At 36.5% G+C, this 60948-nt stretch overlaps 3 protein-coding genes across 3 annotated transcripts in view; 2 read left to right on the plus strand and 1 right to left on the minus strand.

Annotated features, from left to right (window-relative positions):
* Positions 1–953, plus strand: part of LOC110730631 (uncharacterized protein At4g18490-like) — an 8413-nt gene extending 7460 nt beyond the window's left edge. The window contains exons 17-19 of the mRNA XM_021910449.1: positions 136–246; positions 370–460; positions 559–953. Of these exons, the coding sequence (XP_021766141.1) occupies positions 136–246; positions 370–432 (174 nt within the window). The 3' untranslated portion in view covers positions 433–460; positions 559–953. The remainder of the gene's footprint in view (positions 1–135; positions 247–369; positions 461–558) is intronic.
* Positions 954–45091: 44138 nt separating this feature from the next.
* Positions 45092–50298, minus strand: LOC110730549 (GDSL esterase/lipase At5g45920-like). Its single transcript, XM_021910360.1, has 5 exons — positions 49893–50298; positions 49528–49746; positions 46519–46586; positions 46221–46385; positions 45092–45410 (listed from the first exon to the last, which is right to left on the minus strand). Exons 1-5 carry the CDS (start codon positions 49989–49991, stop codon positions 45251–45253), a joined length of 711 nt encoding a protein of 236 aa, XP_021766052.1. The 5' UTR covers positions 49992–50298; the 3' UTR covers positions 45092–45250.
* Positions 50299–55974: 5676 nt separating this feature from the next.
* On the plus strand, positions 55975–58197 carry LOC110730548 (feruloyl CoA ortho-hydroxylase 1-like). Its single transcript, XM_021910357.1, has 2 exons — positions 55975–56576; positions 57412–58197. Exons 1-2 carry the CDS (start codon positions 56065–56067, stop codon positions 57989–57991), a joined length of 1092 nt encoding a protein of 363 aa, XP_021766049.1. The 5' UTR covers positions 55975–56064; the 3' UTR covers positions 57992–58197.
* The last annotated feature ends 2751 nt before the right edge of the window (positions 58198–60948 follow it).

Consider the following 60948-nt stretch of genomic DNA (forward strand, 5'->3'; position numbering starts at 1 on the left):
TTTCCAAATCTCTCTTTTATGAGATACGAAGCACTAACTTGCATCCAAATTCCTTTTTTTTCATGTTTATATTTCTCTGTGTCTAATGCTATGCATTGAGAAATGAAAATCAAGGTTGTTGGGTTTGCTCTGCAGATCTGCAACATGTTGAAAAAGAAGCATGAGGAAGCGAAGGAGTTACTGGTCCGAGCTCTTGTGAACAACAACAATCTTTTGATGCTGAACCATCCCATCTATGAAGAAAAAATATCCTTGCATTTATAGTCGCTGTTGTTACATCACAAAGAGTTTCTTTCTATACTTAGATAATTAATGTGATGAACTTTTCCGGAGCCTGGATGAACAGCTGTAACCCTTGACAATCAAAACATCAGTGCAGTTCAAAGGCTTGCTTCTAAATTGATGTCAAAAGAGCTGGAAGTCGAGGCTTAAAAGAACTATTCACACTGATAACAGGAAGGTTTTTCTCTCTCTATATTACTTGATCACGCATGCTCATACAAGGTTTTGTAATATCTCATTTGATTCAATTGATTTTCTGATCATTGTGAATTTCAGGATGATCCAGAATTCCAGATGCTAAATCCTGCAGAAGGGGGATAGCATCATTATGTTGTAAATGCTCTCGTCTGCTCCTCTTGATCTGCGTAGTGTTTGATCAAATTTTTTTTTTTTTTTTTGACCGGTGTTTGATCAAATATGTAAATGATTATTTTTGCTAAAAGGTACTCCGTATTGCTTAACTGTGATATACAATTCATATATGAATCTTTGGAGTTCCTGGTTGCAGTGAGGCACATTGCTGTTCTGTAAAGCCAAATTTTACGGTCTGTAAAATTCGTAAGAAAATCATTATCCTCTGCATGTTCTATCTATTGGATTGAGTCTGAATTGTGTAATCAAGCACTTGCTGGATTCACCAATTACCGAGTCAATTCCATCTTCAAGTTTGCAGTCTGAAATTCTGAATGGTCTATTGTTGAGTATATTTCATATCCAAAAGTAAATTTTGGAAATTGTTACTTCCTTAGGAGGCTCGTATATATATATATATATATATATATATATATATATATATATATATATATATATATATATATATATATATATATATATATATATATATATATATATATATATATATATATATATATATATATATATATATATATATATATATATATATATATATATATATATATATATATATATATATAGATGTAGATGATTAAAGTTGTGCGTTGACAAGCGTTAACTTTTAAGGATGCTCGTGGGTAAATCAGTTACCACGATCAATACTTTATCAAATTACCTTAATTTGCGTATGTTTAAAATTTTAATTAATGGAGAAAATATAATTAAAATGAAATGATTTTCATTTACAAATCCCTCCATTTATTTTAGTGAAACGTTTCCCCTAAACATGTATGTTAATGCAAAACTTTAATCAATAATTTTTCTAATTATTAATAAGTGAAATTTATAATAATTGAATATTGATAAAACTATTAATCAAGACGATTCCAACAAGTAACTTGCTTGAACGCCTCAATCTCATAAGCCTTAGCGCATACCTTACTGCCATCGCTTCTACACACTTCACACTAGTGATCTCAGTTCTCCTGGTAGCTGCGAGAACAATGCCCCCATCTGCATTCCTAAGAACCACACCGAGGCCTGCACTCCCAACAGACGGGATATGGGCATCAACATTGGCTTAGATGGGCAGCTAGCTATCCCCGTATGTGCAGAAATAGGCATGAAGACTTTCTTCGAATACTCAATGTAATCAAAGACCAGTCTGCTATAATTAGCCGCCAGCATTACTGCATTGGGGTGCTCATTTTTGAAAACAGCCAAATTCCTACACCTCCAAGCAGCCCACATCAAAGCACACATACCCCTTACTACCTTCGCATCAGATCAAATTTATTATTCAACCACAACCATCTAAGCAGCAAAAGTATCAGTTGGGGCATCATACATGCTAGCTTGTAACCCACTGTGATCCCAAATTTCCTTTGCAGCCGTACAGAAGAAAAGAGAATGCACAATTGTTTCAGTAGCATTCCTATAACTTGGTAAGAAGCGTCACTAGTAATGTGCCTTTGTCTCAAGCGATCTTTGACAACAAGATTACCCTTCATAGCACTCCACAGGAAGTGCTTCAGCTTAGGTGGGCCACTAACATTCCAAACCGAGCGCCATATCATCATGATCACCCCAACCAAGTTCCCATCACCACCTTCTTTTGCGAGCTAATACCCCGTTTTGACAGTATAGAGACCCCTTTTCCCACGACACCAATACAGCACATCCTCACGACTGCGACAAGACAAGGGAATAGCAAGAATTGATGCCTTCGTTTCATTATCCACTAACCCCCCAATCTTACTAACATCCCATTCAGCAAGACCGTTAACCATAAGTTCCAGCACTCTCGTATCCTCATCCACATCACCAGGAGGATGCTAAATAGTCGGTCTGCCTTCTCTGATCACCCAAGGGTCTTTCTATACTCTAATGTCAACCCCACTGCCCACATGCCAAGCCAACCCATCTCGCAGCAACCCCTTCGCACCCCCAAATACTTCGCCAAGCAAATTTTGGATCATGCTCTCGCAACACCTCCAAAACCCCCAAGTTCTTGAAGTACCTTGCTTTTAATATTTTACAAAGTAGTGAGTTCGGATTCGAGACCAATCGCCAAACTTTTTTTGCTAATAAAGCTTGGTTAAAACATTTAAGATCCCGGAAACCCAAACCACTCATTGCCTTTGGCAAACATAGCTTTTCCCAACTTTGCCAATGGAGTTTTTTGTTATCATCCGTTGACCCCCACCAAAAGCGACATAAAAGATTATGTATCTCATCAATAAGGCCCTCCGGAATTTTAAAATTGCTCATCATACATGTTGGAATAGCTTGTGCCAGTGCTTTAATGAGTACTTCCTTCCTCGGTCTTGAAAGCAATTTCTCCTTCCACCCATTTAATTTCTTCAAAATTCTCTCCTTCAACCCTGCAAAAATGGCCTTCTTTGACTTACCAATGATCGTCGGCAACCCCAAGTACTTTTCATGTCTATCAACCTCCCGCACACCCAAAGTATAAATGATAGCTTGTCTTCTGTCTACAGAAACACATTTGCTAAAAGCAACCTCTGTCTTATCTAGATTACTTTCTGACCAGATGCTCTTTCATAAATACTGATAATATCAGCAATCTTCGAACATTCCTGCAGAGTCGCCTTTGCAAACATACTATCATCGGCAAAAAAAACAAGCGGGACACTCTCGGAGCAGAATTGCATATTCTAGCCCTACTTAATTTTCTTTTCATGAGCGGCTTTTAGTAACGAACTAGATAAAGCATCTGCACATAACTGAAAAAAAAAAATAAAGAGAAATAGGATCACCTTGGCGGAGACCACGAGTCGGAACAACAGAGCCGAAAATCTCATTATTCACCTTAAAAGTGAAAGACACACTAGAGATGCAATCCATCACCCCGACAAAACTAATTTTCACCAAACCCCAATTTTAACATAACTTTTTCCAAAAAAAACCCAATTTTCACCAGACCCTGTCATATGCCTAACTCTTATCGAGTTTAAGAGCCACAGTACCATGTCTGCCTTCCCCTTTTCTTTTCATAGCATGGAAAATTTCGAAAGCAATCATGGCATTATCAGTTTTCAACCGACCCGGTACAAAGGCACTCTGATTTACAGAAATAATATAGTTGAGAAAAGGTTTAAGCTTATTAGCCATTGTCTTCGATATTATTTTGTAGATCAAATTACAGCAACATATAGGTCTAAATTCAGTCATAAACTTCGAGTCATTGCATTTAATTAGAAATCAACACAATGCACGTCTTATTAATTACAGAAATATCAACTAGACCTCCTCCACCAATTTTTAACTAGAGTGACAATATCAGGACCAACAATATGTCAGAATTTTTGGAAAAAAAGGGCATGCAGTCCATCCGTACCTTGCGCTTTGTTCGGGTGCATTTGGCAGAGTGCAAATTTAATATCATCAGAACTTGGTTCCTCTTCCATGGCAGCATTCATTTTCGTGGTGACCACCGTCTTCACGCCCTCGAGTGCAGCAGCAAAATCAGAAGGATTTTCAGTTGCAAATACGGAGGAAAAATAGTCTGATACCACCTTCTTAATCTGAGCTTCTCCTGTCTTCCATTCCCCCAACGAATCAAACAGCCCATCGTATCTATTCTTTTTCTTCCTCTGACATGCTTTCCTGTGACAATAGGCTGTATTTTTGTCGCTGTCTCTCAACTCGTTAGCCCGCGATCTGGCATACCAGTAAGATTCTTCTTGCCTCCGTAATTGATTTATTTCACCTGTAAATTTTTCACATGTAGCTAGCATAGCTGCATCTACTTGCTGTCCCTTCGCAACCTGAAGGTTCTCTTCACAAGCTCTGATGTTTTTTCTTCACCTCCCCAAAAGCTTTTGTTACTTACTTTGTTAACGACTCAGCACACAATGCAATACGCTTATGTGGTTCTTGCCCCTCACCATCCCCATACGCTTTCTTTACCACCTGCGAACACTCATCCTTGGATAGCCACATCACCTCAAAACGAAAAAGTTTTCCCTTCCTCCCCCTTTCAAAATAATTTATGATGTCAAGAATATTAAGGCGTGTGATCGGACCCAACTCTAGCAAGGTGTCGAACTGTGAAATTCGGATGGAGCTCACACCAATCATCATCACCTGAAAATCTGTCCAATCTTTCCCTCACCATCGTATCAACAATGTTCCCTCTTTGCCACGTGAAGATATTACCCTTGTACCCCAAGTCCCTAAATCTACCCACATCAGTAGCATCACGGAACGCATCCATTATACATTCTCTCCTCACCGCTCCCCCATATTTCTCTGTCAAACTAACAATCTCATTAAAGTCCCCAAACATCACACACGAAATATCACACAAGGCTTTAAGAGTCTTCATTAGCTCCCGTGTCTTACACTTATTTTCCGTCTCCGCCCATCCATAAATACCCATTGCCCTCCAATGAGGAGTGCCATAATATTACAAATATTTGCAGGAAAATGATGAATAGAATAAGACATAATCATCGCCACCAAAAACCCATCCCCCTCGATCTACCGTTTCTACTAAGACAAATATCGTTCTCAAAGCCACATCTTCTTTTTATTTTTTCCAATCTACTTTCATCAATCTTCGTTTCCATCAAGAAAACCACATTTGGTCGCTCTCTCCACCATAAATTACAGAGAGTCCTCTCCGTCCATGGGTTGCCAATCCCACAGATAGACGTTCCAACTTAGGATTTTCATCTTCGTTCAAGGGATTGAGTGTGCCCAACTCCCTCTACTTGGATAAAGCTATCCCCACCATTCAAGTGTACTGCTTTCATTCTCTTTTTGTCCTTCTCAACCAATTCCTCACTCACTGCTGATTAAATCACTCCTCGAATACCCTTCCTCCATTCTCTCAATCCTCCTCCAACCTCTTATACCCCACCCCTTCTCTGTAACACTCCCCACCCCACTTATAAAACTCTGTCTTTCAACTACCCTGCCCTCCTCGTCAATCCCTCCCTCTATTGTATTATCTTCCCCAAATTTCTCCACATCAGTAGCCCCATCTATCTCCTCCCCAACTGTAGAATTTTGCAGTATTCCCCTAATTGCTTCACACCTCTCAGAGGAGTCAACACCATGAACCACATCACCACTTATTCCCCCCTCACCATACACCATCTCAATATTACCTCCTTTGCCTCCCTCCAACTCTTCCCCCCCCCCCCCCCACCCGACTATTCCTCACCTCCTTGCTACTCAGCACACCCGTAGGATGCAAAACATGTTTGTTCTTTGTTGAGCCTATATAAAACCTACATGTGAGTGAAAGTGTTGTCCCACATTGAAGAAAAGTATAAAAGTGAAGTGGAATATTGGGATGTGTATCCCACATTGAAGAAAAAGCAAAAGTCGTGTTCACTTATAAGGCTAAGAGACTACTCCCCTCATTGCCATATGGTTTTGAGGTAGAACCTCTTTCGACTTGTATAGTGGACACTTGTGACGGGTGTGGTCTAGGCCCGTTTATCATGGTATCAGAGCTCAGGTTGGATTATGTTGTGATCTGGGCCAATAATTATGGACAACTCACATGTGAGGGGGAGTGTTAGAGCCCATGAGAAAACCCACATGTGAGTGAAATTGTTGTCCCACATTGAAAAAAGTATAAAAGTGAAGAGGAATATTAGGATGTGTATCCCACATTGCAGAAAAGCAAAACTCGTGTCCACTTTATAAGGCTAAGGAGCTACTCCCCTCATTGCCATATGGTTTTGAGGTGGAACTTCCTTGGACTTGTATAGTGGACACTTGTGACGGGTGTGATCCAGGCCCGTTTATCATTCTTTGTAGCATCAAACACCATAGCTAGCTGAGCCTCCCTACATTTTGTAGCAGCTTTACATTCTCCCCATCCGAGTTGTTGCCTCTCCAGATTACATCAATTTTTTCATGCCAAACTCTCTCCTTTCCCTATCAGTGAACGTCTTTATCAATGACCTACTAAACCGAACTTATTTTTACTGAACTGAAATTATTTTTACTGAATATTATTTTTTAAAGGTGAAGTGAACGAGACCTAATACTAATGTGGTATCTGATTTTACGGACTCCAATGGTAATATATACTCACTCCGCATTTAAATAAATGAAATGTTTTCTTTTTGCCGCCAATGAAACATTTCCATTTTTAGTAACTTCTCTCTATTTTTTTTTAATACAGAGTAATATTCTCTCTATTTTTCAATAATATTCTACTAATTAATGGTACCTACAAAACCCCTTACTTTTTTTCTCCCTCCTCAAATTTATACCCCACGTCCCCACTACCTATTATTTTAGTAAATTCAACAAACTTTCCTAACACTCTGTAAAAGTCAAACGTTTCATTAATTTAAAAACGAAAGGAGTATATTTCTAATGGTACACAAAACTTACCATCGAAATTCAAAATTTCACATAAAATAACCAGAATACCCGAATCTCAAATGCTACCCCATTTCTTATAACTTGCAATAAAAAAATTTTATGTCTCAAAAATAATATTTCTTTATTGCAAATAATAACAAACGGAGGTATATATATATATATATATATTTTGAAATTGCCACTGGATGTAATTTAATAACATGGTCAATCACAACGATTGATCTATGACAGACGAATACAAAGCTAGAAGGGAACATAAACAAATAAACTATTATATTGTAAATCTGACCCCCTAATATGCATTAATGCACTTTATAGTTGTATACTTCTATGGTACATGTACTCCGCAGTCCAAAGTCCACAGTAGATGGTTTAGGACTAGTAATGTCAAAACGGTTTGATAGTTCGGTTTCGGTTCAGTTTGAAATCGGTTCGGTTTGAAATCGGTTCGGTTTGAAATCGGTTCAAATGTCTTATGGATCGGTTTCAGTTCGTTTAAATAATTATCGGTTCGATTCAGTTTCGTTTTATTCTTGAACGGTTTAAATTCGGTTCGGGTTGTAAACGGTTCGGTGCAGACGGGTTGCGGTTTATTAAGGGTTCGATGTAAACGGTTTTTATCCCGGTTTAAATTCGGTTCGGGTTGTAAACGGTTCGGGTAGTAAACGGTTCGGTGCAGACAGGTTGCGGTTTGTTAACGGTTCGGTGTAAACGATTTTTAACACTCAGTTCAAACAGTTTCGAGTTAGAAACGGTTCGGTTTTTTTTTGGTTCAGTTTTATTTTAGTTCGGTTTACAACTGGTTTGGTTCGTTAAAGGGTTCGGTTCTTCTACGATTTAACATTATTTGGATCGGTTTTATTTCAGGTTTACTAAATTACGGTTTGGGTCTGTTTCTGATTTCAAAAAATCGGTTTTTTATCGAGTCGTTTAGATTCGGGCAATTAAACAGTTTTGGTTTGAAATTTTATACTACTTTCTAACTTTTTGCTGGTTAACAAGTTTTATATCAAGCCGAGACTTCATCACTTCACATTGAGGCATCATATTATATGCAAATTCTCATTAATTTTATAAATACATATCATGTTATGTTTCAAGTTTAGCCATACTGATCTTACTAGTTTGTTACGAAATAAATTATAAAAGTTTAGTGCATTAATGTATTATTGTTTTACTTTCAGATTATTATCTGCTTCTTATTTGATCATTTAGTTAATAGTGTCATAATCATGATTTGATGAGTTGTTGTAAGTGATTTGTAAACGGTTCGATTTATAAGCGATTCGGTTCATAAACAGTTCGGTTAATAAGCAGTTTGGTTTATAAACGGTTCAGTGCAAACGGTTTGCAGTTTGTTAACGGTTCGGTGTAAACGATTTTTATGCCAGTTCAAACGGTTTCGGGTTAGAAACGGTTCGGTTCATTTTTGGTTCGGTTTCCTTTCAGTTCAGTTTAGATTTGGTTCGGTTCTTAAACGGTCTAACGTTACTCGGATCGGTTCGGTTTCGGGTTTACTAAAATGCGGTTCGGGTCGGTTTTCGGTTTCAAAAAATCGGTTTTTAATCAGTTCGGTTCTCATTCGGTTCGGTTTGACTAGTTTGGTTCGGTTTTTGACAGGTATATTTAGGACAATATTCATATGCAATTTTCCAAAGAAAGTCACATGTTCGGCCTTGTCTAGGTTCCGTTGGCTTAAATAATTAAGGGGTAAATAACGGGGCATATGTATGATAAACGGAAACTCTTTTTGAAGTCAACACATCGTTTTCATTACCGAAACTCAAAAACTTCCCAAAACTTCAATAAATCTTATCCTTTAGAAAAATGGGTTTTTGAATGGCAAAACCATTCTTCCACAAAGATTTTCGATCTTTTTTAACGCTTAATCTCTTAGATATACCCTGAACTATTATATTTTTTTGCTTTCATTCTTTGTTTCTCTCTATTCATTAAGGAAATAAGCCCATAATGTTGCCTTTTTAAAGTGATTTACATATTATTTTCTGTGTCCCTGTACCCCATTAATTGAAGTTTTTTGTTTTCCCGTTTTCTCATTTTCGTTTCCGTTACCGTGCAACCTAGGGGTATATTTTACTAGATGATCAATTAATGGGGCATTATTTCCCTTTTTTCATGATTATAATTATTTCAGGAATAATGAACAAAGTTAGTTTCTATATCTGCAATCATCAGCCACAACCATCGTCCACCGATAAAACCAACCATCACCACCTTGCGAGCCATCGCAAATATAGCCCCAGCATATAAAAAAAATCCGAAATTGATTTGTGATGACAGGGGTATTAAGAAGAAACGGGAGAGCAAAAATTACCAATTTTATAATTGAGATGCGAAATTTTGAATCTAAGGTGATAGAATTGGCAATTAAGGTTTTCGACCTGAAATTCCAATCAAAAATATCTAATGCATGCCGGTGATGGAGGTAGAGGAAATATGGTACTACCTCTAATTTAATTATTATCAAGGCATGCTAACCTGAAGTCCTTCAAAATTTTAACTACTTTAAAGTCAAATATACTTCATACAATCGTATGGTTTCTTTGGCTTGATTACTTTAATTGGACTTAAAGGCTATATCAGTCGATATTTTAGAAAGGCATACGTAAACTATTGAAGATTAACTACTCTTTGTTCGAGTTAAAATAAGTACTCCCTCCGTCCCTTTATTAGATGTCTATTTCTAGCATTTCTTATTCACATAATAAAAAGAAGTAAGCATTTAATTAAGGGACGGAGAAAGTAAAAATTAAAAACCTTACATTTCTACTACTAAAGGATGGAAGTTAATTGTTTGATAGAAACATAAGAAAATCAACTTCCTTTATACAAGATATACGATAAACTTTTACTTTATACTTCCTCCGTTCCTTTTTATATGACACAGTTTGACTTTTGCACTATTCACAAACAACACTTTGACTAGCTTTTGTGATTTGTAGTTACAATAAAATATAATCATGTGGGATTGTTATGATATATGATAAAGTTTTGAGGATTTGATATGATTTGGTTAGGATACTTAGTTGGCAAAGATAAGATATATGTTAAGTAGATAATATTCTCAATATTTCTTGCCATAATTATCTTGTATTCTGATTATATATTGAGGCCAAGAGCCATGAATAAAGGTAAGCAAATATTATTGATTATTATTTCACATGGTATCAAGGGCCAAATTTTTTTTAACATCATAATCTTTAGCCATGACCGGTGATACACCTGATACACCGCCGCCACCACCTCCACCACCATCGAAAATTGAACCTAACTCTCCATTTTACCTAGGTTCGCAAGATCGTCCCGGTGATTTTGTAAGCCCAACTCGCCTTAAGGGTGATAACTACGATGATTGGGCTGCTGATATTCGAATGGCATTGGAAGCTTGCCGGAAATTTGAATTTTTGGATTGCACAATACATGGTCCGGTCCCTCCTTGTACTCAGTCGGATTGGAACACCATTAATGCAATGTTAGTATCTTGGATAACTAATACGATTGATCCGGAAGTTAAATCCACCTTGACTAAATATTGAGAAGCCAAGAAGCTCTGGGATCACCTTCAACAACGCTTCACGTTGGTTAATGGTCCGCAAATTCACCAATTAAAATCCTCCATTGCAAGGTGCGAACAGACGAAAACCATGTCTGTCTCCACATATTAGAGTCAGTTGAATGCTCTGTGGGAAGAACTATATCGCCATGAACCTATTATTACTTGTTCCTACTGTTCAAATTGCGATGTGGGTGAGCTTCATGTCCAAAGACAAGAAACGGCTAAACTCCATGAATTCCTAATGGGGTTATTCTCTGAGTACTATGCCCAATTGCATGCTAATATTCTTTCTCAAGATCCTCTGCCTTCCATTGATAGAGCATATCGCTTAGCAATTTAGGATGAGCGAGTTCGTCTCGCCAAAGCCATCCCCGATGAGAAGTCCTCGGAAGCAGTGGGTTTTGCTCTCAAAGCCACCCCGGGAACTGGTCGTGGAAGGGGAAGAGGGAGTGACAGCTCGGTGTGCTCCAAGTGTCAGAAACCCGGTCATGATGCCTCTAATTGTTAGAGCAAACTGGTGTGCTCACATTTCAAGAAGCGTGTTCACGATGTAAGTGGCTGCTATGAGATTCATGGGTATCCAGAAGGCTGGTTTGATTGGCCCAAAACTGACGGTGCAGGCCGTGGCAAGGGGAGTGCGTATGAAGAGGTCGTGGTTCAGTGCGAGCCAATGCCGCAAGTAGCAGCAGCAATGGTCCTCCGAGCAGCAGTAGCGGGGCCTCAGAGTCGAACTCCTCTAATTCTATCTTTACTCCTGACTAGTGTAAAGTAATTGCAGGTTTCTTTGGTAACCCAAAGGTTCCTGACAACCATTTGAATGGTAAGTTTAATACCAAAAAGTGGATTATTGATACCGACGCAACGCATCATGTCACCGGGGTTGAGACTTGGTTGTTTGATATAACTGAGATTATGCAAATTCCTGTTGGTCTTCCCAATGGAGGAACCGTGCTTGCAAAGAAGGAAGGGTAGATTCGATTGTCGACCTCAATTACTCTTAAAAATGTGTTATATGTTCCGCAATTGAGTTGCAATTTGCTTTCGGTTTCACAATTAATTGAAGATTTATATTGCGATGTAAAATTTAATTCTTCTTTGTGTGCTATATAGGAGCAAACGAGGACGCTGATTGGAACGGGAGCTAGGCAACATGGACTTTATTACTTCGAAGAAGCTGACTCGGTGCAACATATTTCTGTGAATGGAGCAACCTCTTTGTTGGAGCTATGGCACAAAAGGATGGGGCATCCTTCAGAACATGTAGTAAAGTTACTTCCCCCTGTAATTGATTTTAAGGGTAGTTTAAATAAATTCTGTGAAGTTTGTATCAAGGCTAAGTTTCCTAGGGACAAGTTTCCGGTCAGTGATAGTAGAGCAAGTCGTATCTTTGAAAAAGTACATTTGTGATCTGTGGGGCTCCTATAGACATCCTTCATCTTGTGGAGCTCGTTATTTTTTAACTATAGTTGATGACTATTCTCGTGCCGTATGGGTTTATTTGTTGGATGATAAAACGGAAGTTTTCCGTACTTTTATGAGTTTTATTGCCATGGTTGATCGTCAATTCTCACAAACAATAAAAATTGTGCAAAGTGATAATGGTACGGAATTCAATTGTTTACTTGATTATTTTTTCGCAACCAGCATTTTATTTTACACTTCTTGTGTTGGAACACCACAATAGAATGGTAGAGTTGAGCGAAAACACAAACATATTTTAAATGTAGCCCGTGCCATACGATTTCAAGCTCATTTACCGAATTATTTTTGGGAGAATGTGTTCTCCCCGCTGCCCATTTAATTAACTGGACCCCAACTCCTTTGTTACAGAACAAAACACCCTTTGAAATTTTATTTGGCTTTCCTCCATCTTATAATGTCATTCGTACTTTTGGTTGCCTATGTTTTGCTCATAATAAAAAAACGAAGGGGGATAAGTTTGAGAGTCGTAGTAGAAAGTGTGTTTTCTTGGGGTATCCGTTTGGTAAGAAAGGGCAGTCCTTATATGATCTTGAGAAGCGGGAATTTTTTGTGTCATGGGATGTGAAATTCTTTGAGAATGTTTTCCCGTATATTGATGCAAATATGGTGAATATTGAGTCAGAGAGGGTTGTTCCTATGTATGATGATGTCGTGATAGAGGACGATTTTCTTAATGATAATACCCCAGGGGATACGACACATCACGACTACCCATCAGGTGTTGACTGCTTGGCAGATCAGCAGGGCACTCCCATTGCCCAGCCCACTGGTCGACCAGATCCTAAGCAGCGGCACCAGCTGAGGAGCCAGGGCCAGCCGCAGGAGCAGCCTGCCCAGTCGAGGCAGCAGGGCCAGAGCAGCATGGGCAGTCACAACAGCTCACTCAGCCCTTGCACTCGCACAGTACCGACCCTTAAGGCAGCCAGCAGTCAGCGGATCCGGCTAAATTAGGAAGGGGTTTGCGTGTTAAAACTCCATCGGTTCTTTTACGAGATTATGTGATTCATACTGTTATTGCCAAAAGTTCATCTTCGCCTACACCGCTTTTGCAGCAAAAGTCAGGTACCCCGTATCCTATAGCGCACTACATTAATTGTAATAATTTTTCTTTTAATTACCGTCATTTTTTGGCAGCCATTATTTCGGGTAATGATCCGAAATCTTTTAAGGAAGCAATGAGGCATGAAGGTTGGCGGAAATCAATGCAAGAAGAGATCCGAGCTTTAGAAGATAATGGGACTTGGACATTAGCGGAGTTGTCCCCCGGAAAACATGCACCGGTAGCCAATGGGTCTATAAGACCAAATATTTATCCAATGGTGATGTTGAAAGATTGAAGTCAAGATTGGTGATTTTTGGCAATCATCAAACCGAGGGCATTGACTATAATGAGACTTTCGCTCCAGTAGCAAAGATGACAACTATCCGAGCTTTCTTAGCAATAGCTGCCTGCAAGAATTGGATACTATGATGTGCATAACACATTTTTACATGGTGACCTTGACGAAGAGGTGTACATGAAATTTCCCCCCGGGTTCGAGAGTAAGAATCCAAAATTGGTGTGCCATTGCAGAAATCATTGTACGGTTTGAAGCAAGCTCCACGTTGTTGGTTTGCTTAGCTTATTACAGCTCTGAAAGGGTATGGGTTTCTTCAATCCTACTCTGATTATTCATTATTTACGTTCACTAAAGGGCAGATTTAAATAAATGTGTTAGTTTATGTTGATGATTTGATTATCTCTGGGAATGATTCCGCTGCAATATTATCTTTTAAGGCCTATTTGGGTGATTGTTTTAAAATAAAAGAGCTAGGGCCCTTGAAATATTTTCTTGGAATTGAGGTTGCACGGAGTGCAATGGGTTTATTTCTATGTCAGTGTAAATATACGCTAGACATAATCTCTGAGGCAGGCTTGACAGGTGCAAAGCCTAGTGATTTTCCGATATAGCAGCATCACAAATTGGGTCACGCAACGGGTGAATATCTTGCGGACCCGGAGCCTTACCGTCGACTTATTGGCCGATTGGTATACCTTGCTGTGACACGACCAGATCTTACCTATTCCGTGCACATTCTATCCCAGTTCATGCAGAGTCCGCGTACAGATAATTGGGAGGCGGCCTTGCGTGTGGTACGATACTTGAAGGGTACACCCGGGCAAGGGATTTTGCTTCGAGCAGACAGTGCCTTATCACTTCAGGGGTGGTGTGATTCGGATTGGGTTGCATGTCCCCTCACTAGACGATCATTGACAGGTTGGCTAGTGTTCTTAGGCCAATCCCCTATTTCTTGGAAGACTAATAAGCAGCCTACAGTTTCTACGTCATCGTCAGAGGCTGAATATCGGTCTAGCTATGGCAGCTGTAACTTGTGAATTGAAGTGGTTAAAAGGTTTGTTATTGAGCTTGGGAGTACAGCATCCCAAAGCCATACCATTGTTTTGTGATAGTCAGTCGGCTTTACATATTGCTAAAAATCTGGTTTTCCACAAAAGAACCAAACACATCGAGGTAGACTGTCATTTTGTGCGCGATGCTATTACAGATGGTACTATCGCTCCTTCATATGTTCCTACAAATTCCCAGCTGGCAGATATTTTTAAGAAGGCACTTGGAAAGCGACAATTTGATTTTCTTTTGTCCAAGTTGGGCATTTTTGATTCCCATCATGCTCCAACTTGAGGGGGGGTGTTATGATATATGATAAAGTTTTGAGGATTTGATATGATTTGGTTAGGATACTTAGTTGGCAAAGATAAGATATATGTTAAGTAGATAATATTCTCAATATTTCTTGCCATAATTATCTTGTATTCTGATTATATATTGAGGCCAAGAGCCATGAATAAAGGTAAGCAAATATTATTGATTATTATTTCACAGGGATCTTGTATTCTGATATATGTATATTTTATTAATATTCACTTTTTATAATCTTACAATGTTGATAATGGGAGATATAAATCGTTAAAATTGTGCGTTGGTAAACGTGATAAAAGAAACGTGTCATCTAATTAGGAACGGAGGAACTGTATCTTCAACCAAATGACTAATATGAAAACGATCTCACCAATGTCAACAGTGATTGAAATTCAAATTTAGACAAAATTAACGAATCTGAAGATGGCAGAGGAGGTTGCTCTTAGGTTTGACTCGATGACGGTTGTTGAAAAATTGACGACGAGCTTCCTCTACCTCTTGTTTGGCTTCCAGGGTGCCATAGTTGGGGTCGAACTCCCAAGTTTGGCGCCCTACAAAGTTATTGGTGCTGTTTAAGTAAGGATCGTTTGCACCTTCTGCTTTTTTCAACCTCCACATTTTCACAAACTATTAATTTAGCCTGTCCAAATTTGCAATAGGTGCTCTAATCGAAACAAGTTGACAAAAAAATATGGTTGTTTAAATAGCTCGAACAGCTAAGCTTTCTATGCTATGACATTGACAAGCTTGATTTGTTTGATTTTCGGCTTTTGACTAGTTATATATAATATATAATATATGTAACATACGAGGCCAAAGTAAAGTTGGTAATCAAGCAAAATGATCTAACGATATGAATATTGAATGCATATAAGAGGAATTAATACCTCCCCGTTTCTCATTTCTACTTAAATATTGTAGCTATAGATTAAAACAGAACTCAAAAAGAGATATAATTGTGTAGTACTATTATATTTAGGAAAAGAGAAATATAGAGATAAGAAATTTATCATATAACTTAGTAAAATTTAATTTAAATAATCCAACCTTTTCATCGATTTATATTTAATAATCCAACCTTTTGATTATTCTACAATAATCCAAGCTTTATACCCTATCTTTTTCTATTAGGCCAAATCGGTCATTAACCTACAATCATAGCTTACCTTGCCATGTGTCACATTTTGATTTGTCTAAATTTTTTTAAACAAAACTTTTAATTTTTTTTTTCATTCCTCCTTCCCTTTCCTTCCCTCCATAACTCCTGGCTACCAACACCAGAGCAGCCAACCTCCCTCAACCTACTAAAAGCAGTCCCTTACACAACTAAAAATCAAGGTTTTTGTGACCGCCTCAAACGATCGCTAAAAATAACAAAAACGGTTGCTGAAAATAATTACAACCGTTGACGGTTGTAACATGGTGGTCGTTATTTACTTGGTCGCAAAAAACATTATCACGACTGAATGACGGTCACAAATTTTTTGCGACCGTTTTCATTATTTTTAACGACCGCGTGGAAAACGGTCGCAAATAATTGCGATCAGTTTTATCAGCGGTCGCAAATCTAAAAATTAGCGACCGCTTTTGGCTGTCGTAAAATTTTTTTTGAAAAAAAAAAAGGAAAAAAATACACCCACGCACTTCCTGTACTTCACAGCCAACGGCCCACCACCACTTCCCACCTAAACCAACTCCACCTACCGCTACTTCCCGCCCAAACCATATAACCACCGCTGCCCACCGTAAACAACATTGACATACCACCACCGCCCACCCAAACAACCCTTAAGCCAAAAAAATCATTTGAATTTATAAAAAAAAAAATTAAATTCTAAAAAGAACCCACAAAATTATCAAAAATCCACAAATTAACGGCAATCAAACTAAATATTACGAAAATCAATCCCAAAATTAACAAATTTGACTAAGTTAACAAAAATTATCAACAAAATAATAACCAAGTTCACCAAAATTCGAGAAAAAAAAAACTAAAAATCAAATGCAAAATCAACGAAATCCAAACAAAAATTCAAACGAAAATCGAAAAAAAAAATTAGACAAAATTTGTAAAATATAAACATGGAAATTCGAATTAAAAAACGAAATGTACCCACAAAAATCAAAAATAAACAAAAACAGACAAAATTTTAAGAAAAATCAACATACCTTTCCTAATATTTCTTCCACTTTGGAATTATACGGTCAAATTCAACCATAAAAACTCCCGATCTGGAATTTTTATGGACGAATTTAACCATGAAAACCAAAATTCGCTTGTTGATGAAAACCCAAACGTGGAAATTCGTTTGTTGACGAAAATCCGAAGAAAAATAAAGAATGAAGAAGAAAAGGAAAAAATGAAGAACAAAAAAAGAACAAAAATGGAGGACGAGTTGCGAACGCCGTTTATAATGTTAGAAGAAAGAGAAAGGAAAGAGAAGAAGGAGAAAGGAATGAGAAGAAGATGGAGGAGCGTGAGAAAGGAAAGAAAATGAGATGGAGCCATGGAGGGGCTTGAGAATAGAAAGAAAGAAAAGAGAAGAGAGGAAAAAGAACGAGGAGAGATGCGGGCCATGCGGCGTCAGTGAGATTAGGTTAGGGAGAATTGGGTATCTTTTTATACCCTATATTTATTATAAAAAAAAACCAATTTTGCGACCGCTAAATTGCGATCGTCTCATTAACGATCGCTATTTACGACCGTTTTTAGCGTTTGCAAAAGGTTTATTTTAATTTAGAATTATTTTAAATTGTTCAAACATTCTTGCGACCGTTTAAAAGGCAAGAAAAGGTCGTAAATATGCGATTGCTTTCAAAACGATCGTAAATCTGCGACTGCTTTCAAAACGGTCGTAATTTTGCGACCGCGTAAAAGTCAATCGCAGATTTCAGATTTTGCGACCGTTTTCTTGACGGTCGTAGAAAAACGATCGCAATTTAACCGCATTCCAATAGTGCTATTCCCTCACCCTTTATTCCTTATTCCATCACCGTCAACCTCCACCTGCCAATCCTACCCGCCACCCGCCCTTGTAGAAACGAAACCCGCAAAACCCACCCACCCTTATTGGCTTTATTGCTAATACCCCTAAATTGCACACATATCCATCTCTTCCCCAAATTCAGCTTCCCATTTTAACAATGAAATAAATGTTCTTGTTGATCTCGATTTCGCCGCCATGGCAGAGGAGCTGGAGCTTAATCGACTGAAATTCTGGAAATTCTTTAAAGTATTTCCAAACCCATTTCATATATCAACCCCACCTCCATTTTTTAGACATCTTTTTGCTTGACATCGCTCGTTGCAAAAGATTAACTGGCTTTAGGATGAACTTAAAGATAGATTTTCTGAAAAAAAATTATTTGTTGATAAATTCGCTGATTCTTCAATGGATTTATTCCATTGTGGTTGATTACTACTAAAATCACTATTCATAAACTATAATCTCTTTGAAACAAGGACATAAAGATTCGTCAAAAATCTTAATCTCTTTGAAACCCCACCGCCAATTGAGGGTGTTCATGGTTGGTTTTAGGAATTCGGGGTGGGTTACGTGGTGGCTGCGATGTAACACCCTAAAAATTCCTTTCCTTTGAAATACCTGTTTTTCCCTTTTTAAAATACGAAAGAGGAAATTCAAAGACATTACCGCCACCGTGATAACGGCTAAAGCAAGTATCAAAGACACACAGTGCAAGACTTGTTTCAAAAACCTTTAAAAGCATAAAACTAATTTCAATAGTAAAACCAAACGATAGTAAATTCAAATCAAAGTCAAATAAAGTCAACCTACAACTTGGAACCATTGAAGGCCCTTTTAAAAATCAACCAATTTTTAAAACAATGCGTTAGTCCAATTAAAAAAAAAATATTTAAACAATTAAGCAGATCATATATTCATAGGAACTAAACAAGATTCGCTCTTCACTCAATCCCCAACATGAATATGTTGCATCACTTGAAAAGCTTCTCTCTATTTTGTCCCCACTACTTGCCATAAAAAATGGGTTGTCGTAGGACCAAGATAAAGACAAGGCCAAACCGCCAAACAAACATACAAACACACAATCAGCAATGCTGAATACATAAGCGTAAACGAAACACACTAACATGCATTGTAGCTCATAATTCAACATACACCCAACAACACAATTTACAATACAATTTATCATTTATTTAGGTTGATTACGCATCGAACGGGTTTCCCCCTCATTTCTGCCCCAATAAAGGGGTACTAACACGGGAGCTAATCATGCTAGTATAAAATAAACCACCCGAAAGTGGCGGAATTTCTGTCCCAATTAAGGTGTCTTGTACTCCCAGTAGAAGTTATTGTCAAATATAAAGTCACATAATTCCCCCCCCCCATATGTTCATACTCAAGGTATATACGTTCCAAGAGTTTTGATGCGTAACCTCTTTTACTTTACGTTAGTTACATATTAGACTTGGTGATGACTCTCAATCAACAAAACAACCAACATACATAATTCATTCAAGCAATCAAACATACCTATATAATTCTTGAATAATTAGTGACCACATTTAATTTAATGTTAAACCCTTTTAAACTACCTCGGTACGGTGTAGAAACACCTTAAGCGCATAATGCACTACAAATCCTATTCCTCGGTGTTTATAACACTTTAATTTCACGTAGGCACCGAAATATAATTTAATCCTCGTCTACTTAGAAACTTAATAGCTCAATCTCCATATTTATAGCATCAATAAATATTATATGATCCATAACAAAATTCTATTTCAATATCCCAAACCAAATTAAACATTTAGTTTAACTAAACATGCCTTTAATCATACCAATAATAAAAGTGTGGTTCATACAAGATATTCCAATCATAAAAAATTCCAACAATAAAACATTTCACAACATTCATGCCTCATAAATAATTCACCAAATCAATTCAATTCCATACAATCGAATCCAACAATTTCAACTAATTCCTAGCATGATACTAACTTGGAATCAATCAAAATATATCCTAGTATGCTTCTACACGCTTAAAAAATATCGAGTACGCGTACGTTCCTCGAATACGATCTCAAAATCGCCACGGCTAAACAAAGTCACTTACTTGAAAGTCTCCTACAACCCACAAATACCTAGAGACATTAATAAAGACTCTAATTAAATTTTCAGCAATATAAACACACTTTAAAACTCTCCTAAACCTCCCAAAACATGCTGAAAATGATTTATAATTACTTAGTTTTATTCCCAATTAATGGGTAATTATAATTCCTTCAAGAAACCCTTAATTTAGCCTCTACATTAAAACTACAGCAATATAAAACCATTAATACTTGTTGTAAATTGCTTCAAAAACATTAATTTCAATAATATAAATCCACCACAATCAATTCTCATCAATAATCATCAATTTAGAAACCTACGGTTTAATCAATTGGGGGCTTTTTTTTTATATAAAATCAAATCTGAAATTATATATATTAAACACCATTAAATACATTATAATTCCATCACACAATACCCAAAATCATCAATCATCAAATCTTTCTAAAACTAGAGAATTTTTTTTTTTTATAACAAACCGCACGCACAAGCTAAGAAGGGGAAGAGTGGTTGTCACCTCCCTCCTGCCGGCGGCTACTGCTTTCGGTTACTGCTGATGGCAGTGGCTGGCCGGTCGGTGGGATGTGGTGGTGGTGGCCGGCCACCCATGTGGTGTGCGTGTGTTTGGGTGTTGTGAGGGAAAAGGGAAAAATTAAGGAGAGAGAAAAATAAGAGGAGAGAAATAGAGTTTACCTTTGGGTATTCTTCATCTTGGGCAAAAGTCTAATTTTGCTCTTAGACGAATATTTATATTTCCTCTAAAAACCCTCTTACCTTAACTTTTCCTTTTCACCCTTAATAATTAGCACTTTCTCTCAAAGTGGTTATTTGACTTTATTTAGAGTTCCTTTGACTTTAAAATTCATTTATAAACTAAATATGCCTTAATTATTATAGATATGGAAATAAAATGTTTCCAAAACCATTTTAATAAATAAATTGATGGGTTTTTAATTAAATAAACCATTTAAAATATTAGAATAAAATGAAAAATTCATTAAAATTAATAAAATACGTTTATAAAAATAATAATTTAATTTATAAACCGTATAAAAATACGAGGTATTACAGTCTACCCCACCTTAAAAGAAGTTATGTCCCCAAAACTTGGGTTACGAGAAAAACAAAACCCACACTCCATGAGTAAAATAATACCAAATTTCCAAAACTTTTTCCTAATTTTGTGTAATATTGTTGTACTCTTGTGACATACCTTTACCCTTAATGTCCTCTTGAAACCAAAAATACTCAAAATTACTGTTAAAAATGTGCAAAAAGCACTAAAATTAGTGGAAATTCAGAGGAAAAGCGCGCAATTGTACCGTATTCTACCCCCCTTAAAGAAAACGAGTTATGACTCCATAACTCAACATACCTTAAACAACTCCCTTTCTCATTTCATCATCGGCTTCCCAAGTTGCCTCTTCATATTCTTGGTTAAACCATAGCACCTTAACTATTTTAACTTCCTTGTTGCCTGTACTATGCACTTTACTGTCAAGATTCTTGACAGGTCTTTCCTCATAAGTTAAGCTTTGATCAAACTCAATTGTTTCGGAATGCAACACATGTGACTTGTCAGGTATATACCTTCTCAATTAAGATACGTGCATACATCGTGGACCTTGCTCAACTCCATAGGTAAGGCCAACCTATAGGCTACTTTGCCTATTCTTTGAAGTATTTCATAAGGACCAATATATTTTGGGCTGAGTTTCCCTTTCTTCCCAAATCTCATGACTCCTTTTATTAGCGACACTTTTAAGAACACTTTGTCACCCCTTCAAACTCTTCTTCTCTATGCTTCAAATCTACGTAACTCTTTTGACGGTTCTGTGCCGCTTGAATCTTAGCTTGAATTTTCTTCACTTGCTTGATTGTATCCTCTATCATCTGAGGCCCTAAAATCATTGTTTCACTTATGTCGTTCCAACACACAGGGCTACGACACTTTCTTCCATACAATGCCTCAAATGGTGCCATACCAATACTCGCATGGTAGCTATTGTTATATGAAAAATCAATTAAGTATAAGCTAACTTCCTATCCACCTTGTAAATCTATAAGACATGCTCTTAGCATATCTTCCAAAGTTTGAATCGTTCTCTCAGTTTTCCCATCTGTGTCATGGGAAATGTTGTACTCATCTTTAGTGTAGTACTAAAGTTTTCCTGAACACTTTTCCAATATTTTGAATAAAACCTAGAGTTTCTGTTAGATACAATAGCCTTTGGAACTCCATGTAACCTCACAACATTCTTGATGTAAACACTACGGGTTTTGTAAGTCTATCAAACCACAACCCAAATAGTATCATTTCCACTCTTCGATTTTGGAAGACAAGTAACAAAATCCATTGAAATGCAATCCCACTTCCATCCAGGAACTTCTAAAGATTTCACGGTTCCTTGTGGTCTCTTGTGTTCACTCTTTACCTTTTGACAGGTTAAGCACTTCACCACAAATTCTGCAACTTCATTCTTCATTCTAGGCCACCAATACACCTTTTTCAAATCTTTATATAACTTTCATTGTCCCCTCTAGGGTGTACTGAATAGGGTGTATTGTGCCCTTCTTCCATCAACTTCTTCTTTAATTCATCACACTTTTGAGGTACACACCATCTACCCTTGTACCTCAAACCTCAATCCTCATTCATGAATCTTGAAATCTTTAGCTTGTACCTACTTTAGTTTCTCACGAATCCTATCTAACTATACATCTCCTGCTTAATTTTCTCTTATCTCATCGAATATCATTGGTCGGATGCTCAGATTTGCAAGCATTCCCTCCAATGCTCCTCTTCCACTACTTCAAGGTTCATTTTACTCATTTCCTTACATAATTCATCAGCCACCACCAAAGTGTTTACTCCATGGCTTGACTTACAACTTAGAGCATCAGCAAGTACGTTTGCTTTCCCTTCATGGTACATACTAGATATCTACTTCGTAGTCCTTAATAAATTCCAACCACCTTCTTTGGCGCAAATATAAATCTCTCTGAGTGAAAATGTACTTTAAATTTTCCGATCCGTATAAATCCGACACTTCACTCCATAAAAGTAATGCCTCTAAATTTTTAGCGCAAAAATAATTGTAGCTAACTCTAAGTCATTTGGTAGGGTAATTTGCCTCGTAAGGTTTCAAATGTCTTGATCTGATGCATACACAATTACCTTACCATTTTGCATAAGCACACATCCCAAACCATTTTTAGATGTGCCACTATACACATCATAGACTCCACTATCATCTAGTAATGTCAACAATAGCGCAGTCGTTAGCCTTTCCTTCAAAAGCTGGAATGCTTCTTTACACTTCTCATTCCACTCAAACTTACAATCCTTCTTCATCAAGGAAGTCATAGGCCTAGCAATCTTAGAAAAGTCCTTCACAAAATGCCTATTATACCTTGCTAAACCTAAGAAATTCCTGATATCAAACACTGTCATTAGCGAAGGCCACCCTTTTAGTGCTTCAATCTTCGCTGGATCTACTTATAGCCCACCCATGGGTACAAAGTGACCCAGATATGCTACCTTTTCTAACCAAAACTCACACTTGGAAAACTTTGCATAGAGCTTGTTTTCCCTTAAAGTCTGTAAAATTGCCTTTAAATGCTCAACATGTTCCTCCTTAGACTTCGAATATACCAATATATCATCTATGAACACCACGACAAACTTGTCCATAAATGGATGAAACACCTTGTTCATCATGTCCATGAAAATTGCTGGAGCATTTGTTAACTCGAATGGCATCACTGTGAACTCGTAATGCCCGTACCCCGTCCTAAACGCTGCCTTTAGGATGTCCTCATACGCAATCCTCAACTCATGGTATCCATACCTCAAGTCAATCTTTAAAAACACATATACCCCTTAATTGGCCTGGTCTAACAAGCCATCAATCCCTGGCAATGGGTACTTGTTCTTTATAATGACTTTATTCAACTCCATATAGTCGATGCACAGTCTCATACTTCCATCTTTCTTTTTAACAAACAACACTGGAGCTTCCTAGGGCGATGCACTTGGTCTAATGTATCCCTTTTCCAACAAATCCTAGAGTTGATCCTTTAGCTCACTCATCACTGCAGGGGGCATTCGATATGGTGCCTTAGCTTGGAAATTGGTGCTATTCTAGGAACAAATTCTATTGTTAAGTCAATTACCCTCTTGGGTGGCATCCCTGGAATCACCTCTGGAAACACATAGAAATTCATTCACCACTTCTATGTTCTCAAGTCTAGACGTTTCCTCATAATCCAAAATTTTCCTTTATTTTGAAAAATTAAATAAAAATTACCTGTTGTATTAGTGACTGATCATTTTAGCCTAATAGAAAAGAATAAGGTATAAAGCTTGGATTATTGTATAATAACCAAAAGGTTGGATTAATAAAATTAAATTGGCCAAAGGTCGCACAAGGTCACAATTAACTTTATAAATTAAAAAAGGTTTCGTCCCACAAACATATGACAATAGTGATATGTGTTTTATTTGTCCACTTATCCTGGTGTTTTAAGCCCAATTTTGTAGCTTTCTCCTAACTTTATTTTCGGTTTCTAACTCCTTTTGTGCACATTTGTAGCTTTTGGCTTCCCCGTTCCTTTTTATGCGTGTGTTCATGTTTGTAAATGCAATGAGAAATTGGTTATATAGCATGAACATGAAGACTTTCTTGAGGAATCATGCACCAAGCAGGAGCGGGCGTGCACCAAAAAAGGAGCGGCCGCTCCTAGTATAGGAACTACAATCTGCCTTTCTGACTTCCAGTTAAAGCGTGCGTGCATCAAAGGAGGAGCGGGCACTCCTCCCAGCCTTCTAACTTCTTGCCTCCACTGATGCAGCCAAGAGCAGGCAGGCAAGAAGACCAGGAGCGGGCGCTCCTATTGTTCTGGAGCCCAATTTTGACGGATTTTACTATGTATATTTGGGGGTATAAATACCACCCTTGGCTTCATTTTTAGGGATCTTCATCTTCTTTCCCTTAGTTTTCTTAGACCCTCATCTCTTAGTTAGTTCTCTAAAAACTCTCATTAATTAGTTTAGTTTCTCTCAAAACTCAACCATTGTAATAGTTAGTTGAAGTTTGTTCTTTTGAATTCAACAATTCCTCAACTTTGAAACTTCATTAGTAATCTCTTACTCTTTATTTTCTGTTTTTAAATTGCTTTATATATTTAATCTCTTTTCTAATCTTGACTATTTTGTTGTTGCATGTTTAATCTATTTGTTTTTTTTATTATTATTACTCCTCTCAACTTGTTAGATTTATGCTAGAATTAGAACTTGTAGCTATGTTGTTCTTCACCATGATTAGTGAGTAGTTTCTTAGCTAGGGGTTGGGTGAAGACCCAACCAAGCCATGGGTTGATTAATATTTGTGCTTGCATGTTCATTTTGGGTTGATGATTGATTGTCAAAGGATTGGTTAATTACATGTGTAATTGGATGACCACTTATTGCTCACGTATTCACTCCTATGCTTACATTGAAAGGTGAGGTCTAGTTGTGAGCCTTTTCTTGTATGATCATGCTAATATCCTCTTGATTACGGTTCCTTGTTTGGATAATATAGTAGTCTTAGTAGCGATAATTAGGTGAGAAATTAAATCCCCAATTATTTATGCCTTAATGCTTTCTCAAAACGATCAAAAGACAAACCCGACTTAGTAGTCTACCTCCCATCGTTAAGACTTGGTTGATCTATCATGTTAGTTGAGTTTGGTTTATGAATGCTTAACGTTGTGACTTCAAAAGAAGACAATGTTGAGTGCCCTTTCAATCACCCAATTTTTGGTTCATATTTGCCTATTGTATTGATCTATTGGTTTGGTTGGTGTCGATTCCCATTTTCCCCTAGTGTTTGTCTCCATAGTAGTTAATTAATCAAAACCCCAATTTGTGACCGAACTAGATTACAACCGTTTCATATATTTGGTGTACTCATAACCATTCCCTGTGGATACGATCCTTTACTTACCCTATACTTGTCTTAGGTTAGTTTAGGTAGAAATAGTGTTTGGCTTTAGGGTGATCGTCCAATGACCGATTATCCCTCGACCAAATAGAAGGAGTGACCTTAGCCCTTAACTTTAAAAAGTATTTAAAACTTTATTTTTTTTTTTACTAATGTAGGACACTTACATGTGCTATTTGAAGAAGCTATACTTCAACACTCCTCATCATTTGTAAGGTCCCTTAATTTAGTCACATCTGATATATTATGGGCTAAAGCACATGCATAATCACACTTCCCTTCATAAGATGCAATTCAATTTGTCCCAAAGTACAATAAAACCATCCGAATCATAGGCCTAACTTCAATACCATGCTAAATACGTGTATGGGTCGCACTCGTCAATAGGAGAAAGAATCCACTTTATTACAAGTCTAAGCAGTTTCCATCCCAAAACTATATGGCAATACGACAATGTTATTTGTGACTTGAAATCTTGGAAAAATGGCAAAGGGCTGACTTCAAATGCATATATTTCTCAAACAAGAAATGACCTTAAAGTGATTCAATTTGGAGATGATAACTTGATTCAATAAATTTCTAACGATTAGCCAACACAACAAGAAAGTGCATCTTTAAGAAAAGCAATCGGTAATTAGTAACATTACCGACAATGGAGCTAGCCGTCAACAAATGGTCGTTAGGATATATTTTGAAGATAATTTCATATAATTACCGACGGTTTTTGTTGTCGGTAAACGTTAGTGACAACTTGTGTATGTTCACCAACTGCCACTATCGGTAAAAACCCAGGTAAAAAAAAATTGAAACTGCTTATACAAACACCCAATAAATTCCCTATAAAATATACTTTAATTTCCAACAGATTAAAATTACTATTTAGGAAATAACTAAAGATTTATCGCCAACGTAATAACAAATAATGTTTTTTTAATCAAAGATACACAATAGAAGAGACTACCTTTTGAAAACCAACCTTTAAACCCAACAACAATATATAAACTCTAAAACCAAATAAATTTTAAACTTAAATCAAAACCAACCATTGTAGATTGGAACCATCAATAGGCCAAAACCGAAAACAAAAATCATCATTAATCAAAAACGACAAAGGTTAGAACACTATCAAATCATATAAGTTAAAATAATAATTAGAGAAGAAAAATAGTAACAACACAAATAGCTCTTAACATACACGTATTCATCCCCACATGTTTCTCAGGAAAGGAATGATGTCCTTCGAACAAGTGTATTATTCCGATAGAGGGTTCGGAATTAATTAGAAAGCTAATTATTCAGTGAGGTCAAGTGATCGGAATGCCAAGCTAGAGGCCGCTTCCGATCAGTAATATTAATGAATAATTAATATTAAAGCTTAATCTTGATTGAACCCTTCAGGTCACACCCAATCGTGTAACCGAACCGAAGTGACGAATTAATCCGAAGGATTAAATGAGTCAATAGAGTTTTTACGAACAAAGACGTCGGATTCCGAGCTTAGAACGTCGAAACCGAGCGTCATAAGTCGAGTTGAATTTAGGAAACGGCGAGACGGAAAAATTAGTCAAACGACAAGTCACGTCGTATAACCCTAGCCTCGGAATGGCCAAGCCATCCGAGGGCTAGGGCAATGTTGCTAGCAAAGGCTTCCAGCATGCGAGGCATGGCCGCAAGCCCAGCCGCAGCATGCGCGTGCTAGCTTGGGGCGCTGCGGCATGCCGAGCTAGCTAGTAGCTAGCATCGCAGGCTAGTTGACGCAGCAAGCCAACATCGCTGGCGCGCGAAGCATGCTAGCATGCTAGCAGCCCAGGCACTCGCACAAGCAGCACGCAAGCTGGGCTTGCGGTAGGAGCGCTTAGCACGCATAGCTTGCTGGGCTGTGCGTCCGAGAGTGCTAGGCCAACTAGCAGGCCCAGCCAAGGGGGCCAGGTCACCAGCGAGGTAGCCTTGGCGCCCAAGGCAGGCCACGCCAGCAGGCACGCTGCGAGTGGCCGTGTGTGTGTGTGGAGCAGTTTTGTGGGTTTGCTTGGGGAGCAAGGGGAAGGTGGTCCTCCCCTTGTGGTCCTCACCTAACCCCTTGCTCATCATGTGACACTTGTCGTTTGGTGATTCATTTGGCCTTTTAATTTAATTTATAATTAAATTAAATTCTATTTTGTCTTTTTACCAACTTTCCCACATTGAAAAATGATGGGATTTCAAGGGCACTATTCCCTATAAATACTAATCATTTGGAATTTGGGAAAGGCACTTGAGCTGGTGAACTTTAAGGGATCTCCAAAGAAGAGAAAACCTTTGTTCTAAAACCTCTAAGTTAATTTTGGTCTAGACCCGACTAAGCTCCGGGTTAGGGACCAGTGCAGTTTGGTAGCGAGGGTGTAAGTCGTCAGAGGTTCTCGCACTTGCGGAACTTGAAGCTTTCAAGTTCGAGCTCGAAATTGAGCGAAGCACGTTACAAGGGTGAACATTCTTTCTCTTCTCTTATGTTTATGTATATTTTGCATGCTTTCATTTATGTTGCAATTATTATGCATGCGATCCGGTTATCGGGTTTTGTTTTCGCGCGGTGTCGGACACCGCAAAACCCAACATCTCATGCTTGAACCTGCAACTTTTCTTTATAATGCTCTGTGCTCTCCGTAAGAATGGATCGTCGTAGGGTCAAGACAAAGATGGGCCAAACACAAATAATAAAGTACAAATCAGCAAAATTTAAGTACATACAACATGGTAGGAAAAACGTAGTCATGATATGATTTTCCTAAACAATATATATAATTAAATCATACTTTGCAAAACAATTCTCAAAACCAAACACTTTGACTACTTGCTCAATTATATTATATAATTAATTTGGATAACTCATCGAACATGTTTCCCAACTAAACCAACCCACGAAGGGACATCAAGCACAAGAGCTAACTGAGTTAGAATTTAAAAAAAAAAAATATAAAATATAAAAAAACACTCATTGAGTGACAGATATATATCCCTATGCTAAATAGAATAAAAACGAAAATACAATGTCCTATACCCTTAGTACAAGTCATGGAAAATTATAGAACCCCATAATGCCCCCATATGTTCATACATACTTAAGATATATATTGTTTTAGATGAAGTGGCGGCTGGGTTTCGGTCTGGGACTGCTGAGGGTACCTGCATAGTGTTTTACTATGCTTCAAACATTAATTAATTAGTTGATATTTTAGCGCCTAATTAATAGTTAGTAACATTAGTATTTGTTACTTGACTAAGGCCCTGTTCACTTCACTTTAAAAAAAAATAATTTCAGTTCAGTACATAAATATAATTTTAGTTCAGTAAAAATAAGTTTAGTTCAGTAAAAATAATTTGAGTTCAGTAAAAATCACTAATTTTAAAGAAGAAATATAATAGAAAATCGATAAAAATAATTTCAATTCAGCAAAAATAAGGTGAAGTCAAAGTCAGTAGATAATTGTGTTAGTGGAATTAAGAGTGGACCATGTTTACCCACTTTAATTGTTAGTTGCTAACTTCTAGCTACGTAGTTTTGCTTTTTAAAGGCTATATGAATTGACCTAATTTTCTATTTGACTTATGAATGAAACTAGCAGCTTTTTGGTTTCTATTTTTATTTGATTTTACTCTATCACATAGTAGCACACGTAACTTCGCTCACGGGTGGCTCGAAGAACCCCCTTCGACGCTCAAGTAATAAGTATGTGTATAGTGGGAGAAGGGTCCACTTAGAGAAAGTAAGTAGGGTGAAAGTATAGATTGTATAACACTTTTCCTTTATACTATAGGTACTATTTATAGTTGTATGAATTTGTGCTCAGTGTTTCACCAACTTTAGGTAGCTTTTAGGCTCAACAGTGTCATATTGATCTTGATGTGCTTCATCCCAAGGCGAGGTTGGGAATGAGAGATAGATCAGCGGGAGCTATCTTATAAAACTAGCTTGCCAAGAGATGGTATAAGGTGACTCATGCTAGCTCTTTTGAGTTTTGACTCTAGCGACACTACTCAATTGATGGCCCTATTGGAGCCAATCCCCTATACATTTACGTTACAAGAGTTTTTGTGCTTATTCTCTTATAACCATCCAACGGGTTCACAAAGGTACAATTGTATCCCATTTATAAATTTCTAAATTAAAAAAAAAAATTATGATAAAAAGGCATGTTGTCTAAAACAACCGCTATCTTTGGTTAAAAAAAAAAAAAAAAAAAAAAAAAAAAAATACTAAACATGACTGTACACTTGGCATGCCCAAAATAATAATAAAAAAAAGGGTCAATTATGTTTCACTAACAATTTCACACATTAAGAGGTTGTTTGGTATATATGTGGGAGCTTAGGGTTGGAATGAGACTTTTAATCCTAATGGAAAGAAAATCTCATGTTTGTTTTTTAGGTTTGGTTGGTATTAAGGGTGAAAATGGGATTGGGATTATGTCCCACATATTCCCAACTAAATAATACCAATGGGGGGGGGGGGGGGGGGCAAATAATACCAATGGGATTGGGGTTAAAATAGGTGGCGCACTAAAATAATACTAATGGGGGAGGGGGCAAATAAACCTGGGCACGGGCCGGGTTGGCCCGCGTGCCGCCCGGCACGGCCCGCCGTTCGGTGCAGCCCGGCACGGCCCGAATACAAGCACGGCACGGCCCGAAGGTCAACTCCCGTGCCACGGGCCGTGCCACGGACAGGGCTGAGAATTCCCAGGCACGGCCACGGCCCGTCGTGCCGGCCCGTAGGCACGGCCCGGAACGGCCCGCGGGCCAACGGTAATGTTACCGTTTAAATGCAACGGCTAGCTCCTTAATAAGCCAAAAAAACGGCTAAAAAACGGCTAGTTTTTTGCCAATTTGCTCCCCAAAAATTCTATAAATACTCACCTCCATTTCATTCCCAAATCACAAAATCACAATCTCTTCTTCTTATCTCTTATATTCTCTAAATCTCTAATAATCCTTATTTTCTTAAATTCTCTAATTATTCTCTTAAATTCTCTAATTATTTTCCTAATATCGGAAAAAATTAAAAAGTTCGTAATCGTAATTAGTGGAGCGTTGAAGCACGGTTGTAAGATCTAAACTAATCTTAAATTTATTATTGTTTTATTGTTATTATTAGAATAATCTTGTTTAATTATTATTGTTGTTAATTGTTATTGTTGTTGTTATAATTGTTGTTATTAATTATTATTATTGTTACAATTGTTGTTATTATTTATTTTTGTTGTTATTGTTATTGTTATAGTTGTTGTTATTAATTATTATTATTGATATTTTTATTGTTAAAATTGTTGTTATTAATTATTATTATTATAGTTAACCACTTTTTATTAAAAAATTAATTGTTAATTATGGCATCGAACAACCCATCATCTAGGGGGAAAGGCCGACTTATCCGTAGTAGTAGTTCTAGGGAACCACCAAATACAACGAGCCCCCAAATTACGAGTCAAACCAATGACCCCATTTACTTCCCCCCGGGCTATGAGCCATATAATACGTTGGGATTTCCAGCACCACCACTAAACCAATTTCCACTACCACCATACCAATTTCCACCTAATTATATCGGTGATCAACAAAACTATTGTTCTAGCCAAGGTAGCCAAGAAAGTACCCGATTGCCCAACTAGGTGGAATTCAACCTATGACATGTTAACAAAGGCAATTGAGTACAAGGGCCCGTTAACATTATTTTACAACCAAAAATTTCCACAAAATGCTTTGTATGATGATGATTGGAAGAACTGTGAAAGATATATGCAATTTTTACAGTTATTATATAACATGACGTATTGTTTTTCTACTGTTTACAATCCTTGTGCTCAAAACTTTCTTTCTAATGCATGCTTACTCGCCCAACTTTTCGCTGATCATCGCCATCAAAGTGATTATGATCAGTATCTTCCAGCAATGGAAAAAAAGTGGCGTAAATATTATAGTGAGATTCCTTTGATTTATATTTTTGCTTCCATATTAGATCCTAGGCAAAAGTATGAAAACACATTTATGTTAGTTGACATTTACTTTCAATGCATGTTTCTTGACGATGATGTAGAAAACTAAAAGACTAATGTGAAGGATCAGTTTTTTGCTTTATATAGAGTCTATGAAGCCAAATATGGCACCGTTCCTCGCTCAGGGCCTTCCCAACCATCCAAAAACGTAAGTAAGAAGGCCAAACATTTATTTTCACAAGCTACTAACTTGATTTCAAGGTTTTCAGGTGATTCATCAATCAGGAGAACGCAAAGCGACGTCTCGGAGTTGCAGATGTACCTGAGTTACGACTTCACCAAAGGCATGGACGACGATGAGATAAACAGCCTCGACCTCCTTGCATGGTGGAAACAACAAAGCTCGAAGCATCCAACTTTGGCGGCAATGGCACGAGACATTCTTGCTATCCAAGTTTCCTCCGTCGCCTCCGAACGAGCTTTCAGCGCATCCGGAAGGGTTTTAGACGATAGAAGAACAAGTCTAAAACCCGAAACACTAGAAATGTGCGTGTGTTTCAAAGATTGGTTGGATGCGGAAAATCGCTCACAAGACCGTTCTTACGACCACAACGACAACGAAGAAGGAACCTCCGCTTCCGGTTCGGGTTCGGCTAGTTCCCAATCTATGCAACTAGCCGATGACCTTGAAGGCGAAGGCGAAGACGAAGACGAAGACGAAGACGAAGACGAGCAAGAAGAAGGAGAAGAAGAATAGACAATTATTGTATATTGTACGATTTTAAAAATATCAATTTTATCATTTTCCAATTTTTGTTTAATACCATCATTGTATGATTTTTATTATTGTTATCATTGTACAATTTTCTCAACTCAAGTAATAATAATATAAAGTACGCATTATTCACATCCAAAGTCCAATTTGCCTTTTTTCCCCGTTTTGTTACAATTTGTAAATTCATATTAAAAAAAAAAAAATTATACCAATTACTAATAAATCATAAACATTAAATTTTAAAGTAATAGTATAAAGTAAATATATAAATATAAATATTGAATATACAAATTATAAAACATAAATATTCAACTTATAATTATAAAATTCATAACTTAATAACTTATAACTTATAAGTTATAAACTTATAAGTTATAACTTTATAAAACTTATAATTATAATTTTATAACTTATATACATTATAAACTTATTAATTTATAATGTTGTCATATAAAAAAAAAAAAAAAAAAAAAAAAAAAAAAAAAAAAATTATTTGAAAATTGCACCAGCCCGCAGGCCGGCACGTGGCCGGCACGGCACGAGCCCGCCAGGCACGAGGGCCGTGCCGTGCCGTGGGCTGGCCTGTGAAAATGGCCGGCACGGCACGACACGAAAACCTGGGCCCGCCGGCACGACTGGCACGGCACGAACCAGCCCGTGGCCCGCCAGGCACGGCCCGCGGCGGCACGGCCCGGCACGGTGCCCAGGCTTAGGGGCAAATAATACCAATGGGATTGAAATTAAAAAAGGTGAGAATTTAAAAAAGCGGTCCACTAAAATGCCATTCATGAATATATAAGAGAAGAAATTTTAATGGGGGTAGTTTTGTAAACTTGTTTTATATTCTTTGCCTATTATCATTTGCTACCAAACAAGGCATTAGTCTCATTTTTATAAATTCCCATTAATTATGGCAAACTTAATTCCCCAAACTCCTATTCCCACATACTAAACGCCCCTTAAGCTTTCTCTCTCCTCAAGACCTCAAGTCTCACGTCCTTTCTCTCGAATTTGAAACTTTGAACGTCGTCGACCACCTTTTCTCCTACTCTCCGACGCTCTGAGCTCCGGCAGAGTGACGACTAGGCATTCAACCACTCATGATCTTTTCTCTTCACAATTTCATGGTAAGTGTTCCTTTACAATTGTTTTCAATTTTTCAATGTGATAACTTGTTATCTAGTATGATTTTAGAGTGGTTTTTTTGAGCCTTATTAGAATTGTGAGAAATCAATATCTTAGCTCACTAATTACTCTATTTTTATGCATTTTTTTTTTGTATGTATCCTACGCTTCACGGGGTTGCTTGGGTTTTGGTGCATATTTAGGTATAAAGATGGCACTTTGAAACTTTTGGATAAAGAAGCAAAGAAGGTGGAGGCAAGAAGAAGGGAGTTGTGGAAGAATGAAGCAAGGAAGGAAGAATGAAAGAAGCAAGGAAGGGGTCTAAGAGTGAAATAAGAGCATTTGGAAGGGTTTTGGAAGGATTTTTGCATTAAGGTCAACTTCAAATGACCATAACGTTTTTTCTACTTAACATTTTGAAGTGATTCAAATTGGAGATTAAAGTTCATCTCAAGCGCTTTCCAACAACTAGTCACATGCCTTTTTTATATGAGTAATGAAGAAGTTATGGCCTTCCAAAACAAAGCTATTTCGCCAGAAAAGGAAGTCTGTACCAAAAAGTGGCATGTCCGTACGAAGCCCTGCACGCCCGTGCCAAATGCTCACGTCCGTGCATAGTCTGGCAATAGCTACTGCCTCATTTTTTGCCGTTTTGCATGTCCGTGCCAACTTTGGCACGCCCATGCAGACCTGATTCCAGGTTGTTTTTCTTATTTTCTCTGTCCTTTTTATTTGGGGGAGTCTAAATTCTCCTTGTTGGCTTCATTTGTAGGGGGGTCTTCTTCCTTAGACTTCTTAGGCCCTTTCTCATAGTTAGATATAGTTTCTTAGGCTCTTTCTCCTAATTATTAATGTAGATCCTTTAATTAATTAGTTAATTTAACTTAGAGTATCTCAAACTCAAGCATTGTAGAAGATAATTTCAAGCTTAATTCTCTCAATTTCAACATCTCTCCTAAACTTTGAAGCTTCAAGTAGTAATTTCTTTCTCCTTTCTCTTGTTAATTTTCTATTTTTATATATGTATTTGTGAATCATAATTTTCTTTTAATCATATCCTTGTTAATTGTTCTTGCTTGTTCAATGTTAGAATGTTATTGTTATCCATGATTTTTGAATAGTCCCTTAGTTAGGGGTTGGGTGAAGACTCAACCAAGCCATGGATTGATTAATATTGAGATGTTTTCATTTTCTATTTAGGTTGACGATTATTTGCTCATGAACTAATTGTTTGCATGTGTATTTTGGTGGTCAACTTTGTGCTCATGTACTTCACTTTCTATACTTGCATTAAGAAATGGGGTAAGGTTGTGAGTCTTCTCTTATGCAATTAGATTATACTCTTTTCATGAATGTGGTTACCTTGTTTAGGGTTTAGGGTAAGGGTTTAGGCTATAGGGTTTAGGGTTAGGGTTTATGGTTTAGGGTTAAGGGTTAGGGTTAAAGGTTTAGGGTCTAGGGTCTAGTGTTGAGGGTTTAAGGTAGTGAAATTACATTTTTGCCATTGGATTGAAATTTAGCATTTGAATCCCCTCGTAGCTAATGAAAAATCTGATTATAAAAATTGTAAATATTTTTAAGAAAAATCTTATAATTCTGTTTTAACATTAAAATAAAATTTAAATAAAAATGTAAAATGTTTAAAACTTTGGTTATTATGTTTAAATAAAATAAAAAACTTTGATACAAATTAAATAAATGAAAACGTAAAAATTTAAAATTTTCACAAACAAAATTTGGAAAAAAAAAAATCAAATTACTATCTTACAACATTAAATAGCTCATCTGATCAAAATAGTTTGACAGTTTGGTTTCGGTTTGATATGAAACCAATTCGGTTTGAAAAAGGGTCGGATTGAAATCGGTTCAAGTGCCTTACGGGTCGGTTTCGATTCGGTTCAAATTATTATCAGCTCGATTCGGTTTTGGTTTATTCTTGAGCGGTTTTTAATTCGGTTTGACTTGTAAACGGTTTGATGCAAATGGGTTGCGGTTTGTTAACGGTTCGGTGTAAACGGCATTTATCCCACTTCAAACGGTTTCGAGTTGGAAACGTTTTTAGATTGGAAACGATTTCTGGTTGGAAACGGTTCGGTTCTTTTTCGGTTTGGTTTTATTTAAGTTTGGTTCGTTAATAGGTTCGTTTCTTATGTGATTTAACATTATTTGGATCGGTTCGATTTCAGGTTTACTAAAATACAGTTCGAGTCAGTTTTCGGTTTCAAAAAATCGATTTTTTATCGGCTCGGTTCTCATATGGGTCGGTTGGTTTCAGGCATTTGTGCATTGATCTTTTTTCATGTGACTCAATTAAAATTTTGAGAAAAAATCTTCTTTAATTGAAAAAATAAATAAATAAATAAATCTTCTTTTTCAAACTAGAATTTTTGAACTTTCTTTTTCAATTAATAAATTGATTAATAATATTCCTTATTATAATTTTTGTTTCGACTTTAATGTGTTTCTGAAAGATTAAACGATGCAATCATCTCATTCTAAAATGTTTGAGAATTACAATAATACAGCATAAGAATTTGACTAGTCCAGCTTTAGTCCAAAATATGAAGCACTTTGATGATGTTGTTTAAAGAAAAGACGAAGATTATTTTTGCTTAATCCATAATTACATAAAAAAAAGTCGGGGAAAACAATAATGTACTCCGCCGTAAACATGTGTGCATATTTAGATTTCATCTAAAATTTCTTTTAACGTGATTTTAATCTTCCCTTTTTAGTAAGCGGTTTGTAAACCGTTCGATTTATAAGCGTTTCAATTCATAATCGGTTTGGTTTATAAACAGTTTAATTTGTAAGTGATTCGGTTTGTAAACGGTTCAGTTTGTACATGATTCGGTGCAAACGGGTTGCGGTTTGTTAACGGTTCAGTGTAAACCATATCACAATTTAAACGGTTTCGGGTTGGAGATGGTTTGATTCTTTTTCGGTTCGGTTTAGAACTAGTTCGGTTCGTTAACGGGTTTGGTTCTTATACATTTTAACATTATTCGGATCAATTCGGTTTCGGGTTTACTAAAATACGGTTCGGGTCAGTTTTCGGTTTCAAAAAATCGGCTTTTAATCGATTCGGTTTCCATTTGGATCGGTCGGTTTCGGGCAGTTAAACGGTCTCGGTTTGAAATTTTACAGTGCTTAGTGATACGTGGTAACCTGCTTTGATCTGAAACCACCAAGAACGTCACCGATTCAAAAGCCTTATATTTCAAATATCTCCATTGATAAGAACATTTGACATCGGTATAGTATTTCCACTAGAAAAATAAATTGAAAAAAGGAAAACAAAATTAGAATCGGAAATAGGCGAAAGAGACGCGCCTGATGAGATTAGCGGCAGCAATTGAGGTAAATCATCGGCGTCAAAGGAGAGAGAAAACACCAGTAAACAAAAAGAGGGGTTAACTTACCGGTCGACTAAGCCAATATTTGAAAACTCAACAGTTTGTTTTGTAGAGCTGCTCAAAGCCAATTCTCGATTTAAAGTCCAATAGCCTATGTTTATTAAGTTGTCCACGCTCCACGTCAGTTTTATTTGACATGTTACAATACTAGAAAGCTGAATGGCGTTTAATTATGTCAAGTATTTCTAATTGTCTATCGTGTCTTTTTTATTTTTTTTTTTATTTTTTTTTTTAGAAATACTTATCTGTGAAATATATTTTATTTTGGTATAAGCTTTTTTTAATTAAAAAAATATTTATATAACATTCTCTGTTTTAATTTTTTTGCCCCTCTTTTTTAGTGAATCGCTAAACATCGCCCGCAAATTACCATATAAAGCCCACAAATATGACTTGGTGTGACCATTATGCCCATTTTCTAAAATTGAACAAATCTCGATTTAAAAAATGTGGAGCCGTACTGGCTCGCCGGGGGAGACCGGAGGGCAAGCCGGAGATGCGGGGGACGCCGGAGGTACGTCGTCGTCGACGGAAAACGAGGTAAGTCACCGTTAAAATTCACGGTTTACCGTAGGAGTGGCTCCGGCGCCTAGGATGGACGCCCTAACCGTAGCATGGACGTCCAAGCCAGACGCCAGAACCACCACAGTGGCGTCCAGCCCAGACGCCCAGACCACCAGACTGGCGTCCAGCCCAGACGCCCAGACCACCAAACTGGCGTCCTGGCCAGGCACCACTCTACTGGCTGAGTCGGCCCTGCCAGGCGCCAGTCCAGTGGCTGTGGCGGCCCTGGCAGACGCCACCTTTATATATATATATATATATATATATATATATATATATATATATATATATATATATATATATATATATTTTCTTTTTTATTTTGTTGTTGTTTTATATTTTTTAAATTTTTTTTTAAAAAAATCGAAAATGATTTTTTTAAAAAATTGAAATGGGTTTTTTTTAAAATTAATTTTGAAAATTCGAAATAGGTTTTTGTAAAATTAAGTTTGAAAATTCGAAATGGTATTTTTTTAAATTTAGTTTCAAAATTCGAATTGGGTTTTTTTTAAAAATTAAGTTTGATTGTTGAGAAAGGTTTTTTTTTAAAAATTAAGTTTGACAATTTGAAATTGTATTAAAAAAAAATTGGAAATTGTTTATGTGACTTTTATAAATGATTGTGTTTAAAATTTGTATGTGTATGTGTATGTGTATGAATAATATTATGCATAATTATGTTTTTTTTTGTGAATTCTGTGTAAATATAGAAATTAAATGTATTATCCGTTAAATGTATTTATTATAATATATAATTGATGCAGGATTATGGTGGAGACGGAAATTATTACAGTGGGATATTTGGACATGATGGTCCATTCGAAGAAGCTCAACAAGCGATTGATTGGGCAAAACAGGTTGCAATTGCAGCTGGATTTTGCTTGGTAGTAGTAACTCATAAATCTCAACGGGATGGTAGAATGGATCGCATTTTGAGATGTGACCGTTATCGCAAAAGAGAAGAAAGAGATTTTCGTACAGCCACTCGGTTTGATACAAAGCGGAAAGGTTGTGGGTGTGAGTTAAGAGTAAAGGTCCGACAACTACGGAGTCGTGACGGTTGGGAAGTGATTGGTTACTCTAAATGGGGGTATCACAACCATGAGATGATAGTATATGAAGAGGGTCATCGACAGCTGAGCGGCTTAAGTCCTGCTGCGAAACTAGTCGTGAAAGAAATGAGTGATGCTCAAGTCAAGCCTGCTAAAATATTAGCATCTGTGTTAGAGAAATTTCCAGAAGACCATCCAAACCGAAGACACATCTACAACGTCAGACAGCAACTCAGGTTTGAACGGTCAGAGGGAAGGAACCCTATACAGCAGCTGCTACACCAGGCACAATCACGTGGTTACCTATTCTGGTTTGATTCTGATGAAGATACAGCGGAGGTGACTCATCTTTTCCTTGTGCATCCTGATTGTGCTGATATGATCAAGTCTTGGCCATTTGTGATTTTAATCGACTCAACGTACAAGACAAACAAGTACAAGTTCCCACTGGTTGAGATCATGGGGATGACTCCAACGAACCAGAACTTTCTGATTGGTCATGCAATCATCAAGGATGAGACGGCTCCAAGTTATTATTGGGTCTTGGAGAAGCTGAGAAACTACATCGGGCCTAATGTTCATCCAGCAGCCATCGTCAGCGACTGTGAGTGAGGTCTCTTTGCCCCCATAGCAGAGCTGTTTCCAGAATCGAAGCACTTATTGTGCACATGGCACATCAACAACTGCGTGAAAGTGAAAGCCTACAACCTTTTCAACAAGAATTTGGAAATGGCAGAGAGATTGGTGAATGGTAAGTGGCGGAAGATCCTACAGGCTACCACAGAGGAAGCGTACGAGCGAGAATTGACTAACTTCAGGGATTCGTACCAGTGGTGTCCGGCACTGGTGGACTATGTGATGCAGCAATGGGTCCCTCACAGGGAAAAGTTTGTCAAATATTGGACAAACCAGGTACTTCATTTCGGGAACACTACAACATGTAGAGTTGAGAGCGCTCATAGAGCTACCAAGGACTGGATTGATTCATCGACCGCTGCTTTGGATACACTGTTCGATAGACTTAACAAGTCAATTGAAACTCAGAAGAACGGCATCAGGAACTCTCTAGAGGACTCCAGACGACGACATGGTACGATGTATAACCATTTCATATTTAAGATTCTCCATGGTCGTGTGTCGCACTACTGCTTGGGGTTGATTCTCACTGAGCTGAACAGGATGAGGGACTTGGCTGACGAAGTGTATGCTCGGTGCGGGTGTGCTATTTCAGTAACTTATGGATTACTTTGCGCATGCACCATTCACCGCGTTATTACAGAAGAAAGGGCGTCGTTACATGTTGATCAGGTTCATTCATTCTGGCGGATGCTCGTTATTGGTGAGCATGCAGATACTCAAACGGCCGACCGTGAACAGGAGGAGTTGGAGCAGTTTCGTTCGATGTACGACCGAGTGTCCTCCAGCCATCCTTCTATTATTCGTGACGCTACTCATGTACTTCATGACATGTTCCACACGTCTACCTTAGATTTTGAGGAACCCGAAGGAGTTGACCGTCCTCGAGGTCGGCAACGGCGGAACAGGAGTGCGTTTGAGTATATCCGTGGTCTTGGTCGTGGTCGTGCTCGTGGTCGGACATCGTCATCTAGTCGTAGTCAATCTTCATCGTCTGTGAATATGCCCCTGAGAACTGGTACGTTTTGGTTTTTGACATTGCACATTGTTTATAAGGTTACTCCTGCCTTCTTAACTGTGATTAATTATATGGTGAATAGGAAGAAACGATGTTGATCAGTTTCCGTACAAGGACAGGATACCTGCGATCATCATGCCGTACTTGGAAGGGTGGAATGATGTAGTCGGAGACGGTAACTGCGGATTCCGGGTCGTGGCTGATGTTTTTCAAATGGGCGAAGACAACTACGGTTTGGTGCGTCAGTTGATGTACAACGAAATTGCCTCTAACCGAAATGTTTATCGTCAGGTGTACCAGGATGACTTGAATGGCGCTCTGCGGCGTATCCGGTGGGGAGGTGGACCTTGCGGTCAAAATCATTATTTTGACGCGCCCCTAGATCTGTTTGCCGTTGCAAACATTTACAAGTGCGCAGTCATGCATTTCGGGCTGGGATTGCATAGTCAAGCTTATTATCTTTGTACCACGGTTTCTCCCTTGGCGTTCGTGTGAGACTGTCACCACACCGGTCAGAGAGGTAGCTATTGCGTTTCTTAGGTCGTCATACAGACATTTCATCCGACTAGACATGTCATCCGATTTTCCAGTGCCACCGATTATGCCTCGGTGGTACACCATTCGCACAGCGAGCGTAGAGGGTTGGGATGCGCTATATCATGACCGGATCCACGAATGGAACACCATAGCTGCATTTTAGTTTTTCATGTTTACATTCTTCCTATGTAACCTTATTTGTACGTTGCTCTTTTAATGAGAACATTAATTTTTTATATTGTATTGCTTACTGCATTCTATATGTTGCATGGGTAAGTTGCGCGGATCCACAAACGGTTATGTCAAAATTTAAAAACAACAATGATAATATGTCAAAGTTGAAAGCTAAAAGAACAATCTAAAATGTTACAAACTTAAAACATAATGTCCAATTTAATAAATTAAAACGATAATATTTAAAGTGCTCTATAAATAAAATGACAAAACCATCAGTAATCCCTCCTCGACGCCGACTCCCAATGCGCAAGGGTCTGTTCCATACTATCAACAGCAGCTCTCACTGTTGCACTCATGCTGTCCTTCTCCAGAGAGAGTTTCTGTACGTCCTGCATTATCTTTCCCATCCACTGCATACAACAAAAAATAAAAGATGAAATACAATAACAACATATAAAACTTAATTAAAAACAACGATAAATATTTTATGAGACATACCGCTTCCATGGCAGTAGGCGGTGGCACATAATCATCATCGTTGTGGTCGAGATCTGCGATCAACCTCGGGTGCGAATACCGGTTGAACCATTCCATGTAGTAGTGGTCGCACATGGGAGGAACCCCAGAGGGCGGCCTCTGCAACTCCGCAGTCCATAAGCGAGCCACCATCGGAAACTGGTCCCACGTCCCAGTCATGATATCCGGCCATTGCACGACGTAGTCCCTCGACGATGCAGGTCGGACCGCCTTCATCGGGCATGCCGGGGGAGGAGGGACAACTTGGACAAATCCAAGCTGGCGAAGACAACGCTGGGGCATGTACGCCTCGACGATCTCACGATACTGAATGAGTCCCGTGTACAGGGTCCTGGGTACCCTAACACTAGGGTTCGGGCCGAAAGGCATCCAGTTCACCTACACATAGTTTTAAAATTTAATACCATGAATATAATATGTGCATATAATAAAATGTAGAAACAATTTATAAACGTTACCTCTAAGGGGGACAGCCTGTCCAGCAATAACTGTATCGATCGGAGGCGGTCAACGGACTTCTTCTCCGAGCGCGGACTCCACGCACAAGCACGCGGCATCCCCTCATCAATAGGAACCGGATCACGATGTGGTCGCAATGCAGGAAAGTACTCGTATATCCAGGTCTGCAATAAAGTCAGACACCCAGTGATACCTGCCGCGTCAGCCCGACTCACAAATCCTAGTTGGCGATACAAATACGCCAACGTAGTCGATCCCCAAGAAAACTGGCCTACACTGTCGAGGTCACACGCCTCTACTATGTCGCGTGGCCTGAGCTTATTTCCACCGCTCTTATCCGGAAACAAGGTACATCCGAGGAGTAGAAAAACATAAGCAGCCAGTTGTGCGTCGTGCGTACTACGTGCACTGGGGTACAAACACCGCTGCAACACGGATGCGATCTTCACACCGCCGTGTTCCCAAACACCAAGCGCCTCGGTGTACAGTGCAGCCCTGTCCACCGCCAACAACTCCGCCAGCAAATCTGCTTGATCCGCATCAGGCACAGCACAAAGTCGTTTACCCTCAACACGAATCCCCAGAATGGCCTCGACGTCATGTAACATAATCGTCATCTCCCCGAACGGAAGGTGGAAAGAGTTTGTATCCGGCTGCCATCGCTCAACGAAAGCCGTGATCAGCGTACTGTCAATCTTATCGTGCATGGTGGCAGGAACGTGATTCACCCCAGTGCCCTCCAGTCGCTTGAACATCTCGCTCTCCACTGGCCAAGCCTAAGCCCATGTACGCAAAAAGTTACCAGTCTTTTCCCGGGTATGACATTTCAACAACCCCGTAAGAGAAGGCCTCTCCTGGTCCTCCCAAATACGGGCAGCTTTGTGTCCTAGAAAGCTAGAAATCACACTCCCGTCAACAGGCCCACCGGGCACCTCACTCCTAACAACCCAAGAATCATTAACGGCCCTCGACCGTTTCCTGCTTGCCCCAGATACAGTGGACGCAGATGATGTGCCAGATCTACTAACAAACCTACCACCCCTACCTTTACGCACCTCCACTATATGTGTCTCGTACATGTCATCAACCCTCTGACTGAATGGACCGTAATCATCATACGGTCCACTCCCATCGTCCACATCCTCATTCTCATATGCGCCCTCCTCCTGGTCACCCTCCTCAGCATCATCATCGTCATCGTCATCCTCATCCCGACGGTGGATCCGTTCTCTACGAGCCGAGGCCGAAATACCACGGGATCTAACATGTCTATGCCCCGACCTCTCCACTGAATAGCTTCTACTAAGAAGCTCTACATTCTTCCCCGCACCATGACGACCCAGTGAATTCTACAAAAAATTTAAAAATATATAAACATACAAAAGTTTTTTAGAAAAATAATAACTACCTACATATACAAAATACCAGCACTTCCAACATATCGTCATGTTTATAAACATAAAATTAATAAAGATTATAAAAAATCAAAGACATGATAACTAAATAGGACACAAAACAAAAATTTTAAATTATTTCAACTAATTAAACATAGAAAAATATTATACGGCATACACAAATACACACATAATACCCTAATATATTACAAAATTTATGATTTCCAAAAAAATTAAAAATTATTTCAAATAATTAAACATAAAAAATAAAAAACAAATACATTACACATACACAAATACACACATAATACCCTAATGTATTACACATTTTAAATAAAAAAAAAAATTACACATTAACACAAACAATTTCCACATACTACATCAATTAAGGCATAAAAAATGTTTAAACATCAAACATAAAAAAAAATAAAACATAAACACAAAAAAAAATCTGATTTTATAAAAATAAAATATACACGATTTATAAAAAAAAAACACATAAAGTTGATAAATATTTAAAAAAAATAAAACACATTAACAAAAAAAAATTAGACATAAAAAAAAATTATTTTAAATAAAACTAAATTTCTGATTTTGCAAAATAAAAAAAAAATCAGAAAAAACAAAAAAAAAATCAGTAAAAACAAAAAAAAAAATCAGTAAAAACAAAAAAAACAACAAAAAAACAAAAAAAAACAAAAACAAAAACAAAAAATACAAAAACAAAAACAAAAACAAAAAATACAAAAAAAGAAAAAATACAAAAAAAAAAGGGCGGGCGCCTGGCCAGGATGCCCACCCACTGGCGGTGGCGCCAGCTCCGGCAGCCGTAGCCAGTGGGCAGGCGCCTGAACTGGACGCCCACCCATTGGCACAGGCGCCAGATCTGGACGCCACAGCCAATGGGCTGGCTTCTGGTTTGGACGCCTGCTCCGGTGGCTGGGCTTCCAAGCCAGACGCCACCCCACCGGCTTTGACAGCCGGACCTGACGCCCACCACGCGCCGTCTTCTTTTTTTTTTTTTTAAAAAAAAATAATTAAATAATTACCTTTCCACCAGGTCGCCGCCTTTCTTCCGCCGTCGCCGCCGCCGCCTCTTTTCCTTGCCGCCTCGACATTGTCGTAATTAATTTTTTTAAGAGAGGTAGATTTTCTGATTTTTTTTAGAGAGATGTAGAGAGTGTTTTTTTTTTTTAAAAGGAAAAGGGCAATAAAGTCACACCAAGTCATATTTGTGGGCTTTATATGGTAATTTGTGGGCGATGTTTAACAAATCCCCTTTTTTAATGTGGCAAAATGGGACTAATGGACAATAAAACTACACATTGATTCAAATCTAACGATGACTATAATTTTTTAATACAAGTATATATTAATGAGAAAATTTAATCAACAAATTTGACACTTTGACTATATAAAATCAAGATAGGAACATCATTTGAACGGAGTACAAATATTGGTAATCAAACTCAACCGTAGATGATAAAATAAATACATATTGCGGATTGTATCAAATTTAGCTTAGTAAATTGTAGGGTGTTTTTAATAATGCAAAAGTCCAAATAATGCAATAAAAATTAATCGAGAAATGCTGCTGTAAAAAAGGCGCAAACATGTACCTTACATTATTACATAGTGTACCTGTACTATTTGTTATTCACTTACCTCTCGACAAAGCTTTAAATATGGGAGAGTTGAAGGTCATAATAAAAAATGACTCGTTGCAAAGAATTGCTTCAGTTTTCAAAAGCTTTAAGAGGGTCTTTTGGATTAATTTCTGAGAATAGTGGCAGATCAACAGGCAACAATTCTAGGCTCACTCCCAACTCTTTCAGCTTCTTGACAACTTCCTCGAACACAATCCTGTTGCCACCTTGGGCGAGGTGCAGGCCATCACTGCACATATACTCAATTTTATTTTATGAACAAAAACAAAAAACACACTAGTAAACACATCTGCACGCAAAACAATAATTGATGCCTAATTCTTCTCAGCAAAACTTTCCAACTAAACAGAGTACTTTTGTAACAGGGTTCTATGATGCAGAACTACAGGAGAATTCTCAGATATGTTCTAGTCTGCAGAAGCCATAAAGTATCCATGAAATCTCAAAGAAAATGTTCTAAGAATTGGGTGGACAATCAAAAATAATTTATAATAGTGCAAAAGTAAATTTTTGCTATGAAAATAAATGTACGAAATGCAATACAAATATTGTACTACTTTGTTTTATATAAGCCTTGGCCCCCTGAGTTTTAATTCCTGGCTTCGCCCCTGGTGGACATGTTTGGTTCAAAAGGAACCAACACCCTGCTATTTTATTCAACCATTTCAGGGCTGAGTTTATCCATGAAATCTCAAAGCATGATATATATAATTGTCAAATACGCCGAAGATGATTATCAGTTATCACTGATGTGATTTTGAGATAACGAAAAAAGACGTAGATTTTAGGGCTAGGGTAAATGGTTATACTTCGTAGATATATCAGTCATCAATGTGTAGTATGCACAGTTTGCTAAGGATTTTCTTTGGATGTAACAAGGCTAATTAAGTGACAACTAATACCATTTTGAGATCTGCACAGGATTGCCTACTGAATACTTGGCATTATTATATTGAAGGGAAATGTTATTCTTGTCATGATAATGCAGTGGTGACTACTGACTTTAGCATCTCTACCTATATAGCTCTATGAAAAGTACCTGAGACATGAATTTTTCCAATCAGAAAATTCTTGCATCTTGGTCCACATATCAATTACTGGTGTCGCACATTCTCTTGCAACATCAACGCATGCTTTGGCATAGGCACCAGCAGCCTCATTTGTTCTCTCAGGTAGACCACTTGGATTCTCAATGTAAGGGTGCCTGCACCAATTAAATCATCAAAGTGAATACAGTGGTAAATATGATATTGGCCGGGCTACAACTTGCAAGATAGTAAACTGATGAAAATATTTATATTAATTATAGAACAGTATAAGCTGAAGGAATACTCAACAGTAAACGTCCAGCTTCATCAATTGGAGGGGGGGTGATGAAGAGGATAACAGCAGTCTCCCATTTTTTCTGCACCCAATAAAAGCAAGTTCGAGCCCAATTTTAGAATTTGTGCAGCAGTTAGCATAAGTACCAGCACTTGACTGGTTCAGCTTATGTAACACAAACTAACACAATGACAGATGATTATACATGTACCAATATAACATTGAAGCCAAGGAAAACCAGGAATCTAGCACTAAATGCACATTCATCCTAATAACGCTTCATTGTGAACTAATCTTTGGCCTGAAGGACTTCTAGAAAAAAGGCCGCTGCGGGAACTTCCTTTTCTGAGGTAGTTTACCGGCCTGACTGAAAGAAGTAGGGTTCTAACAAAAGGCAAACACCATCATACATTATATATATGGCTTTTAAAACCCTCCCACAAACATCATTTGCCAAAGTGACCACTGAAATTTCAAGTTGCTGTGGGGATTTATCTTGATCTCCCACTCCCATTGGATTGTAAAGTTTCTGCCTTTGATAATAAATGTAAAGATTCAAACCCATCTTTTGGTTAGTTATCCAATGTAGGCTTGTAGCTTCATCTGCTAGTACGTACTATGTAGTACTGCCGCAGTTCACGAGTTCAAATTTAATTAGGAGGATAACCCAATTAACACTATATATATGTATAATCCGCTGTCAACTGATCATCTAAGTGGCTCCTCTATATATGGTTGTTTTAGATATCAATTTCCCATTTGTAAGGAATAATTTGTAGCTGGCTAGCATTCGAATAAATTAATTTCTCATCATATTGATGCATATTATACAATTTCAAATATATTTCAATAGCCATATTGTCAGATTCCCATAAGTCCATAACTCAACACAAGTGCCAAATTGTCCATTAGAATTTGGAGACATTTTCAAGGATCAAAAGTTTCAAATTATGAATAATTAAATTTGGTTCATGTAGCCAACCCCACTTATGGGATTAAGGCTTTGATTGATTGATTGATTGAAAAGTTTCAAATAACAATATAGCATATATGTTCCTGGATCACTTCCTTTGAGTTTCCTAGTTATCAATAAATATGGTCAATGGGATAGCATACTAATTTGCTTATTTCCTTTTAATCTTCTTCCTTCTAATTCTGATTTATACACTTGATGCACTATGCATTCCCCACTGCCTATGTTTAATTTATTCGGTTTGCAATCCTGTTCATCATATACTATGAAGAATAATATCTCTATGTTACCATGCTAGATAAACCTATGAGTACCTCTCATAAAATGCATGCGGATTAGATAAACTAATATGGTGAATCACTAAAATCCAAAAGTTAATATCTAAGCCTAATTTATACAAGCATGAAAGGTGCTCTGATCCCACATTAACAACATTCTATAGGCTGTAACATGACAAACATTCTTTTTTTAACATTCTGGATGCAATGATTGCATTACCAAATTAAATATTGCATAATCGATGACAAATCAAACCACAAGAAAGAATAACAAGTGCTTTGAAACTTAGAGCATTATGGAAATCAAACGCCAACCATGAGAATGACATGCACTGTTGGACACAGAAGTATGCGCAAATTAAGGCTTACGATATCACATAAGTTTCAACATAAGAATTAAGAAAGTGGCGATAACTGATTTCCATGTAGGGAGCTTTTCCAAATGCATTGCAAACTTTTACTCCATTTCAGGGAGCACTTTTTGTAAGAGTCTTGTCAAGAATAAGATGACATAGGACGAATGCAGCTAAAGGGAGTGCTTAATACTTCAAGACTAACAATATAAACTCCCCCAAAGGAGAAGAACAATTCTTTGTACATGAGTATCAATTTGACATGAATGAAATACAGAGTAATACAAATTTGACTAATTGAATAACACAATGCAATTTTTTTTTTTTTTTGTGCCAAATCAATATTTAATTTGATATTGTCAAATACTGATTTTTTAAAAAAATTATTAGCAATTATATGTATTAAAAAGAGATGGGAATGGTCCATCAGTTACATCTTTCATAGTTTTATAGAACAATAAGGCTAATGTCTCTTTTAACTTTGCCCATTGGCAAAACGTTAGCCAATAACTTTTTGGGAAACTAATTCTTTAAATCCAACCCTCCTCCAATCTAAAAAGTAATACAAATATTCAACCAAAGCAATGCTTGACAAATCCTTACAAAAGTAAGATTAACTCCATGAAAAGCCTAAGATACCACCATACCTATTACCTATCCAATATGTTTACTGTCCGGATTGGATTCTTTACGAACCTTCATATCACAACCCTTTCCCAAAGTGGCGTGGTCCTATCAATCCTATACTACCAAATATACTTCCGCCATGACACCTACTATACCATTCATTGCTTGCAAAGCATAGCAAGTCAGCAACAAAAGTTACTTATACACAGTATTATATAGTTACTCTCAAATTCAAAAAAAACAAAATGAAACCACAAAAACAAACTTCTCTGCTAATCTATCCATTTTGATTACAACCAATGACAAAACAATAGAAGCTACTCAACTTTCCCTATTTTTTCCTATTATGCAAGAATCGAATGGCCAGTAACAAAATTCGATAACCCTTTTAACTTGAGACAACGGTCAATGGTTTAGAACTTAGTCTGTTTATGTTATACCAATTCCAACCACGTACTCAATCCTAATATGTCATTAATCAAACACCCCTATACTTAAATGATCTAACAGGCCCGGGGTCACATTCATCTATTGAAATTTAAGCCGAGGTCATAACTACAAGTAATAAAAACTTTTAACCAACTAAAATTGCTGACATCCATAAATCAATGTTAAAAAAAATAAAAAAATAAAAAAATAAAAAAAAAATGTGATCACCAAATATACTTAGAAGCAAAGTCGACAACTTTACAAACTGACACTCGTAAACATTCTATTATGCTCCACATGTGTGCATAACACAGAGACAGAAAGAAAGACTCTTAAAAAGAGAGAATTGATATGATGACACACCTTGAGGAAAGAGAAAATGGTGCGAAGGTTTTCTTTGTATTCATCCAAAGGCACGTGTTGAAAGGCAGCATAACCATCATGAAGACAAGCATCATTGGCCCCAAAAAACACCGTCACCGCCATTGGCGCCGCTTCATCCACCGCCGGAAACACCTTATCTAACACTTTCACCGCCCATCTAGTATTGTACCCACTGTAACCTCTCATCAATATATCAGCCTGAAACCCAGATTTTTAATCAAATTAATCAAAACCCACAAAAACCCAGATTCATAATCTTGAATAAAATCAAATTTTGCAAATTCCCAAAAAAAGAAAAGAATTGGCGTCATTGAGGCATATCGTCGAACAGTTGGTGTGCATACCGTACGAGAGAAATGATTAGCCAGTGAAGCTCCCCAGCCTCCATTGCTAAATGATTCTTCAGTAATAGAGTCTCCAAATAGGTAGATTTTCGGTCTCATGGTGTTTCGCAAATGATCTGCTTTGATGCGACACAGTCACACAGTTTTGAAGGAGTGGTAGAGGAATCAATTGTTAATTCATGGAGATTGATGAAGTATTAATTTATAAGCTACATAATGTAATTCGGAGTATTGGAGTAACAAATATAAACAGAGGGAGGGAGTGCTGTAAAAAATAAAAAAATAAATAAAAAATAGGAAATTTTGACTTTTGCTACCACAAAAAACCTTGAGTTTCATTTTTGCTACCCCTTAAATTTTTTTATTTTATTTTATTACCACCTAAAAACACCTTTGTCAAAATTTGCTACCACTAGACGGAAGTTGTTAGTTTTGCCGTTTGTGGGCCCCACTTCACCCCTCTCCTCCTTCCCCAGCCACCAATCCCCTTCCCCTGCCTCTCTCTCCTCCTTCCTCAGCCACCAATCCCGTTCCCCTGCCACTCCCCCTCCACCCTCTAGCCACCTGTCCCACATCTCCCCTTCCCCTGCCGCTCCCCACAATCGATGCACTACCCCATAACCCCAACTGGCGACAGTGAGAGTTTCGAGGGTGGGGTTGTTGGGGTTTCGAGGGGGTCGCCGGAGATCGAAAACGTTTAGGGTTAGGGTGTTCGAAAAGGGTAGGGGAAGGGTAGGGGGGGTCGATTTCGGTGGGGGAATGGGGAGGGGGGCCGATTCCGATGGGGCAAATGGGGAGGGGGGTGGTTTCCGGTTCAGGATGGGGGTCGGGGCAGCAAGAGGGGGAAAAGCGAGGGGGGTGGCTGTGTAGGTGGGGGTCGCCGACGTTGGTGGGGGAAAGGGATTGGGGTGGCTCGCTGACGTTGGCCCAAGTTTTGGCCGCCAGTCACCGGCAAGGGGGAGGGGGGAGGGTGGCTGACGGGAGGGGGGCAATTAAGGGTGGTTGGTTTTTTTTTTTTTTATATACATTTTAAATTTTTTTTTTTTTTTTTGTATAAACTTAGCGGAATCTTGAATAAATTTAACGGAATCTTAACGGATTCCGTTAAGTGGTAGCAAATTTTGACAAAGGTGTTGCTAGGTGGTAGTAAAATAAAAAAAAAAAAAATTTAAGGGGTAGCAAAAATGAAACTCAAGGTTTTTTGTGGTAGCAAAAGTCAAAATTTCCTAAAAAATAAAAAAAATAAAAAAAATAAAAAAAGAAAGAAAATCAGTGTTTCTATACATCATGGTTTCATTTTCACGGTTAGAAATTAGGTGACTCTTTTTAGTTTTGTTTTGTTTTTTTTTTTTTTTTCAAATAAATCAATTCATTAATCAAAAGCAAGGATTTCCTTCGTCAAAGTTACGATCGTTGAATAAATCTTGCATTGTGGTACATATCTCGCACACATCGCTAGAATATAGCGTCTTTTCAGAGAGATGGTCTAACGATTTGTTGTAGCCGTAAAGATGATTTTCATCTGATTCATTTGAATGCATTTGAAGATTTGACAACCGTTGCGATCCCAAACAACTCTTTACCAATGAACTGATAATAGGGGAAAAGATGATTACATTTTTAATAAATCCTAAGACACAAAAAAAAAAAAAAAAAAACCCAAACAAAAACAAACAACTAAACCAACAAAAACTAACGACTCCACCATAGGGAGACACTCCATCATAGGGAGACAGATGAACATTTACACTACTTGTGTAGATTTATTGAAATCTAAATTGCAAAACTAAAGAAAATAAGGGAAAAAAGTGTCGGAAATAGTCTAATTTTTGAAGAAATGAGACTATTTTCGGCCTAAACGGTCAAAAAATTTAGAAAACCCTAGAAGAGAGGAAGGGAGGAGCGAGAGGAGGAGAAAGAAAAAAATCAGTTATATCACTCATTTACACTAAATTAATTAGGTGTCTTTTCAACACTGCAAATCATTCCAAGTTTTTTTTTTTTAAAACCAAATCATTCCTAATTTAACCTTTGCTGAATCATTAAAAATATAACTAAAGGTGCTTGAAAAATAAATTATAATTTGAGGCGGTCATGGTTAGAGGTATCAAATTAAGTGTCCGGGTCAAGTTTGATGAGGTCCAATCGAGTCTATTTCAAACTTAAATCATACGGAGTACTAAATTATTGTATCCATATGAGCCAAAATTTGGATCGGGTTTTTTTGGGTCGGGTCAGATTTTGACACATCTAGTAATGGTCAGGTTTTGCCAAAATATTTGACCCATTTCAGGCCAAAATATGGTTGTACAAGCCCACTAATTTTGGGCTGGGCTAAAACAAAATTAACAAACCGTTCAGGCTTAAAATGGCGCTATACTTGTACTGCCTAAACACTTTACAAAAACACTCATGCCCAAAAATTCTGCCTAAACTCGAGTATGTTTCGAGCTAGCTAATTTTGATCAATTTTTCCAACTGTGCAACATGTCACATGACTCACATCTGTTCGTCTATCTTAGGTAAGTTGCTTATAACTAATATAATTATCTTTATACTTTAGTCCAACTTTAGTGACATGTTGCTCAAAATTATCCTAGAATATGAGAGAAAAAGAATCTTTGAGTAATTAAACCATTTCCAATGGTGAGACTCATTGAAGGTTTTTTTGAGAGAGAGGGGGCATTTTTTGCAAAGAATACCAATAAGTTGGTTTTTATACTTAGACACTCAACTTTAAGTCTTAATTGACAAATATGTGGGCCTTATCAATTTTATAATAATTTGGGTTTACTCCATCTATCCCATAATAACTGACACATCCAACTTTTTACACATGTCGATGCACTAGTTTGACTTTATTTTTATATAATTAAATACTAATGAAAAATATTTATAAAATTATATTATGAAACTTTATATATATACCTATCTAACAACATATTTTATGATTAAAATATATATTTTTCTTATGTTAGTAAAAAATTATGATTAAAGTTAATACATGAATAGTGAAAAAAGTCCAACACCCCAATTATTCTGGACGGAGGGAGTATAATTTAATTTTTTTGTCACAACAATCTCTAACAAAAAACAAAAAGAAGTTGTGTATGGTGGTCCATAATGGAAAGTGACAATGGTATACTTAAGAGAGTCTTACACTCTCACCATTGGAAAATTATGTATCATATAAGTTGCTAAATTGAGAAGTGAGTTGGGTATCACCATTGAGTGTGAAAAAAAAAAAAAACTAATTTTGTATTTCAATACTCAAAGTTGAGTCTCACCATTGGAGATGGGTTCAAATCCTCTATACCCACTAATTAAGGAAAAAGACTAAACTACCCCTTTTAAACATTTAATGTCTCGATTTGCGTAAAGGTTTACCGGTGGGAAGGAACATAAAGTAGAGATGTATCAGTGGGAAGGCAAGATGTTAATAGTGTACCAAAGAGAAAAGTCAATTCTAGAGATATACCAATAAAAATTCCCTAATTGATAATAGCAAATAAAATTAAATGCGTAGTAGAATTTACGTAATAATTTATATTCAAGTACTTATTTCTCTTTCTTTTCTTGTATACAATTACATTTAATTCAACTCCATTACTTTTTAAATTTTTTTTCTTTACTAATTTAACATAATTTTTCTACTTAAAATTCTAACGGCCGCTTCTTATAAGTCATTCTCTCACAATATATTATACTTAACCAAGTTCAATGGAGTCACTAGATTCACCCTCAACATAACAATTGCCGCAACGTCTGTACACTCAAATTATATCACCGATTCAGTAAAGTTAGATAGGACAAGATAACAAAATTACTTCTCATGGTATATCCATTACATTAAAATTTTGGTACTTTGATATTTATGGATGCAATAAGAAAGAATGAATTGAGGTAATTAAACACAAATATTAGAGTTCTTGTAGAGCTACAGAGGTATTACAAAAGAAAAAAAATAAATTTAAAAGCAATAATAGAGATGAATCAAACATAATTGCATACCAGAATAGAAAAAGAGATAAGGACTAGATTATTACTTATAATTGCTATAAAAATTAAATCATGAAAGGGGAAACTTAAAATGATATGAACCAATAATATTGAATGGTACATGGAATGAGACATAGTAGGAGGATAGAGAATTCAGACCCATTAGAGATGGTCTTTTTTTTTTTTTTTTTTTTTAATCATTTTTAAAATTTTATCTTGCCAATTATCTATTTACTCTATATGTGAAGAACAGAAGAAGAGATGAAGAATGTAAAATAATTGAAATTCCAAATCGTGAAACAATTGAGTTTAGAAGAGGATTAATTGCAAATAGATTGATGAATGCAATTATATTGGAATGAGCAAAAGATCAAAAAGAAAGACTATTGAGACAACAAGTAGTATAATACACCCTAAAATTTCTCAAGATAGGCTGCTAAAAAAATGTAGTGAATTGAAGTTTCTTCGTCATTTTCATCTCTAGACATTTTAAAATAAGTTTGTCATTGTTCCATTTTAGACCTTTTCCTTTGTTTGATTAGTAATTACGCATGCAATGTGTATTTTAAATTTTGTGTAAGCAAGTATAATGACTATAATCATATAAAATGTCATACTTCATATTAATTTAAGTTTTTTTTTTTTTTTTTTTTTTTTTTTTTTTTTTTTTTTTTTCATGTACACATCAAATGTAATATTTAGGCCCTGTTCACTTCACTTTAAAAAAATAATATTCTGTAAAAATAATTTTAGTTCAGTTCAGTCAAAATAAATCCAGTTCAGTAAAATTAGTAACTTTAAGAAATATAACAAAAAATATGTAAAAATAATTTCAGTTTAGCAAAAATAATTTCAGTTTAGTAAAATTAATTTCAGTCCAGTAAAAATAATTTAAGTTCAGCAAAAATAATTTCAATTCAATAAAAATAATTTCACTTTAGCAAAACTAAGGTGAAGTGAACAGAGCCTTATAATACTTCGTATAATGTTTCATATGATGATTATTAGACTTAATAAAATTAGGTTATCATTAACAACATATTTCAGGCAACTTGAATGAAAGGTGTAGTAGAACCTTTGAAAACAAGAAAATAAAAAAAGGTGTTGAAAATATATACCACCTTAAATCAACATCTTTAATATACCCTCATGTATGTGCACATACACCAGGTGCACCTAAGGGTAGTGTTTTTTACTCATTTGATTATTTTATTTATTTATTTTTTTCTTCTCATTTTAAGATTTAAATTTTAAATGAGCTAAAAATATCCTTCAGTATATCTTGCACTTGGGTGTGCATAAAATATTTATCTTAAATAATTAGAATTATTTGGCTAACACCTTTAAAGAAACTTATGGTGATAATAATGACTTTTGAGATGTTACTTTGACTTAATTGTATTTATCTATCCAAATTATTTATTTTTAATTAAAGAAAAAGCTTTTCTACAAAATTTACCAAACATATGATGTTACTATGTATAATCGTATATATCAAATACCTTATTAATTTCAGCAACCTACCAATTTTAGTAACTACCATAATACTTTCATTTAACTTAGAAACAATTGGTTAAAATAGAGATGGAGAGAGTAAATAGTGCAGTACAATGATTGAAAGTACATAGTAAAATTCAAAGTAAATGGTGTACTCTTCCTACAATGATTAATAATATGGAGTAAAATTTAAAGTAAATGGTATGTATCATTCTATGATTGATTTTTCTTTTTTAAAAAATAAAAGTATCTCAACTTTAATTATTCATTAGTCTCTATACATCATACTAAACGTAAAATTCAAAAAGTAATAGAGGGAGTAACTTTTATAATTGTATTCTTCCTTCTTGATACTACAAGACAATTCTTTTGGATGAAAATAAAGATTAGATGTTGATTTTTCAAGAAACAACGATTTTGTCCAAATACATGTAATAGAAAAATGTGTCGAACATGTGGAAGATGAGAGAATAATCAATTTAATCCAACAGTAGTCAATAATGCTATTATTTGGAGTCTTTGGACTAATTCACTACATAGTACATATAGTTGCATGCACCATCACATACAACAATACAAGCAAGTATAATAACCTTTGCTTTATCATTATCTTAAGGATTTTGCTTAGCTTCCCTTAACCACTCGATTTAAGATAATTATTTTCCTGCTAACAATAATGCCAACCACTTCAATTACATACCTTGAAAATACCAAAGATTATGTCCTAAATAAAGGACATGGTGTTAAGGGTCTAGCTGATATGGGCATAAAATCTTTGCCTAACCAATACATTCAACCGGAAGAAGAAAGGTTCGATCTAGACAAAATCATCCTTACAAACAATGGTGAAAATAATTCGATCCCCATTATCGACATGTCAAATTTAGACGATCATGCAATGAAAACCCTAATTTGTAATGCTGCGGAGAAATGGGGTTTCTTCCAGCTTATCAATCACGGTATGCCTCTTAATGTACTTGAGGATGTCAAGGCTGCGACGTATCGGTTTTTTGAGTTGTCTGCTCAAGAGAAGAGCAAGTTCCTAAAGGAAAATTCTCCTACCAACAATGTGAGGTATGGTACTAGCTTTGTGCCTGAAGTTGAAAGGGCGTTGGAATGGAAGGATTACCTTAGCCTCTTTTTTGTGTCCGAGAAGGAAGCCCTTGCTTGTTGGCCACTTGCATGCAGGTATACTTTATTCTTATGTACTAAGCTAAGTCATTTCTTGTATTACATTTGTCATGATGTCTATCATCGTATATCTTAAATTATTTATAACTTTGATTATCAATATAATATACTTCCCCCGTTTCTTTATAATTGCAACAAATTTCTAAAATGGAAATGCCACAATAATTGCAACACTATAAAACGAAGGTTTTTATGGTGAAAATTGTAATATTACCATTATTTAAAGCTCATGTCCCACTTGATTATACTCCTAACAACTTTTAACCCACTTTTAAGTGTATTTTATCATGTGAGGTTCACTTTTCTTAAAACCATGATAAAGTGTGTGTTGCAACTATAAAGAAACAAATAAAATATATAAATAATAAAAAGTTGATAACTTGAAGAATTGAGGAGAATAATCCAAAAAATCTAACGTTCCCACGTAATTTTCAAGTATAAATCACAAAAATGTGTGCATGCAAAGAAAGTAGGTCATATATATTATCAATACTTGTCAATTATAAAAAAAAAAAAAAAACAAAATAGATTATATGTGTTTGACATTTTAGTATTAATTTTGCTCGCAATATTCCTATATATTGAAAATTTAACATATACGGTACGGTTGTACTCCCTCTATGTTTTTTTTAGTCTTTAAATTTTTACTCTTATGATCAACTTTTATTATTTATAAAAATTCACTATTATATGTATCATTAGAACCATATAATGTTGGGGGATCTAGCATTGAATATATCCTACGAGTACATCATATATGAGTCTTATTAGATGCGACTTTTTATTTTCTTAACCATTTTCAAGTTTTCAATTTCATTGCAAATTTATGTAGGGCTGAAGCATTGGAATACATGAAGAGTTCTGAATTTGTAATAAGAAATCTACTGAAGATCCTTATGAAGGGATTAAACATCCATGAAATTGATGAGAGGAAAAAAACGCTTTTGATGGGCACAAAAAGAATCAATCTTAATTACTACCCAAAATGCCCTAACCCCGAGTTAACGGTCGCAGTAGGGCGACATTCAGATGTATCAACCCTAACTATCCTTCTTCAAGATGACGTCGGTGGGCTATATGTTCGAGGATTAGATGGTGAGAGTTGGATTCATGTACCTCCTATCGATGGTGCTCTTGTAATCAATATTGGTGATGCGCTTCAAATACTTAGCAATGGTAAGTACAAGAGTGTTGAACACCGTGTGATTGCGAATGGACAAAAGAATAGAGTTTCTATACCAATTTTTGTGAATCCAAGGCCAAATGATGTAATTGCTCCATTTGAAGAATTAATGGAAGGAGGAGATAAGCCAAAATATAAAGAGATACTTTACTCAGATTATGTCAAGTATTTCTTCAAAAAGGCTCATGATGGTAAAGCCACGATCGATTTTGCTAAGAATACCAATTGACGTCTTGACGATACTAGCTAGGATAAACCCTAGATTATTGAACTTGAGTTTGTCGTTGCAATAAGTTATGTTGATGCTTTAAAAAATCAGAAATTCTTGTGTGGACCTGCTCCACAATAATATTATTGTGGACTTGAGATTTAAATACACGCATAATTAATGTTATTTGGAATATAGTAATCGTAATTTTAACATAGTGTCCTTATTTTTTTAACATAGTAACCTTTATTAAAACTTGTGTGACCTTTAATGTTATTTCTGTTTATCTCCAAAAAAATTAACCTCTTATAGCTTTTATAATGTCACAATCGCTTTTATTTCAACATAATAACCTTTATTTTAATGTAGTGACCTTTTATTTATTTATTAATAAAACAATCATAGTATCTCTAATGTTAGTGATCTACAATAAATTTGTGTAAACCAGGTCCGTTTAAGAATTTGTATTAAAAAATTTAATATTGTCTTATCTAGTTGTGTTTTGCTCATGTCTTATAACGAGCTTGAGAATCTTATCTGTTGTAATATTATCGTGTCTTAGTTAAATAAAGTAGCAAAATATGGGATGTTTAAACTTGTATGTCTGTTGTAAACTTGCATTGTAATATTATCTAGTCCATTAGAAGGTGTCTTGTATCATTGGTCTATAGAGATGTCAATTCGGATGATTGGATAAGGTTCAGTGAGATCGGATCGGATCGGATCAATTTTTAAAGTTGAGTCATGCTTAATTATTGTGTTTATGCTGTCGAAATCTAAATTAAATCGGATATTTTTTTGGTTGATTTCGAATGAAGGCGGATCGGATGTGATTTTGACAAGTACACCTCTAAGTCTAATCAAAAGTTCTACTAGTATAATCAATGTTGGAAAACTGAAAATCTATTCCCTTATATTATCTTTTGTAGCGTGAACTCATTCTATTTTGATAAATGATAAATATGTTTTACTATACTTATCCGTGCTTACCTGCCTCGATATTTTCACACATTAAATATCTATTCATTTTTCCTATATTTATGTTTTCTTACTTATCCACCTTTATTTATCTTATACTCACTCTACACATCAACACTCTCTCAAAATGCTTATTTTTTATGCAAACAATTTCTGTGCAAAAGAATAAAAACAAATGTTACTTCGAAAAAAAAAAAAAAAATTAAAACATGAATAGTTAAGTGAATGGCTAGAAATTAGAGTAACTCCCGGTCTTTGTATATTAAGCAAATTTTACAAAATATAAATGCAGAAACATTCAGTCGTAAGAATATGTAACAAAAACCAATCCATTATGAGCAAGTTCCCCAAATCCTTCATATGATTATAAGCTTTCACCCAATTATTGGTTTCCCATCACACGGCTCACCAACTTGATTTTCTGAAATAAGGATTTTTTTTTTTGTCATTGTAAGAAACTAACTAATAAATTGGGTAAAATATTGTAAAATACTAGGCAGATTTCAATATTTGACCCGCCTCAAAGCACCTCCGAAACCACCATCTCGTGGACTAAAACTACCCTCACCACACTACTAGAAAAAATAAATTGGGTTTTCAAGAACCGGTGCCAAAGGAAATGGGCGGGTGAAGCTTAATGACTTTTGGCACCGGTGCCAATTACCAAAAAAAAAAAAAAAAAAAAAAAAAAAAAAAAAAAAAAAAAAAAGTGGAATAAGCACCGGTTAACCGGTCCCCCTAATCTTATAAAAACCATATATAATAACCCCCTCTCTCTCTCTGATGAAATGCATGCTCTCCTTCTCTCTCTCCTTATCTCCATCTCGATTTGTTCTTCTCTCTCATCTCTGTTCTTCTTCTTTGTCGTTCTTCTCTTTCATCTCTTCTCTGATTCTCGTTCTTCTTCTTTGATCCCTCTCATCTCTGTTCTTCTCTCTCATCTTTCGTTCATCTCTGATCTCTCTGCGCTTCTCTGATCGATCTCTCATTCTTTATCCTCTTCTCAATAACAACCAAGCACAACAACCAAGCCGCCGCCATCAACCACAACAAACATCGCCGCCACCTAAAATCAAAAATTTGAGGTTAGGGTTTCTCGGTTCTTTAGCTTTGCGTTTCGGTTTCATGGTTCTGGGTAATTTCTGGGTTTTCGGGTTTTTGGGTTTTTTTGTGTTCTTTGGGTTTCTGGGTTTTTTTTGTTTTTTTTCTAGGTTTCTGGGTTTTGTGGGTTGAATCTTTGTGGGTGTATTTGTGCAAAATCGTTTCGTTTTTAATGGGGTTTATTTGATCAATTTATGTTCGATTTTTTGGGTTTATTTGTTCGATTGATTTTAGATTTTTTTAGGGTTTATTTGTTCTATTTATTTTTGGTTTTTTTGGTTGAATTTATCTGGGTTGAATTTGTTCGATTGATTTTCGATTTTGTGGTGGTTTTTTTTGGGTTGAATTTGAGTGATTTATCTTGTTTTGGGTTGATTTTTTATGTTATTAGTAGCATTGTTATCTGATTTTATTGTTTTAATTGATGCAGGTTGAAAGTTTCTGATTTTTTAATTTTCAGTTTGAAGTTCGTGCTTTTTCTGAGTTTGAAGTTCGAAGTTTTTGGGTTTAAAATTACAACTATAGTGATTGTAAATTGTAAAACTACAAATTCAGCGATTTTTCTGTTTTTTTTTTAATAAATTGTAAAATAACAATTTATTTGATGGATATATATTTATATGTGATTGTATATTATGATTTTGGTGTTTTTATTTTTAGGGAAGTTTGATTTTTGGTGTTTTGTTTCATTGTATGCTGAATTTTTCAGTGAAGAAATTTCGATTTTTTATTTTTTATTTTTTGAAGGCATAATTGGCACCGGTTAACCAGTGCCAATTGTAGTTAAAATTAAAAAAAAAAAAAAAAAAACAGCACGACACTTACTTTTGGCACCGGTTAACCGGTGCTAAAGCTCTTAATTGCCACCGGTTTTGTACCGGTGCCAAATCTTCAGAGAT

This window comes from Chenopodium quinoa, unplaced genomic scaffold (genome assembly GCF_001683475.1).
Source record: "Chenopodium quinoa cultivar QQ74 unplaced genomic scaffold, ASM168347v1, whole genome shotgun sequence".
Lineage (NCBI taxonomy): Eukaryota > Viridiplantae > Streptophyta > Magnoliopsida > Caryophyllales > Amaranthaceae > Chenopodium > Chenopodium quinoa.

Excerpts from the sequence above, each read along its gene's own strand:
- LOC110730549 (XM_021910360.1), bottom strand. The coding sequence starts at position 49,991 with ATGAGACCGAAAATCTACCTATTTGGAGACTCTATTACTGAAGAATCA. Across the intron at positions 49,747-49,892 it reads CTAATCATTTCTCTCGTACG|GCTGATATATTGATGAGAGG; the intron begins GTATGCACACCA and ends TCTGGGTTTCAG. Across the intron at positions 45,411-46,220 it reads TGGAAAAATTCATGTCTCAG|TGATGGCCTGCACCTCGCCC; the intron begins GTACTTTTCATA and ends GTATATGTGCAG.
- LOC110730548 (XM_021910357.1), top strand. The coding sequence starts at position 56,065 with ATGCCAACCACTTCAATTACATACCTTGAAAATACCAAAGATTATGTC. Across the intron at positions 56,577-57,411 it reads TGTTGGCCACTTGCATGCAG|GGCTGAAGCATTGGAATACA; the intron begins GTATACTTTATT and ends AAATTTATGTAG.